This window comes from Zalophus californianus, chromosome 3 (assembly GCF_009762305.2).
Source record: "Zalophus californianus isolate mZalCal1 chromosome 3, mZalCal1.pri.v2, whole genome shotgun sequence".
Lineage (NCBI taxonomy): Eukaryota > Metazoa > Chordata > Mammalia > Carnivora > Otariidae > Zalophus > Zalophus californianus.
The window spans coordinates 48874531-48946619 of NC_045597.1; the positions used below are offsets into that span (position 1 = coordinate 48874531).

Sequence of the window (72089 nt, forward strand, 5' to 3'; positions counted from 1 at the left end):
TGATCAATACATTTGTTTGAATGAATGAATAAATGAAAGTAATGAAATATGCCTTAGCATTTATTTTACTTCTAGCAGGAATGGTTAGTGCTATATTATTTACAATAATATTCAAAAGACTCAATTTTCCACATTTATATTTTAAAATTGCATTTTTTTTTTCCTATGGTGTTTTAACAGGCTTTGTAATTCCTCACCATAAGAATAGTGTTGTGTCCTGCTTGGTACCAATTATTGTGTTCTACAGTAGCAGTTAAAATTTTTCTTCAGGCTAAAGTTGATTTAAAAGTCATTCTAATCATTATGTCCAGCTGGTTTGTAAAAGCAGGAGAGACTGATGATAACATTAAACCCAAAGGGCTAAAAACATGAGAGGAAGCAGGATAAAATTCTGATTTTTCATAGTTCATAGAAAACTGAGAATGATCAACAGATTTGGATCACTGTGCCTCTCCATTCTTAGTCAGTGGGTTGCTGGTGTTAGGATACTCCAACATCAACAGGGAATAAATTCAGAAAACTTCACCATATGAAGGCATTAGAAATCAGTTTTATGTTTAGGTTTACACTGGAATCTATTTGTGTATTATTATTATAATGATGATGATGATGATAATGATGATGAATATTGTATGTTAGAAACAGCACCGCCTTATATTTCCATTAATTCTCAACTTACAAGGCACTTTGACGTGAATTAATCATTTTATCTTTTTGGTATCCCTATAAACTAGTGGAAACAGCTTGTATAATCCTCCCTTTATGAAGCAGAAAACAAAATCCTCTGATGTAGTAGATGTAATGTGCATGAACACACTCAAAGTGTGTGGAAAGAGCAATCTAAACTTCCTCTTCCAAAGCCTGCTTCTTTTGTCTTTACATATACTACTCTGGCAGATTTTTGTCACAATCTGTTAAAATAAGCTTGTAACCAAAATTTTCATTATGTAATGTGAGACAAGGCAGGTTAAATGTATCATATTGTTTGTCACATTGATTCTAGTTTTAGTGTGTCAAATCCTTTAATATCTGACAATCTTTTTTTAAAAAAAAATACTTTGATATACGATGCCATTTAAAGTTAGCTACATATGTGCGTTGAAAGAAAGTCAAACATTTCTTAGAATATTTCCGGAACTTTTTATCTCCTGCCGAAAGCAATTTTGAAGAAAGCATTTATTTTATTTTATTTTATTTTATTTTATTTTATTTTATTTTATTTTATTTTATTTCATTATTTCATTATTTATTTATTTATTTTTGTTTCAAAGTTTTTATTTAAATTCCAGTTAGTTAACATGTAGTGTAATATTAGTTTCCCAGGAGTAGAATTGAGTGATCCATCACTTACATATAACACCCAGGGCTTATCACAACAAGTGCCCTCCTCAGTACCCATCACCCATTTACCCCATCCCCCACCCACCTCCCCCAACAATGCTCAGTTTGTTCACTATAGCTAAGAGTCTGTTTTATGGTTTGCCTCTCTCTCTCTCTCTCTCTCTCTCCTTTTTCTCCCATGTTCATCTGTTTTGTAAGAAAGCACTTTAACAAAAATAATTCTTAATTACTTTTCTCACAAATGTAGGTTCGAACTTCTTGATATCAAACTTCAGTGTATTTTAACAAAGCTATCATAATCTGCATATTTCAAAAAGTTAAATGAAAATGACAAATTAGATAAGAAAACCTCCTCTCAGGGTACCTGTGTGGCTCAGTTGGTTGAGCAGCCGACTCATGATTCAGCTCAGGTCCTGATCTCAGGGTCGTGGGTTTGAGCCCCACATTGGGCTCTGAGTTCAATGTGTAGTGCTTTTGTCCCTCTCCTTGTCCCTCTCCCTGCTCCTGCACTCTCTCTCTAAAATTAAAAAAAAGAAAAAATCTAAAAAAAAAAGAGGAAAACCTCCTATCATTTTCAATTAAATTATAGAGGATTTGAGATGATAACTCTATTCAAAAGAATTTCCCTGTATATCTCAAAATGCTTTTTAAAAGATATTTTAAAAAGACAAAGGGATTAGTTGAGACTATTTGTCTGGATGGAAGAAATATCAGTGGAAGTATAAATTGTCATTTTTATGTCTGAGAACTTGCTATTGAATATTTTTTTTCTTCTACTTAAATTATATTTCTTACTAGTTTAGGAAATCTCAGTTACAAATGAAAATTAAAGTGGAATGAAAGGATATAATCTCTATTGAGCTCTTTAATCAACTGAAACAAATGCACATTTTATATAAATGCACCTTATCAAAGCAGTCTCTGATAAGTGAATCTGTGGAAAATATTAGTTTTAAATCATTATGTATCATAACATCAAAAGTAGGATGGTAAGCATAGTTTACTGTAATCACAACTCAGAGGTGAATCTTAAAGGAACATAAAAAAACTAATGAAATAAATTATTAGGGGTCTTCAGGATTGTGATTATGCAATAACCTGATACAACTTGATAATATTTAATATTAGATATTCTGGGGGTTTTTTGTCCATGAATTAAAGCACTTTACTTTTTAAGTGTAAATATTGATATTAAATGTCATGATTTTATCTTATGGCACTTTAATCTCATTTTCTGGTGAAAAAATTAACTCATAAATATATAATGAAGGAGTAGAATTCCAATATTGCAAATGCTGCATAAATGTCTCTTATGTTGGCTGGCTTTCCATGCCTTATGATATGTAGTATCTATAATATATTTTTTCTTAATCTAATTTATGCTTACCTAAACACTAGAACTACAATATTAAAGAAAAATTATTTAAGTGTATTCACAATATTAAAAATGTGTGTAATAAACATTTTCAACAATTACATATTTTCAAAAAAATAGTAAAAGGAAATTAGCGTTTATTAATCTACTACCATTAGCTAGCCACTTGCCTAAAACTTTATATATTTGTCACTTGATTTTTTTATCAACCACATGAAATAAATATTGCTGTTTCTACTTTATGTACTCAAAAGCACACTCTCTGAGACAAGTAACAACATGCCCAAAGATATAAGGAAGTAGAGAAGTAAAAATACAAACATGTTTCTGACTAATTTCTCATGTTGTTCCTCACCAACTACTCAATAAAATACAAGCCTTTGGACACATGTAAAACATCTACTTATTTAGGCTCTCTGAGAAGTTAAGCAATTAGCCATTTATTGATTAAAAAACACATAGTTGAAAACAAAATCTTTTAGTTTATATAAATATCATGTCTTTTATAACTTAAATTGCCTGCTGATTTCAATCGACTTTTGCACAAAATAAACAAATTAGCAAATTTTTACTTCATTCTAAATTATTTATATTTCCTTAATTAAAATAATATGTTCTAGAATAATTTTGTTTATTTGAATCTTTCGAAACTAAAATGTTTTGTCTTAGCAAGGCAGTTTGCTTCAGTTTTCATTACAATATTATTTTCTAGATTGGAATCTTTGAAATTCTTGCCATGTCAAATATCATATGCCATCTATCAGCATGATATGTGAAATTACAGAGATGACATTAAAGTTTTACTATGATGACAGTCTTTTTTTGTTTAAATGTGCAGCATTTTACTTTCAGAGGGAATTTATTTTCTATTTCTTTTAGTATTCTCTTTTGGAAGGCAATTTATCATGTTTGATCTACATTTTCATTATTTAAGATTTTTGCTGGTATTGTTTTGACACCTAATGCAAGAATCTTACAAAACTGAAAACATTTTTTTCTGTATCTCATATTCTAATTTAATCTCATGTTGTCATATTTCATTTTACATAGAGGAGTTTTCACTAGTGGCTTTAAATATAACAGAGTTGAAAATAAAAACATTTTAAAATTGGTTTATCTTTTATTATTATACCAATCTCATCTTTCTGAGTGTTGAAATCATACATATGCAGACTCTAATGAAATGTATTTCTAATACCTCACACCCAGAGTGTATATGCATTTTAAGGCACAAAATAAAAAGTTGTATTTATTAAAAGAAGTTTGGTTTAATAGAAAAATGCATTTCCATCATCAGGGGCCTAATTATCTATCTATGCACGGAGAAAAAGTTACAGAAATCAATGCAGGTATATTGTTGTTAAATAAAGCCTTAATTTCTTAAATCTAGTACAAAGCGGGAGAACTGGGATTTACTTTGTGTAAGAAATATATCCACCCCCGCCTTCATAATTTAGATTTCTGCCACTTTTTAATCACTGAATTTTATATATGTGCTCTATTGAGTTGAGAAGTTCAAGAAGTAGCAAATTTCTAACATATCCTCCATGTAATTTTTTTGACTGTTAAGAAGACATAAATTGCATACAGTGAAATGCACAGATTTTAAGTATTGTATTTTAATAGTTTTGGCAAATATATACACTCTTATAACCCACAACCCTACAAAATACCAAATATTCATCATCAGAGTCAATTCTCTCCCAAATCCTGGTAAACCATTACAATCTAGTCTTAATTAGACCTTCATATAGTGGAAATACAATTAGAAACACTGTTAGAAGATAATAATTAACAAAATTATATAACATTAACTCTGTAAAACTTTATTTTCATCTTTTATGCATTGTCTATGGTTTAAGGAATGATGTAACATCCTGAAATGCAACTAACACTCTGTAAAATTTGTTTTACTTGAAGTAAGTCCTGATTAATGGGAGGCAGATGCCCACATATTTTTTCTTTTTTGAATATAAGATTGGATGTTTGTGTAGTTATATCCCTCAGATTTCAGAATCATTTTCTGTGATATAGCCTAGGTTATCTTTCAGACTGATGTTGGAGAATAGTATTGATTTTTTATTTATCTTACAATTGACTATCTTATTAAGCATCCTTAATAGGTCTGAACAGGGGACATTTTTGTTTGTTTTATTTTTCTTGCCTGATGATCCTGTTTTAAGCAAATAATACTTAAAACACATATACAACTACAAATTTTTTTAAAGATCTTATTTATTTATTTATTTATTTGAGAGAGAGAGAAAGAAAGATTAAGAGCATGAGCAGAGGGAGGAGCAGAGGAACAGGGCCAACCAGACTCCGTGCTAAGCATGGAGCCCAGTGCAGGGCTCAATCTCACGACCCTGAGACCAATGACCTGTGCGGAAATCAAGAGTTGGCCACCTAACTGACTGAGCCACCCAGGTGCCTCACAACTACAATTTTCTTTTAAGATTTTATTTATTTATTTATTTGTTTGTTTATTTATTTATTTATTTATTTGAGAGAGAGAGCATGAGCAGGGGTAGAGGGACAAGCAGGCTCCATACTGAGTGTGGGCTTAATCTTAAGACCCTGAGATCACGACCTGAGCTGAAATCAAGAGTCCAATACTTAACCCACTAAACCACCCAGGCACCCCACAACTGCACATTTATATTTAAAAAGCCCAATGGAACAACTGGCCAACCATGTAAAGTTAAAAAGTCAGTCTCAATGCTGGTCAGATACTGAGTTACCCTCTCATCTCTGAAAGACCATTTGTTCTTCATGAATTTTGATGGGTTCCATGGGGTTTAAGACAATGATGGTATTTTTAGTTCAACATTATTGTATTTGAGAAACAATATAGTGTATTAACATTTGACATTTAACATGTATGTCACATACCAATGTAGACCATACTTGTATCCTCAAGATTCTTCCTGGGTCGAGCATTGTACCTTTCTTTAATAGGCAATAATTATAGATAATATAATTTACACAATGCCATAGAACTAAAATTTCTGTGTAGTAAGATGGTATAATACTCAGAGCAATACTACCTTCTTTTATCCTTAGAAAATTTGTAGCTGGTGATCTTTTAAATAGACACAAAATAATTATGAAAATACTACCATTAGCCACTTGTAGTTTAAACAAGCTTCAATGTTATATTTAACTAATAATGATTTATTCTAAAATCTAATGGTTAAATTTATTAATACATTTTTTCTATAGTCAAGTACATATTTATTAATTTTTTTTTATTTCTTTCTAGAAAGCGGCATTCCTTAGTTGGCAAGCAAGAACATAAACATACTAATTTTCATGACTCCCTACTTTCTTTACTCTGTCTTAGACTTTAAATGCCAGTCTTTGAGCAACAGACCGCAAGGGACAAACCCACAAATCAAACTAAGATACAGTAGGGCAGTGTTTGTCTGAGAAGGTCAGAGTATCAAGTACGCTCTCACAGAATAAAAGAGCTATTTGATGGGAGTAGTTGAGAGTTTTTGTCAATGCCTCCTTCTCCCTTTGGGGCATTACCTGATGATATTTCAGTTTAGTATCAGTCAACATTCTTTACTGATTTAAAGACTATGAGTGGAGCATTGTGCTAGATTTATTCATTTTTCTTTCATTCTTTCATCTCTCAAGTTTTCAATTATCTATAATGCATATTGAGTCATATTCTAATGTCCAAGCTTACCTCTCTTATCTGTCTTTGAGAAACTTGCAATGTAGAAGTGTGGGAATATTGTCGGAAAATGCAGTATGTGCTGCATTACAGATATGGACAGTGCAGCACATGGAGAACTCAGACTGCACCAGGCAATCCTTAGAAAGAGAAATACTGGTTAATTATTAACGAATGACTACGAATTCATCAGAGGAAGAAAAGGAAGAAGGACAATATCTCTGCTTCTATGCTTTTTAAAGATGTGAGGGAACTCCAATTTTAAAAATCCTTATCTTAGAAAACTAATTTAATTAAATAAATGACATGGTAAAATAAGATAAATCTCTCTTAACCAAGTTTCACTGAATATCCATGTCATATTCTTTTTGGAATAAAAGCTATCACACGATTATACTGGTTTTTACGAGCCCTTGTCAGATAAATCTTTATTCTGATGAAGTGTTAGAGAATATCCTTTCATTTTTCTCTTTCTCTGGATCCCTGAATATAAAGCACATTAAGGGCTCAACTGATAAATAGAAATGCAGATGAACATTATCAAGTTATCACCTGCAAATGTTTTCTATGAAATCTTAGTGGAATTTAGCAATTTTGATTATACCAGAGATATCTCTTACAGTCTTCTATTTTGATATTCTCATTTGCATAATTTACATTTTCCTTCTCCTATTTTCCAACTTTTCTCATAAAGATGAACATTTCATACATTCAGTTGTTTATTATTTTTAAAGACTTTATTTATTTACTTGAGAGAGAGAGAGAGAAAGCACAAGCCAGGGGAAAGGCAGAGGGAGAAACAGACTCCCTGCTGAGCAGGGAACCTGACACGGGGCTCGATCCCAGGACCCTAGGATCATAACCTGAGCCGAAGGCAGACGCTTAACCATCTGAGCCACCCAGGCGCCCCCATTCAGTTGTTTATTTGCAATCCCATATCTATACTTCATCATGTAGTACAGTTCATTCATTCACACATTGTCATTTTATTACCTTTTACTATTTTCCCCATATTTAAATAGTTTCAAAGAACAGTTACAAGAATGATACAAAGAACACTCAGAACCCAGTTTCTCACAGAACACTATTTATCCCAGATACTATAATTGTTAGCATCTTATCCTCCCTCTCGTCTCCCTCTCTCCTTTTTACTCCTCTTTTTTTTTTTCTCTTTTCCTTTGTCTCTTCTCTTTCTCCTTTTTCCCATCACAGAACAGACATAGAAAGAGTTGTGGAAGTAGAATATATATTTTAAATATTATGTTTTGTTATGCCTATGTACTGAATTCAGTGCATCTAAAAACAAGGGAACTTTCTAATTTTATAGCGGTGCAAAACTCTCCCATCAGGAAACCAACATCCCAAATCTCATTTAAATTACACCCGCTCTCCCAACAAAGACTCTTTCCCAGTCTGTGCTAAGGTCCTATGCAGAAGAAACATTATTATCTAGTTGTCGTATCTAAAAAATGTACTTTTATTTCTAGACTATTTCTCCCTTGTCTTTTTCTGTCTTCTACATCTTTGACAGTCTTACAAGACATAGGCTTACCACCCTGTAGAATTATCCTGTATGTGTTCCTGCCCAATATTTTCTCATGACCAGACTTTGGCAATGTCCTCTTGGTGGGAACATTGCAAAATGATTCTTATCTCTCCTCACGGCATCACATCACGTGTGTACTACGTAAACCGTTCTAACCCCTGGTCATGTTAACCGTAATTAGTGATTTTTAGACTTCTCCATGTAAAGTCATCATCCCTCCCTTTATATGTCATATATTTTGAGGAAGATATTCTGATAGTCCTACTACTGTATGCTAAGCATTTTCCATGCTCTTGAAATATATCAATGGAAAAAAACAGTGTTGTCAAAAACTGACCTCCATGCTTCTGAGCCAAAATATATTGCGAAACAGAGTTCAAGATAGAGAGGAACAATAGCTTTATCGCTTTGCCAGGCAAAGGAGGCTGCAGCACGCTATGGCCTTCAAAAACTGTAAGCCCTCTCAGAGGAAGGGGCTGGGGGGTTTTATAGGGAAACATAAGATAGATCTTGCTGGTTTGGACAGAATTTTGTATGTGCTCCCAGCTTTGTTTGTCAAGACTTTAGGGTGGTACTGGGTTCCTGAAGCAAAAGGATAAGAAGGGAAGAGGGGAGGTTTGCAGAAGAGAGGAAAAAGGTTACTTAGTTCGAAATCCAGCTTTGTGGAAGAGTGCAGCCATTTTGATTTTTGTTCAACTTTATGCTTTTGAGTGGTTTCAATAGGGCTAAAAAAAAAAAATCCCTGCCTATATGAAGGTTATATTGCAGTTAAGGGAGAGAAAGCCTTTAATATAATTAAGTCAATTGTGTAGTATGTTAAGCCTTCTAAGTTAAAAAAAAAAAAAGGCCATGGGGCACCTGGGTAGCTCAGTCAGCTGAGCTTCCCACTCTTGATTTTGGCTCAGGTCATGATCTCAGGGTCATGAGATCAAGCCCATATTGGGCTTGTTCGGCTCTGTGCTGGGTGTGGAGCCTGCTTAAGATTCTTCCTCTGCCCCTCTGCCCCTCCCCAACTTGTTCATACACACTCTTTCTTTTTCTCTAAAAATAAATAAATAAATAAATAAATAAATAAATAAATGGCCAAGATAAGCAGAATTGGTAGGTTTATGACAGGGTTTGAGGGTTGAGTTGATTTTTGTTTATTAAAGCAGCTTTATTTAGATATAATTTGTATACCATACAATTAATTTCTTGAGTGTGAAATTCAGTGGTTTTTAGTATATTCATAAAGTTGTACAAACATCTTTTTTTTTAAAGATTTTATTTATTTATTTGAGAGAGAGTGAGAGCGAGAGAGATCACAGAGGGAGAGGGAGAAGTTTAGCTGTTGAGCAGGGAGCCCGATGAGGGGCTGGATCCCAGGACCCCGAGATCATGACCTGAGCCGAAGTCAGTCACTTAACTGACTGAGCCACCCAAGCACCCTGAGTTCTGCAAACATTACCACAATCCATTTAGAACATTTTCATCACCCCAAAAGAAGCTCCATGAGCATTAGCAGCCACTTCTCATTTTCCTCTAACTACCCCCATCCCTCTGTGATAAATAATCTATTTTCTGTCTATGTGGTCTTTTGTGATGGGGCTTCTTTTCTGTAGCATAATGCTTTTAGGTTCATTTATGTTGTAGCATATATCATGAATGTATTCATTTTTGTTGAATATAATATCCTATTAAGTGGACAGGTTGCATTTTATTTATTAATTCATCAGATTATGGGCATTTGTTTCCAGTTTTTGGCTATTATGCAAAATTCTGCTATAAACATTTTTGCACACAAAAATTAAATAAACATTGCTGCACAAGTTTTTGTGTGGACATATGTTGTTTCTCTTGGATATATGCATAGGAATCAAATTTCTGGGCCATGTGATAAGGTCCATGCTGAATGTTTGAGGGACTATCAGATATTTTTCAAAATGGCTGTACCATTTGACATTCCCACATACAATGTACTGGTTTCAGTTTCTCCACATCCTCACCAATCCTATTACCATCTATCTTTTTTTATTATATACATCCAATGTCTGTGAAGCAGTAGCTTGCTGTGAATCTGAGTTGCATTTTTCCAATAGTTAATGATGTTACACATCATTTTAGGTGTTTATTGTCAATTTGCATATTTCCTGTGGGGAATATCTATTCAGATACTTTTTACATTTTTTTAAACAAGAAGTCCTTTTATCATAGAGTTATAATTGATCCTTTTATGTTCTAGATACAAGTTTCTTATGTAAATATGATTTTCTTCCATTCTGTGGGCTGCCTTTTCACTTTTTTGATGTTATCTTTTAAAACAAAGCATTGTTAAATTTTGATGAAGTCCAATTTATCTACTTTTATCTTTTGTGGCTTTTGCTTTTTGTGTCATATCTAAGAAGTCTCTTTGCCTAAATACAGTTCACTAGATTTATTCCTGTATTTAACCTAAGAGCTTTATATACTTAGCTCTTATATTTAAATTCATGATTTATTTTAAGTTACTTTTTGTGCACAGTGAGGAAGGGATCTTATTCTTTGCATGTAGATATAATTTGCCCCAGAACTATTTATTGAAAAGATTATTCATTAAGGATTGAATTATCTTGGTCTTTGAAAAATATGAATTGACCATGAAGGTTTATTTCTGGACTCTCAAAAAAAGGCTGCTACAAAAGCCACTTGGGATTATTATGAATTTGTAAGTCAATTTACAGATTATTGTCTCTTAATAGTATTAAGTATCCTAATCCATAAGCGTATGATTGTTTTTTATCGTGAAAGGTTGTTGCATTTTGTTCAAATGCTATCTCTGTATCTACTCTGATGATCCTGTGGTCTTTGTCTTTGTTAAATATAAATTTGTATTTCTATTTATTACATTATTGATTTTTGGATATTAAAATAACAGAATTCTGGAATAAATCCCAATTAATCATGGTGTATACTCCTTTTCATGCTACTGGGTTTGGTATACTAATATTTTTTGAGGACTTTTTGGTCTATAAAAGATATTATCTGTTATTTTCTTGTGATATCTTTGGTTCTGGCATCAGAATAATTCTGGTTTCCTAGAATAGTTGTTTCTTTTTATTTCTTCTGCATTTTGAAAGGTTTGTGAAGAATTAGAAGTAATTCTTCTCAAATTCTTGTTAAATACTTGGTAATATTCACCAGCGAAGCTATCTAGGTCTGAGTTTTTCTTTATGAGATAGCATTAATTCAATGTCTTTGTTATAATTGTATCCCAATTCTCTATATTTTCTTGACCCAGTTTTAGTAGTTTGCATGTTTTTAAGAATTAGTGTATTTCATCTAGGTTTTCTAGTTTGTTGGCATATCTTGTTGCTCATAGTCATACTTTGTAATCATTTTTCCCCTCTTAAGTCAGATTTGTTATCCCCTCTTTTCCTCTTGATTTTGGAATTTATGTCTTTCTATTTATCATTTTAGTTATTTTACTTATTGTGCTTTTCAATTTCAGAATTTCCATTGGTTCTTTTTTTGTATTTTCTATCTTTTTATCAATATTTTCTACTTGATGACACATTGTCATCATACCTTCCTATACTTGTGTAAGTATAGTTTCTTTTAGTTCTTTGAATGTATTTATAACAAATAATGTCTTATCTGCTGAATCCAACAAGTAGCACTTGTCAAAGGCAGTTTCTGTTGCATGCTTTTGCCCTTGTTTACGGGTTACACTCTTCTTCGTCTTTGAATTCTCTTTTTTGTTGAAAATGGACATTTTAGATAATGTATAATGCTATATACTGACCCACCAACTCTAGGGCTTGTTGTTGTTGTTTGCTGGCTTATTTGTTTAGTGATTTGGCTGGACCCGTTTAATGATGTGTATTACCTTCACAGTGTGCAGTCTCCAACACTGCTTCTGAAATGGCACAGCCTTGATACGTGCACAGCTACCCCAGGATGACAGTGGTTTTTCCAGGCCTCTCTTTGACTGTCTCTTTCCCTGACCTTTCTGTTAAGCTGTTTACATCTGTTGCTATTAGACCCTGTTGTTTGCCTCTACTAATTGCTGGCTGCCTGTTCTATTTTGTTGTTGTTTATTTTTTGACAATGCCTTAGGTAATAAATTGCTTTATAATGTATATATTTTACATAACTACACATAATATAAAATATAGCATATGTTATATACTTATCATATATTTAATGATACAACTTCACAGGTGTAGTATTTGAGGCCAATTTTGAGGTTTGCTCCAATCTTGGAAAGACACTTCAGTAGTTTCTTTCCTAGTTCTCTTTGTTAAATATCTAGGTGGTCAATGTTTTGTATTTTTCATCTCATGGAGCTACCAGCCTCCTCTTAGTTGCTTATCATAAACATAGCCATCATTCTCAACAGTACTCTTAAGCCCGAACTTCCCCAAACTCTGTTCCTAAAGAAGTTTGTTCCCAAGGAGATGGTTGTAGATGTCTCAGTTCTTATGGCCTGCTTTGCTCCATGGAGAAAACTTTTTCACTAGTCTCCAGACCCAGGGGCAGGACAGCAACTGCTTCTCTTGGAGTGATGCCTTTACAGTTGGGGTCCTCTATAAGGTGAGACTATCAGGATTTCTTGGCTTATTCCATCCAGCATGGAACCTCTATTTTACCAGGAAGCTGAAGCAAAAATGATCAGGGCTCAGTCTTCTCAGCCTGCCATTCCTGAGGAAGAGTTTCTGCTCTATGCTGGCTGGTGGAAGGGATTCCTCTATCTTTCAGTATCTCTATCCTGGAACAGAGCTAAGTGCTGAACAGAGAGGAAGCCCTGTGTTCTTGTGCTCTGTGAGTATACATCATTGACATTTGTCAGAAGTGGAGGAAGTGACTCATATCTTAAATGGTATAGAATTTTAATGTTTTTGCCAAGATTTGGTAGATTTTCTGTAATAAATATCAGTCCACTTATGGTAATGATTTAGGCATATAACCCTTAGGACAATTTCCAGAGATCTTAAATATTATCTTTTGAAATAGTGTTATATAAATTATGGTTGTTTTGTTGGGGAGAGGGTCTGTGCAGCTGCTCACATTATCATTCTGGAAATGTCATATAAAATTTTATAAAGACAATGACTGTGTGTTTCATTTGATAAGTGACATATGAGCAAGAAATTGAAAACTTCAGGAAATTGGCTTAGCAAATATCTTAGGGAAATTCCCAAATTTAGGGAATAGTAAGCACAAAGTACCTAAGTTAGTACCATTTATGATGTGTTCACAGAATAGAAAAGATTCCATACAGAGGAGTGACCAATAAATATTTAGTTTCCATCACGATGGTAAAATGAGTGCAATTATTTAAATATCTTCAACCACCAACTCCCTATCATTGTTTTCCAAACATCTGTTTCTGCTTAGATAGCTCTTACTAAAATTGCCTTTAACTCAATATATGTAAAACTAACTTATCATCTTTTAAAAACATAACTATGCTGTGAGGATAGCATAGAGATGAGCAAGTCAGTGTTCTTGTCACTGATCCTATTATAGTACTTTCTATTCTAATTTTTCTCAATTTCTCACCTTACTGTACATTTTTAGTCATTACAATGATCATTACCCATTTTTCTTCTCTTTTGGTTAAACTCACAAAGGGACAATTTCATTGGTTTAATTTAATTGCTTAGAAAGTCAATATCAGTGCTTATACTTATGGGACAGGTTGGAGATCAAGATTACTCTTACCAAAAGTTTGGATGTTTGTAAAAAAATTTTTTTTCTGTATGTTAACTGGCATCAGTTGTCTCTATAGTCATGCAAAGATGGGGCTGTTTAATTTATGACAGCTTTATTTTGTTATCTGTGGGTTTTCCTCCTCTTAAATCTTATGTAGTCTCTAAGAATTTGATAATCTGTGAAAAAGGCTTATTCTGATGCTACAGACAGAGAGAGGCACGTCTCCATTCTCCAAGAAGACGTAATATAATTGCTTTAATGGAGCCAAAGAAATGAATTGTGAGATAATAATAGCATGTAATCCAACCTTATAGTTTTACAAATGAGATGAAACTGAATTGTAGCATTTGATATCATCAACAATTTAAAACCCTATTTCTCTACACTCTCTGAAATGAAAGGTCACTGGGGCATAAAATCTGTACTACTTTGATGTAGAAATCATAATTACATTAACATATATTTGAAATGTTTAAATTAAACCCACTGAAAGAACTAGCTTGGATATTTTACCATCCTGGTTTACTGAGTTTTAACTTCCCAAACAAGAGTAATGTGTAGCTTATAGCCTATTTACTTTCAAAACTGAATAAATAAAATATTAAAATCTATGTGTACTGGGGCGCCTGGGTGGCTCAGTCGTTAAGCGGCTGCCTTCGGCTCAGGTCATGTTCCCAGGGTCCTGGGATTGAGCCCCACATCAGGCTCCCTGCTCCGCGGGGAGCCTGCTTCTCCCTCTCTCGCTCCCCCTGCTTGTGTTCCCTCTCTCACTGTCTCTCTCTCTCTGTCAAATAAATAACTAAAATCTTTAAAAAATACAATAAAATAAAATCTATGTGTACTCTAGTTTGAGTTCAGATCAATATATACTTTTGGTGCAGAACATGCCTTTTCCCCTCGCATACTTATCATATAGTGCTATGACTTTAAAAAACTAATGTCTTTCACCCTGCAGCCCCTGATTTCTTTGCTCCTTAGTTAGTTCTCTGCCTTTGACCAGTTTTCCCCAGGCCTCATTCCCAAATCCCCTTTCCTAATCCCAGTAATCTGATGTGCCACTGCTGATCACCACTCACATGTATGGAATCTAATGGCCTAAAATTTTAATCTATAGATCATTTTAATAGGCACATAACTTGTTTTAAGTAGAGAGGAATTCATGGTTGATAGTGGACTCACAACTGAATGGTCCTGCATCACACAATGCTAGCCCAGAATAAACTGACCCACAAGCTATTACAGCTAATAGGAAAACAAACATGAGTATATTCCCCTTTGCTATTCAAACAGCCCAAATAATGGCTGTAATCAAAGGTATTTCAAGGCTCTTGCAGGAAGTTTGAGAAGCTTTTTGGAGGAAAGTTGGTTATTTTATGTCCTTTCTTAATATCCAAAGGGTCCACCATGAAAACACACTTCATGCAGTCACTTTATGGTAAGTATTCAAAACAGGGGCACCTGGGTAGCTCAGTCGTTAAGCGTCTGCCTTTGGCTCAGGTCATGATCCCAGCCAGGGTCCTGGGATTGAGCCCCACATTGGGCTCCTTGCTCAGCAGGGAGCCTGTTTCTCCCTTTCCCTCTGCTTGCCTCTCTGCCTACTTGTACTCTCTCTGTGTCAAATAAATAAAAAATCTTTTAAAAAAAAGTTCAAAACAATTTGACTTTAGTCAGGAAATATATTTAAAAATATGGGTTAGCTATTTTTAAAAAGTCACAATTTTGAACATTGATAACATCTTTCTTCTAATATTCTATTTATTTTAGTTTTATAACACCATGAGTAAATTTCTCCTATTCTGATAAATATCTAAAGGAGCCCCGTGTGGTTAAAATTTTGGTAAGTTATGAAGACCTATTGCAATATTATTTCTTGTCAGCTTGAAATAAATGGTTACACACAATATTTTTCAAGAATAAAATCTAAAAATTATGAGAAAACAATGTAAATTGATTGAAATTGGTCTACTATTTATGAAAATTGAATAAAATGTAAAAAATCAATTGAGGACACTGTTTTTTTTCTTTCTGTGAATCTATCTATCCAATCTATTTATTTCCCTATATTTCTGGCCTGAAGATTAAAATTAGAGTGATAGTGACTATTAGTTGACTTATTATGTACTTAAGTTTGCCTTTATACCATGAGACATGGAAATCCTACTAACTTAATAGACACTAAATGCATTCTATCAGTAAAGTGCTTTACTAAAGAAATGCAGACCTAAATATAAGGATAGATATATTACTGATGCTGATTTTTCTCATCATTAACTGTATCTTATTTATGTTTAACTTCTATCATCCTTTTTTGGTTATCATCTTTTTAATAATGGATATATTCAGCAGAACAAACTACTGCTCAACATAAGTTAGTGCAAAGTTTCTACTAGTCAGAGATCTTGAATATACTTTTACAGAGAGTTAATCTGATTTTTAAGTTTAAATTGTCTTAACTAGTATATAGCTTACTTTGTATATACATCATGTTTAACTCTGCTCAGCGGGGAGCCTGCTTCTCCCTCTCCTCCCTGCTCATGCTCTCTTACTATCTCTGTCTCTCTCTCAAATAAATAAATAATTTCTTTAAAAAAAAGGGAGGGGACACCTGGGTGGCTGTTGGTTAAGCATCTGCCTTCAGGTTAGGTCATGATCCCAGGGTCCTGCTCAGTGGGGAGCCTGCTTCTCCCTCTCCTCCCTGCTATTGCTCTCTCACTATCTCTGTCTCTCTCTCTCTCTCAAATAAATAAATAAAATCTTTTTAAAAAATCATGTTTATGTTGTAAAATTTCTTATTATTTCATTTGCATTACCTTGAAAAAACAGTTGATTCATTAAACTTCTAAATTTCATTTTCTTCTAAAATGCTGCAACATTTAATTGATCTTTATGAGAGAGTGCATAGTAAAATATATCCTGTGAGATTGGTTTCTCACAGTGAGAAAATAAAATAGAAAAAGAAAAATAGATTCTTATCTTTCTACCTAGCATTTCTATTATGTATAAGGAAGCTATAACATCTAAGCATTTTCTCTGTCACTATCTAAAACAATGTGAGATCTAAAAGGTATATGCACCTAATAAGAGAGCTTCAGGATACATAAAACAAATAGAATGGATTGAACAGAAAGGACAAATTCACACTATAATTGGATACTTCCAAGTTTTGTCCTAATAAGTGATATAACAAGTTGAAAGAAAATAAACATGATGCAGATGATTTGAACAACAATGTCAACTGACCAGTAGATACCATCCAATAGTGTTACCAGCAGAATATGCATTCTTCTCATGGGCATGTATGACATTTACAAACATAAACCACATGTAAAGTAATTCACAACATGTAAAATAATTATAATCATATAAAAATATACTCTGACCACAAAAACCTAAGCTAGAAATGAATAATCAAAAGATATCTTGAACTCTCCAATAAATTTCTAAATTCCCCATGAATCAAGGAAGAAATAATAGGCAAAATAAAAAATATTTGAAATTATTAAAAAATGAAAAAACTATTTGTGAGTTTCAATTATAGTCATTCTTAAATGGAAATTCATAGAATTATAAGAGAAGTATAAATACTCTTAAATCTTAAGTCTTAGGAATAGAAAAATAAGAAGTAAACAATTTAAGTAGATGGAAGGAAATAGTAAATATAAATGCAGAAATCAAATAAATTAAAATAATAAAAATATTAGATAAAGCCATAAAACCAAAATCATTTTCCTTGAGATTAAAAAAAAATGATAACATAGGGATGCTTGGATGGCTTAGTTGTTAAGCGTTTGCCTTTGTTTCAGGTCACGATCCCAGGATCATGGGATTGAGCCCCTCATGGGGCTCCCTGCTCGGCGGGAAGCCTGCTTCTCCCTCTCCCACTCCCCCTGCTTGTGTTCCCTCTCTCACTGTGTCTCTCTCTGTCAAATAAATAAGTAAAATCTTAAAAAAAAATTGATAACATATAACCAAATTGATAATAAAACGAGAGAAAAGCCATAAACTATTAACATTAAGGATGAAAAGGTGACATTTATACAGATATTATAGACATTAAAATAATTTTAGGAAATGTTATGGGAATATTAAGGGAATATTATAGACAACAATAAGCCAATCAATTTGATAAAATAAACAAATAAATGAAATGGATTAATTTCTTGAGAGATGAAATTAAAATGCTCAAAAAGAAATATATATTTTTCATAGCTATATATCTATTAAAATTTTAAAATCACAATAAAATAATTCCCACAAAGAACTCTAGGCCCAGATTATATTACTGTTGAATTCTCCAAATACTGAAAGAAGAAATGAATTTATTCAATACAATCTCTTCCAGCAATAGAAGGGAAAAGAGAACCTTACCACTCATATTTTGAGGCCAGAATTGCCTTACACCATACCCAGGCAAAGATACAGCAATAAAACAAAGCTACAGAATAATATTACTTATGAACATAAATACAAAAATCCTGAAAATATTAGAAAATTACTTTCAATAATTAACACAAAGTAATTCATCATGACGAATTCTTTTTTATTCCAATAATGTGCAGAAAAAGAATTTGACAAAATACTGCATCTCCTCATGAAAAACTCTTAGCATATTAAGAAAAATAGGGAACTTAAACTCAATAAAAGATATCTAAAGAAACTCTATGGCTAACACTATGCTTAACAGAAAGAAAGAAAAACAACAACAACAACAACTGATAGAGCTTTTCACCTAAGATCAGGAACCAGGCAAAGATGTATCCACTCTCACCCCTTATTCAGCATTATACTGGAGGGCATCGGTAATATTATAAAGCAAGAAAATATAATAAAAGTCATAAGATTGAAAAGGAAGAAGTAAAACTCTATTTATATGAAAGATTCTACATAAAATATCCTATAACCAATAAGTGAATTTAGTAAGATTACAGGATTAAAAAATTGCATTTCTACATAATAATACAATGACAGTAAACATTGGACATTATTTTTATAAATACATTTATAATAGCATCAAATAAAATTTAATATTATGATATTTATAATATTTATGATAAATTTAATTTAACAAATTAATAGATTTAATATAAAGGATGCAAGATTTATGTAATTAAAAAGTGCAAAACATTTGTGAGAGTAATTAAACCAGAACCAAGTAAATGAAACCTATATGGGTACATTGATTAGAATAATTAATATCAGACTCAACAAAACTAAAAAGCAACCTACAGAATGGAAGACAATTTTTGCAAATGATAAAGGGTTAGTATCCAAAATATATAAAGAATTTATCAAACTCAACACCCAAAAAAACAAATAATCCAATTAAAAATGGGCAGAAGACATGAACAGACATTTCTCCAAATAAGAGATACAGATGGCCAACAGACACATGAAAAGATGCACAACCTCACTTATCATCAGGGAAATGGAAATCAAAACCATTATCACCTCACCCCTGTTAGTATGGCTAAAATCAAAAGCACAAGAAACAATAGGTATTGGTGAAGATGTGGAGAAAAGTGAACCCTCTTGCACTCCTGGAGGGAATGTAAGCTGGTGCAGTCACTCTGGAAAACAGTATGGAGTTTCCTCAAAAAATTAAAAATAGAACTACTCTATGATCCGGCAATTGCACTACGGGGTATTTACCCAAAGAATACAAAAACACTAATCCAAAAAGATACATACACCCTTATGTTTATAGCAGCATTATTTACAACAGCCAAGATATGGAAGCAGCAAAGTGTCCATCAACTGATGAATGGATAGTAACGGAATATTATTCAGCCATAAAAAGAATGAAATCTTGCCATTTGCAACAACGTGGATGGATCTAGAGGGTATAATGCTAAGTGAAATAATTCAGTCACAGAAAGACAAATACCATATGCCCTCAATCATATGTGGAATTTAAGAAACAAAAGAAATGAGCAAAGGGGAAAAAAAAGAGAGAGAGAGGCAAACCAAGAAATAGACTCTTAACTATAGAGAACAAACTGATGGTTACCAGAAGGGAGGTGGGTTGGGGGATGGGTTAAATAGGTGATGGGGATTAAGGAGTGCTCTTGTCATGATGAGCACCGGGTGATGTATGAAAGTGTTGAATCACCATATCTTACACCTGAAAATTACACTGTATGTTAACTATCCAGAATTAAAATAAAAACATAAAATAATAATTAATATTGGACAATGGCAGTTTTCCTAAAATTGATTTAATGATTTAATGTAATCTCCATTCATATCCTTGAAGTATTTTTTTTTGGTGTGTGGAATTGACAAGCTGATACTAAAAGTACACATAAAAATATAAACAACTGGGGCCCCTGGGTGACTCAGTTGGTTAAGCAGCTGTCTTCGGCTCAGGTCATGATCCCAGGGTCCTGGGATCAAGCCCCAAGTCAGGCTCCTTGCTCAGTGGAGAGCCTGCTTCTCCCTCTCCCTCTGCCTGCTGCTCTGCCTACTTGTGCTCTCTCTCTGTCAAATAAATAAATAAAATCTTAAAAAAATAAAAAGTAAAGAACTAAAATAGTTAAAAAAGAAAAAAGTAAAAGAGAAGTCATCTGAATTTGAGACATGCTATAAAGCTACCATAAATAAAGCAGTGCAGAATTGGATTATAGATAGATGGATAGATAGATAGATATAGATAGGTGATAGATACAATAGCATAAAGAGACTAAGGGGAAAAAACAGAGAAATATATATGGTCAATTAATTTTTGATGAATTTGTCAAGCTAATGCAGTAAAAGGTAGTCCTCTCAGCAAGTAGTGCTGAATAAATTGGACGTCCATATAAAACTAACTGATCCCTAAACTTTACCTCATGGCACTTAAAAAAAAAAATAACTCAAAGTGGATCATGACTCAAAATCAAGGCCAAAACCGTAACTTTCTACAAGAAACATGGGAGATTACGTTTATGATCCTGGGTTAGGGAAAGATTTCTTTGGCACAACACCATAAACCATAAAAATGATGATGATGTGTTGGACTTCATTGTTATCAAAACTCTTGCTCATTGAAAGGCTCTAAAAAAATGTAGACATGCTCTAGACTGGAAGAAAGCATATGCAAAACATACCTGTTAAAGTTTTCTTACAACTGAATAATAAGGAGACAAAATACTCAATTAACAAAGAAAATTAGGCAAAAGATTTGAGAGGACATGTGGCTAACAGATAAAGGTTATAAATAAGCACGTGAAAATATACACAATGTCTTCAGTTTTTAGAGAAAGGCAAACTGAAATCATTATGAGATATCATTGTAAACATCCTAATATAAATAAAATGAAGATGATAGGTAGATGATAGGCAGATAGATAGACATAAGTAGATAGATGGATAAACCCTGACAATAATAGTGGGTGATAGGATGCAAAGAAATTGTATATCTTTTATATTGCCAATGGGAATTCAAATTGACACAGCCACTTTGCCAAATGGTTTGACAGTTGCTTATAAAATTGTTTATGCTTCTGATGTGACCCTGTAATCCTATATATAGATATTTATACAACAGAAATGAAAATATCCCCACAGATATCTGTGCATGAATGTGTATAGCAACTTTCTTCATGATTGCCAAGTTCTGGAAAATCACCAATGCCCATCCACTGGCAAACTGATGAACATATTGTGGTACATCTATAAAAAGAAATACTATTTGGGGCACCTGGGTGGCTCAGTTGGTTAAGCATCTGTCTTTGGCTTGGGTCATGATCTCAGGGTCCTGGGATGGAGCCCTGCATCGGGCTCCCTGCTCAGCGGGGAGTCTACTTCTTCCTCTGCCTGCTCCACTCCCCACCCCTGCTTGTGCTTGCTCTCTCTCTCTCTCAAAATAAATAAATAAATAAATAAATGAATAAATGAATAAATGAATAAATAAAATCTTAAAAAAAAAGAAATGCTATTCAACATGAGCCACTGATGCAAACCCCCCAAAATGGATGGTTCATGAAAGTTTTGTGTGATGGAAGAGAAATGAGAAAGGCATACTACCTGATTCTATTTATATAAAAGTCTTGAAAAGGCAAAATGATAAGGATGGAAATCAGTTTAATGGATGCCAGAATCTGAAGGAGGGAGAAGGTTATTGACTGCAAAAGACTCTAGGCAATTTTTTATTTATTTTTATTTATTTATTTTTGTGTGTGTTTGTGGTACCATTCTATATCCTGATATTGGTATTGGTTACCCTACTGCATACTTTTGCCAAAATTCACCAAACCATATACCTAAGAAGGGTAATTTTTAAAAATGTAAATCATTTATCAATAAACTAAAAAAAATAAAATTAAAAGTTATAGGCAATACAGATTTTAAAAACGTTATGGAGGTTACAGGGACATACCCCAATTTTCCTTTTTCAAGGGGTAGCTCTGTTAATGTCCTTTCTAAGCCTTCATTCAAGAATCCAATTTTTATAGGAGCCATGAATCAGGCATAATTAGGATACACTTCCAGAAATTTTGGCCATTGGAAAAGAAATAAACCCATTTTATGATAATTTCTTACGGGGGCTAAAGTTCCCACAAAATCAGAGGCTATTGAAACTTAGCAAGCTAGCTTCCTTTAATGCCATTTAAGGTGAGGAGAATACAGAGAGAATAAGAAGGATTTATGGGGAATACATTATAAACACAACAGCTCCGTCTCAGAACACAAAAAGGAAAAAATATCAGGTGGTTTATATTTGCAATTTGTCATGCATACTATGCCATGGACTTTGACAGTGATGATTATGTGAATCAAATAGTAAAATCACCATGGTCTATTACGTATATAACTCCCCAAAACTACTTTGGAGAAAGCTTTTCTTTATGCTTTAAGGATTTTCATCTGTATACTCTTCAACATGAGGCAGATTGTAAAACTCTGAAATTCATTTTGAATAGAGAGTTATTTGTTCTATTGTGAAATATAGATGGAAGTCAGATTTTACCTATGAGTAAAAGGAGTCCCTATGGCTAACATATTTTACATTTTCCTGAATATGAATATATATTTATTTATCCCCTTAGATTTAGATATTCATATCTGTATAGTGCAATTGATTCATGTTCTTTCCCTCCTTTTTCCCCTTTGCTGTAATAAATTTTATTGATTTCTTTGAAATAACTGAAGCTGCACACAAGTGCAATACCTATTCCTAATCAATGTACCTCCATGTTGCATCTGTATAAAAATGAATAAATTATATAATGAATACATGACATTAAGAGACAAAATACAGATAAATATCACCATGTGCTGAAATAATAAATGCACATTTTTTATTTTATTTTTTTTAAAGATTTTATTTATTTATTTGAGAGAGAGAGAGAATGAGAGATAGAGAGCACGAGAGGGAAGAGGGTCAGAGGGAGAAGCAGACTCCCCGCTGAGCAGGGAGTCCGATGCAGGACTCGATCCCAGGACTCCAGGATCATGACCTGAGCCGAAGACAGTTGCTTAACAAACTGAGCCACCCAGGCGCCCAATAAATGCACATTTTTAAGTAATTTTTTCTTAGAAGTCTTAAAGCTAAGATTAAGCTCTAGAACTTTCTTCCAGGTTTCAGAATATCTACCCTCTAAAGGCAGGCTATAATTTATAGCCTGATTGCATTTCAAGAACATGTTTATCATTACTTATGAAACCTGAAACTTATTTTCCCCACATGAACAATGGTATCATATAATGTTTATTTTCCTAAGTCAACCCTCCATGGTCTATTACCATAATTAGGTAAAATACTTTATTTTAAATTCAAAAGGAGCAAGAAAACTCTACAATTAGAATAGCATTGTTCCTCAGCAAAATGGTCTGAAAGTCAGCCATTCTCAAAGAGTTCTCATTAAGTTGACTAGAAGCACACTGTTCTATGTATGCATTGATGTGGGTTTGATGTTTGATTCTTACTGGGTCACTATTAGTTGGACCTGCCTGGACATCTGAATCACAAGTTGCTCTTTGGGACTGCCAGTGTCAGATATGACATGTAAAGAGCTTGGAAGTCATCATTGTCTTTATGATAAGAAAAAGCTATACAAACTGAAAACCTGTGGCTTTTCTGAGACCCATCAGATAATAGATGTAGTTGGACAAATCACTACACTGAGATCTTGAACGATCAACACATCCAAGGAGATAAAATTCCTGAGATTTTATTCCTTGCCGCAGAAGCTAGTAGAAATAATAGGATTGTAGGAATGCTAACATGATTATTTTATAGGATTGCTGTAGGCTGAGTGAAGCATATAGTGAGTGTGAGAAACTCCTGGGGTTCATTGTCGTAAGTGGACCCTCGTAGGTGTGCAGTTTTATATAAGGATTCGCCACAGTTTCTCATGGAGAGGATCTGAGAAAGATTCTTTCCTGGCTTTGCTCAGGGTGAGGAGAGAGTAGTGATCTGGAAAACCACTGAAACTCTTCTCCCATTAAAAGTTTTAATCTTGGGCGCCTGGGTGGCTCAGCTGGTTAAGCGACTGCCTTCGGCTCAGGTCATGATCCTGGAGTCCCGGAATCGAGTCCCGCATCGGGCTCCCTGCTCTGCAGGGAGTCTGCTTCTCCCTCTGACCCTCTTCCCTCTCGTGCTCTCTATCTCTCATTCTCTCTCTCTCAAATAAATAAAAAAATCTTAAAAAAAAAGTTTTAATCTTGAGGGGGAAGAAATTATCTAGAAGGAAATTCTGAAATGTTACCTCAACTGGAAAGGGGAATTACATCCCAGTTACAGTTTTATTATTTTACCAAAGGGAAAAAAAATCAACAGAATGTAAGGTCTCAGAAAATAGTTGTGAATGTTGCTTTTAGGAAAGGAAATAGATGTCTGGGGGACAAAAGCCTATTTCCTTGGAGGAGGAACAGACACACTTGTGAAAGCCATACCCCCCAAAAGTAGTCCATGAAAAGACAGACAAAATCATGGAATGATAGAATCCCCCCTCCGCCACCTCCCATCACCAAACCATGAGCCTCCAGGATAGTAGTTATGAATTACAGCTAAAAGAAGTGTCAGACACAGAATCTTTCTGAGAATCTGTACAAAAGGAAACTTTAAAGCATAAGGCGACAAAAATAAGGACACTAAAGGAATTTGTTGTCTAGGTACCTATACTTAAAATGTATACTAACATAGCCCAACTCCTAGCCAGGTTAATAAATCCTCACACCGAAGGCTTAAATCTTTCAGTCCCTATTACTCTATATAGCATGTCAGCATCAACTGAAACAAAACAAAACAAAACAAAACATTGCAAGGCATGCTAAAAGGCAAGAAACAAACATTCTGAAGAATTAAAGCAACCATCAGAACCAGACTCAGATATGACCCATGTGTGAATTATCAGACAGGAGATATAATTACAATGGTGAGGGACCAAAAGGAAAAAAAAAAAATTAATAGCATGCCAAACTATGTAGATAATGTAACAGAGAGAAGAAAATGCTAAGAAAAAAATTAAAGGAAACTCTAGAAGTTAAAAATATGGTAACAAAACTGAAAAATGCCTTGAACGGGTTCTTTGATAGATTCTGCACAGCTGAGGAAGGAATCAATGAACTTGAAGATAGGTCAAGAGAAACATCCAAAACTAAAACACAAAGAGAAAAATGAATTTGAAAAAAAGTGCAGAACATCCAAGAACTGTACAATAATAATAATAATAACAGGTATAACTTACACATAATTGGAATACCAGAAATAAGAAAGAAAAGGTAGAAGAAATATTTAAAGTAATATGGCTAATAAATTTACTAAATTAATAATAGGTACTAAACCAAAAATTCAAGAATGTCAGAGAATCCCAAGCAAAATTTAAAAAACAAAAAAAAACAAACTAGGCATATATTTAAACCATGGAGAAAAAATAGAATATTAAAGGAAGATAAAGAAAAAAAAAGAAACTCTTACATATAGAGAAATAAAGATAAGAATTTCAACAGACTTATTAAAAAACATGCAAAAAAGGAGTATGGCTTGAAGTATTTCAACTGTTTAAAGGAGGGAAAAACACCTAGAAATCTGTGTCCAATCTATATCCAGGGAAATTATCCTTCCAAAGTGAAGGAGAAATAAAGACTCTGAGGAAAAAAAAAAAATGAAGGAAATCATTTCTAGCAGACTTACTCTAAAAGAAATGTAAAAAATAAAAAAATTCTTCAGACAGGGGAAAAAAAAAGATAAAGATCAGAAACTTGGAACTCCATAAAGAAGAGGGTTGCAAAAGTCGTAAATGAAAACAAAATAAAATCTTTTATGTTTTTTATTCTTTGTTGATGTAAAAGACAACTGCTTGTTGAAAGCACTATACTAACAATATATCAGGTGTGTATAACCTATGAATAATTGATATAAATGAGAGCAATGTCATAAAGTACGCGAAGGAGGAGTTGAAGATAAATTCTTAAAGGTAACTGAGGAGTTTGGCCCCTAGTTAAAAACCTTTTTCAGACCTGAGTATAGGCAATTACAAAGGCTTTACTAGTCCTGTCTTAGAGAAGAAAGCTGCCCTCCGCTACACAGACATATTTGGTGTGTAGCCCATGCACTGCAGTCTCTGAAGGAACTTGAGTCATGGTGTGAGGCCCCCTGGACAGTCATGCTCTTTACACTTATGCATTTCTACCGCCATCACCTTCATTCTTAGGTGTCTTTATTTGATGCCTTGGGCAGAGGTCTTCTTCAGGCTCCTCTGCTGCGGGCTCATATGGGGGAGAGAGGGGAACTGGAAACCATGAAAACACTTTTCCCCAATATGACTCAGAACCTGGTACTTTCCCTCTCCTATCCTTTCCCTCTAGCTTTCCCTGACCTCAGGGTCCATGAAAGTGCCAGAGGCTTTGAGCCAACAGTGAGCCAACCCCCACATATGCCCTGCCCCTTGACTGATGTGCTGTTCCATAGGAGAAAATGGACCAGGAGTGGGGGATGGGCTTCCTTGGTTTTAGCCTTTGGCTTATTTCCCATTGCAGTAAATGATTAAAGACTTAACTCTTCCATTTTTTGGCTTGTTGCCTTAATTGGCTGACATTTGGCAGCTCAGTCTCTCTCCCAGCTCAGCTGAGCTCCTGGCAGCAACTGCACCCCACATGAAGTTTTACAGTGCAATTTCATTGTGTACATACATTATTTAAATATACATGTTGTAAATTCTAGAACAATCACTAAAATACTTGTAAAAGATGATAAATAATACACAAAGAAAAATATAAAATACAATCAAATAAAAGTTGGAGAATTTGAAACTTCTTTGTTATAAATTGATAGATTAAGCAGGTAGAAAATCAGTTAAGATACAGTTGACCTGAAGAGGACTATCACTTAACTTGGTCGTCTTAACATTTTTAGAAAACTCCATCCAACCACAACAGAAAACACATTCTTCTCAACCACACAGAAAAGAGTTACAGAGTTAGACCACATTCAGTCTATAAAACAGAACAAACTGATGAGAAAGCCTGAGCCCTCCCATCTTTGACACTCAGAGCATACACCCCTAGCCCCTCACATAGGAAACCTTCACCACAATCTCACACTTAAACCCCAGCCAATATCCCTTTCCTGCTTTTTCAAGTCTATTTTTATACCTGCTTAGGAGTCAGCCCTGTCTCATACCTTCTTGGTGCGCATGTGGTGTTATTCAAAACACAAGTATGTGCATTTGTGTGATTTACACACATTTGGGGTAAATGTAGAATATAACATAATGGCCCATTAGAGTACTCAAAAATGTTATCATAATGAATTTAACATTTAGTTTGTTTTAAAATAAAATACAATTAAGTATTTTTGATGTTATTAAACCTTTTCTAAATAGAAAGAATTGTGATTTCTCTTTAGATACATTTAATTTAGCCAAGCTTATAGATGATTTAAGAATATAGACAATTCTTTCCAATTCATTGAATTTTTTCAGATACTGTTGACTTGCTCATCCCATCTTAAGTCCAGGTATTTTTCCACACCCCACTGTTTCCCTTATATATAAGAAAATCTGTCTGTAGATGTGAGAATAAAAATCTTTCTCATCCAACACAAATTCCTTTGAAAACCTAATAAGAAAGCAATTGGAAAAAGAGACAGGGGTTCTCCTTTACTTTTCTCTCATCCTGCCTGTTTGCTATCTTTCCCTCATGACTGGGATTTATTTTGGTCTTGGTTTGTGATCACATGCTAATTTGCACAGCTCAGTTCACCCAGATGGAGCATATAGCTACCTACGGAGGTAACAGCACATTTCTTTAGACACTTTTTCAAGGTCTAATGGTTTGTATATCCCCAGGACTAACTTTCTTAAGCAGCAGCAGTTAAGTATCTTCACTGATTGTTAAAAGTGGTTTCCTGAACTCTGTGTCTTAACAGCATGTGGCTCCTATTTAATAGCTGTATGTCTTAGTAATTCCGTAATATCAGTAGAGAACAAAAACTCAAAAAAACACTTTTTGGAGGGGAATATACTTATGCAGAAGTTTGTAGAATGCATGGCATTTATATATTAGGTACATCTTAGGTTCTGTGTGTATTCCACAGTTCATTTATCTTGTCACAAGGTTAGTTACTTTGGGTACTAGTTTTTGATTAATACCTTCAAGAAAGGTAAAAGTTTCCTTTTACATGAACTGAATGTTTTTATGAGCATATCTAACACCACATCCGTTTCCTCTTCTGCATGTTTAAGGGTAAATGTAAGACAAAAAATCAATTTGCCAGTGACTTTTAAAAAATTTAATTTGGAAGGAAGGGATATTCAGTTAGGGGGAAATAGATTTTATTATCTGAAGCAAATTTTGCAATTAAGAAACAGTTCTGCCAGTAAAAGCAGGTCTATACCCATCCAATGAAAGGGAATTACTTTATGCTGGGGAAAGCTTTACAGTTTCACTCTGCAATTTCACTTGCTTTAATAGAAGTACTTTAGCCCCTCCACTCCTATCAGCCCTACCCCTTGTTATAACATCTCCATCTAGATCAAAAGCAGAAACAGAACTATTGACATATTCCAGGGCCGTCTGACTGGTGTTGTGAAATCTCACTGAGAAATGTCTTCTTTTATTATTTCTAGTAGACACACAATATTATATTAGTTTCAGGTGTATAACTTAGTTGTTTGATATTTATATACATTACAAAATGCTCACCATGGTAAGTCTAGTTACTATCTGTCACCATACATAGTTATTACAGCGTCATTGACTATATTCTATGATATACTTTACATCCTTAGGACTTATTTATTTTATAACTGTGAATATCTTTTGTATTTTATTTTTATTGATAGCTGCAACCTTAATAGAAACTAGTAGAAATGCAATGAAAGAAAATAGAAAATGTTATCTTCCTCATGTAGGTAGTTGAATTCATATGCTGTCTTCCATTTTTTTTAAAGATTTTTTTTATTATTTTGTAATCATGTTTCAGATAATTACACTTTTTTCCCCTCTGGGACCTCAGAAAATTGTATTGTGATTTGCGTGCTGAATGCATTAACTAGCAGAGGGTCGAACACAAGGATATGATTCCATGATGCTATGCTCTCTTTATGTACTACCTCTAAGGCTTCATTTTCCACTCAATAAGATCATCATATTCATGGGAATAGCCAGGGTAGGTTTTTATATAAAGTGAAACGTCCAAAGAAATATTAGCTATTTTAACTCTTGGTCAGTTGTTTAATGATTAAAGGAACTTGATCAACTGTGAAACTATTTGCTCAAAATTTCACACTGGGGCAATGGAAAAGCCTGAACTAGATACTTGTTCTACTGTAATGCACTATCCATGTCTCTTTTTCTGTACCTGCTACTTTGATCACTTTGCATTTATCTGCCTTTGATAATCTGCATTTAGATATACAGTATTCTATATATTGCAATACATGATAATTTTATTCCCCAGTAGATTGTACTACTACTGAGGAAAAAAAGAAAGAGAGAAGGAGAGGGAGATCATGGCATTCATTTAAAAATCTCCAGTGCTTAGTACATGATCACAGTTCTCTAACATCACTCAATATTTGGTGATCTGAATGAAAGTGCTATATTAATGACATTTTTGTAATGCAGGTATTGAAATGAAATCAATGAAATAAATTAATTAAATTCCAGATGTAATCAGGGTATATTAATCTAGAGTCTCACAAAAATATTGTAATTTAAATCATGCCATTTCTGTTCCTCCTACTACTTAACATTTTATTATTTTTACTACAATAATACCGCTATAAAAAAACAATAACAGATTTTCAAAGCCTCCACTCTAAGGGTCATCCTGTAGGCAAGATCTCAGCAGAATTATTTTTGATACTTGTATCAGAAGCAAAAAATACTCATTCTTTATTAAATTATGTCCTATGGAGATCTGTGGCATATTGACTTAGTGGTTATTGTGTTTACACTAGAGATATATAGGAACGATAATGAATGTTATCTTTGGCAAAGCACTGTTCAAAAATAAAATGCTTTGGTAAAGCTTTTCTTATATCTCAATCCCCAGAATCATATCTAGTTAAAATCGAAACTTGGAGATATAGAGATATAGATGTCTACTTCAGTAGAGAAGTCATTGTTTATCTTTGAGGTGGAAGCTAAGAAAATTGGTTATATTTTGGGATGAACATATGAATTCAAGTAACTTCACTGGATTCAGTGCAATATGGCAGGCAGGTACAGAGTTTAGTATGGAGGGTAGGAAGAAAGGTTTTGGACATATAGCCGCTGCTGAAATCTTAGCCCTGCCACTTTATATGTATTTTTCATCTCAGTATATGTTAGTCTCTTCAGATGTTTTTATTCTTTCTTTCTTTATTTTTTTAAAGGTTTTATTTATTTATTTGACAGAGAGGGACACAGCGAGAGAGGGAACACAAGCAGGGGAGTGGGGGAGGGAGAAGAAGTTTTCCCGCGGAGCAGGGAGCCCGATGCGGGACTCGCCTGGGATCATGACCTGAGCCGAAGGCAGACGCTTAGTGACTGAGCCACCCAGGTGCCCCATCTTCAGATGTTTTTAAATGAAGATAATTATAAATGTATAAACTAGCTTTAATTTTGGAAAAGTGAATTTTAAATACATACCTTGGTATTTTACTAAAGTAAATTTATTTACGACTGATTTTCAGTTATTTCAGTAGGATAGCATAATAAATTTATTTTTATCCTTTTAACTTTTATAGCATTATATGCATTTTTAAATTTGTGAGTATGGTATTACCTATTTGAATTGGCAGTAAGATATAGAAAGAAATGTATATGATTCATAATATTATTATTTAATAATAATTTTAATAATAATATTGTTATTATTAAGGACTTAAAAACAGTTTTAGGTTTACAGCACATTTGAGAGGAAGATGCAGAGGTTTCGCATAAACCCCTGTTCTCAGATATGTAGAGCCTTCCCCTCCATTATCAACTACCCTCACCAAGAGTGGCATCTTTATTACAGTGGATAAACTGATGTTAACACATTGTAATCACAAAAAGTTCATAGTTTATATTAGGGTTCACTCTTGATGTTGTGCATTTGATGGGCTTGGACCAATGTATAAAAAACATATATCCATCATTATAATATCCTACAGAATATTTTTAGTGCCTTAAAATTCCTCTGTGCTTGACCTATTCATCCCTCCTCACTCCCAACCCCAGTTCCTGGCAAGCATTGACTTTTTATTGTCTCCATAGCTTTGCTTTTATAGAATGTCATGTAGTATGTAGCCTTTTAAATTAACTTCTTTCACTTGGTAATATGCATTTAAATTTCCTCCATGACTTCTCATGGCTCAGTAGCTCATTTCTTTTTAGCATTGAATAATAGAATAATATTCCATTGTTTGTGTACCACAATTTATTTATCCACTCACCTACTGAAGGACATCTTGGTTGCTTCTAAGTTTTGACAATTATGAATAAAGCTGCTGTAAACATCCTTATTTTATGTGGATGTAAGTTCTCACATATTTTGGGTAAATGCCAAGAAGTACAATTTTTGAATCATATGGTAAGAGCATATTTACTTTTGTAAAAAACTGCTAAACTATATTCCAAATGGCTGTATCATTTTGCATTCCCCCCGACCAATGAATGAAAGTTCCTATTGCTCCACATCCTTGCCAGCATTTGGTGTTTTCAGTGTTCTGGATTTTGGCTATTTTAACATCCAGTGTTTAATGTTCTGTATTTTGAAAATGATATGTCTACATGTAGTTTTTGTTTTGTTTTGTTTTTTGGCATTTATCCTGCTTGATGTTCTCTTAGCTTCCCGGATCTGTGGTTTGGTGTCTGACGTTGACTTGAGGAAATTCTTAGTCATTATTTTTCTAAATATTTCTTCTTTTCCTTTCTGTTTTTCTTCTCCTTCTCCTTCTAGTGTTTCTATTATTATATGGTATACCTTTTATCATTGCCCCATAGTACCTGGATATTCTATCCTATTTTTATCAGTCTTTGTTCCCTTTGCTTTCAAGTTTAGGAAGTTTCTATTGAAATATCCTTAAGCTCAGAGACTCATTCCTCAGCTCTGTTCCAGTCTACTAATGAGCCCATCAAAGACATTTTTCATTTTTTACCGTGATTTTTATATCTTAACAATTTTTTTTTGTTTCTTGCTTAGGATTTCCATCTCTCTGTCTATATTTTTTAATTTTTTTTTAAGATGTTATTTATTTGACAGAGACAGCACAAGCGGAGGGAGAGAGAGGGAGAAGCAGGTTCCCTGCTGAGCAAGGAGCCCCATGTGGGACTTGATCCCAGGACCCTGGGATCATGACCTGGGCCAAAGGCAGCTGCTTAACCGACTGAGCCACCCAGGAGTCCCCATCTCTCTGTTTATATTGCCTATCTGTTCTTGGATGCTGCTATTTTATCCATGAGACCCCTTAGCATATTAGCCATAATTGTTTTAAATTCTTCTGATAATTCCAATATCTTTACCATGTCAGTTTCTATCTCTTTAAATTGTGTTCGCTTGCCTTCTGGTATGCCTTGTAATTTTTCTTATCAGCCTGACAGGATAGACTGGGTAAAAGGAACTGCTAGAAATGGACCTTTAGTAATGTGGTGGTGAAGTGTGGGGGAGGGGGAGTGTTCTATAGTCCTGTGATTAGGTCTCTCTCTCTCTCTCTCTTTTTTTTTTTTTTTTTTTTGAGCCTATGCCTCTGGACTGTGAACTTCACAAGTGTTTTAGTTTTTTTCCTCCCCTTATATCCTCTTGGGTGGGACATGCTGGCTAAAGTAGTCTGAAGTTGGGTTTGCCTTTCTACCAGGTCAGTTTCTCCCAGGTCAAGTTAGGCTCTGATAATACCCCATCAAGTTAAGCTCTGCTTAAATAGTTTTTCCTCAGGGCAGGCCATGTCTGTTATATTGTAAAATGGTTCCTTTTTCCTTACCCCCTGCCTGAATCAGCAGGGGATTTTTTTTTTTCCTGATGTTTACTGTGGGAAACTAGTTGAGCTCTTGGAGATAAATCTCATACTGTGAGGGTCCCCTTATGACTGGGTTCCCCACAGAGTTTTTAACTCTGAGTTGTCCACACTGAGCCTCCAGCAATTTGGTGACAACAGCTCAGGGTTCCCTACCCTGGCACTGGTTCCTGCAGCAATTTCTCCTCATGAGTCCCTGTTCTGCTAAGTTGTTATTCTCTGTTGGTTGGGTTTTCTTAGGGACAGTGGTTTTCTTTGTGTCTTCACCTTTCTTAAGGATTCTAGAAAAGTGACTGATTTTTCAGTCTGTTTAGCTTTTCACTTGTTGTTATTAAGATGGAGTGGTATCTTCCAAGCTCCTTACATGCAGAACTGAAAACCCCAGAATTATTTATTTAGTAAATGTTTATTAAAATTTTACTATGTGCCAGGAATCTACTATGAGGAGGATTCAACACAAATAGGACAGACAAAATTTCTGTCTTATAACTTAGAATTTACCAATGGACAATTAAAAAGTCATTTAATATTAACTGCTTTAATTTTGAACCTAAAAAGGGAAGTACAAGTCATTAAAAAGAGGCAAAGTCTAATTTTGCTATTGATGAGTTCCTGATTATGGCTAAAATTGTGATATTTAAATAATCTAATTGATCTCATAACAACCTTGCCAGAAAAACAAAAAGCAAAAAAAAAAAAAAAACAATTATTGTAGAATACTAAAGATATTGAGAAATAAATCAAAGAAGTAAAGTAAACTTCCTATAAGCAACCTAAAAGGCAAATGATAATTCAAATACCAAAACCTTAGCTTTTTTGAGTAGAGGCATATGCTATTGTCTGAATGTTTTTGTCCCCTTAAAATTCATATCTTGGAATCCTAACCCCCAGAGGTGATGGCATTGAGAGGTGGGACCTTTCAGAACTGCTCAAGTCATGGAGTTGGAACCTGGTGAATGGGATTGGTGCTATATAAAAGAGGTTTCAAAGAGATCCCTAGCTCCTCTGCCATGTGAGGACACAAGGAGAATTGTCTTATTTGACCATGCTAGCACTCTAATCTCAGAATTCTAGATTCCAGCAGAACTGTGAGAAATAAATATCTATTGTGTATAAACTGCCCAGTCTGTGGTATTTTGTTATTGCAGCCCAAATGGACTAAAACAGTAGATGACTTGTATAAACATCAGTAAATTATTTTAATAGTATATAGAAATGAAGAAAAAAGGTAAAACCTTGTATTACTTTATTGTTTTTCACAACTAAATTTAATGAAACTAAGTGAATACAATAGCTCAGAGATGGAGCTGATTGATGGATATGACTGTTTGAAACTCCGAATTACTGATTACTCCTAAAACTCCGAAGTAACCTAATTACTGTTGCAGAGTTTTTTCTTCAACACAGATTTATATACTGTATGTTAATAATAAAAATCTAAATAACTCTTTGTATAGCCGTTATCTAGGACATCAGATAGTTTCCTTTTATTTCTGAGTAGGAGGGAAATGATTAAAAGGATTAAGAAGTCATAATTAGAAAAAATATATATGTACCTAGTGACATAGCTTTCATTCAGGGAACTGTGAAGGAAATAGTATTAGTAGTTTGACAATATGCAGATTCCTAGAAGCCTTCCTCACTGACCACCTCCCACTCAGTGATAATAAGGGACCAGTTGCCTAATTATCCACTGGATTAGAAATGCAATATTTGAAGAATATGTAGACTTTTATCATCTCTGTTTTTTCTTTTTTTTTTTTTGTTTCCTTTTCAGCTAGGATGCTTGTTTGGGGGATATTTATAATTTGAGGAATAAAAGCCAGAGGACCTAATTTTTCATCTTTCTGAATTTCAGGGAAACAAACTACTCAGTTCAAAGGACCAAGGGGCCACTAATCTCTCTAATTAAATCCCACACTACACAGTTTGGAAATGTTTGTTATCCATTTAAATAACCCTAAGGAAAAATGTTTTGATATTTCACTTGGGAGTGTAGGGCTCAGAATGTAAACTTAAGTTAAAGTATATATTGAAGGTTATATCATTTGAACTTCTCTTCTAAAATTATATAAATATAGTTTGTTTATCTGCCAATTTCAGTAGTTACCAATTAGGGAACATTGTTCTAAAGTAAATATTCTGATTATTTATTTTTAATCATGCTATATTGAAGCATATATAAAAATAGAAAAAAAATAGATTCTCTAGTATGTACCACCATATTCACTTTGGATTATTTCTTTTAAGATTTTATTTATTTATTTTGAGGGAAAGAGAGAGTGCATGAGAGAGAGCATGAGCAGAGGGGAGGGGCAGAGGGAGAGGCAGACTCCCCACTGAGGAAGAAGCCTGATGTGGGACGCCATCCCAGGACCCTGGGATCATGACCTGAGCTGAAGGCAACATTTAACAGACTACCGACTGAGCCTTCCAGGCACCCTGGATTTTTTTTTTTAATATTTTATTTATTTATTTTTCAAGAGAGAGCACAGAGGAGGGACAGAGGCAGGGGGAGAGAGAGAACTTTAAGCAGACTCCACCCTGAGCGGGGAGCCCCACCAGGGGCTCTCGATCTCCCAACCCTGAGATCATGACCTGAGCCAAAATCAAGAGGACTTGTAACCAACTGAACCACCCAGGCACCTCTGGATTATTATTTTAAAACAAGGCGAAAAGAAAAAGGAGAGAAAGAAAGCAGAAGGGAGGGAGAGAAAGAGGGAAGGAAAGAAGGAGCTTCATGAACTTCTCTCATGCTTCTTCCTCAGAAGTCATCTATATGCTGAAAAAGCATAGATCCTTCTGTACTTAAAGATTCTTTACCAAGGATGCTCAAATGCTCACCAAATGCAAATTTTTAAGCATTTGGCTTGTCCTCTCCTTAAGCCTTTTGCTGTGATTATTTCTGGAAAATTTCTGAATATCTGAGAAAGAGAAGAAATTCATTTTCTGTTATTCAGGGGGTTTTGGTAGAGGTAGAAAATTTTACAATAGGTGGGGTTTGAAACAACTGTATACTCAGTACAAAAAGAAGAAATATGATAGTTATTTTCTCAGCTAGGTCAGAATTGTGAAGCAGAGAAGGTTGCATTAAAGGAATGATAATATCTATGTGAAACATCCCTTTATATGCATTTGTATTAGTTTAAAGGAAGGGTTGTATCCTGTATTCCTAAATTAGGTGTCTTGACATTCTCTCAAATCTGTCATAGATAGCAAGCTTAACATAGGCAATTCACCTCAATTTCTTCATCTGTAAAGTAATGGACTAGATGTGTATTTTTGTAGGTCTTTTACAGCTTGAAAATCATATCATTTTGAAGGCTTAGATTGTATTATCCCTTATCGATTGCAAAGAAACAAAAAGTACAAAAAATATTGCTTTACTTCATCTGTGCATAATCCAGAAAACATCATTAATAAAATAATTTATTTTGTATTGTGCACTGGATTAGTTGCATTGTATCTTGGGACCTGAAGAATTCTATATATAGAACAGGATTATGGAAATCTATTAACCTGTGGCACTTACACATGTTGCATCTTACATGCAATATTTATTTTTTTAAAGATATTATTTATTTATTTATTTGACAGACAGAGAGCACAAGCAGGCAGAGCGGCAGGCAGAGGGAAAGGGAGAAGCAGGCTCTCTACTGAGCAGGGAGCCCGATGCGGGGCTCAATGCCAAGACCCCGGGATCATGACCTGAGCCGAAGGCAGCAGCTTACCCGACTGAGCCACCCAGGCACCCCTTACATGCAATATTTAAAGGAGGAGAATGAAGAGTTTGCACAGCACTTGTCAACACTTAACCTTGAGTATGTCAAGAAATACGAGCCATTATGTTTGTTTGAACAATATATTCACAAATCCATATAGTTATATTGATTCTAACTGCACATAATATTTGATACAAACCCATTTATGGTCACAATTGGAATTCAGAGCAATCTCCAAAATTATAGTTTTGATTTTGCACTACTATATTGTGCTATTTGCAAATCATTAAATGAATTCATAGTTCTTTGCTTAGTAGCCAAAAACTTAATTAAGTTAACTCCTTATTACAGAGAAAACTGAGAATAGAATAAACAAACAAAAAATAGTAAAATCTCAGTCTTTTCGACGAAATATATACAATATCATTTAATCTAAAATAATAGCGTGATTGGAGATTTATTGATTAAACAAATCTAAAGAGATGACTTTTAAATTAAATAATTTAAAATTCATTTAGAATCTATATAAAACATTAAAACATACCTATATCAAATAATATGCTTAGCCATGCTTTAAAATCGTTGGACAATAAAGTCCTAAATTTTTTTTTTTTTGAATCATAAGTTGTTCAAATATACTTCTTTCAAACATGGTTATATGTATCTGGAGACCTCATTTATTGGAACAACATTCTACACACTTTAGAGCTGTGGAGGAAGATTCTGAGTTCTCTGTACTCAAGGGATGGATCCTGTGGTGGTGGAAAATGAGCTCAAACTGAACCAGCAGTTTGCTAATGCACATCTGAATTCTACCGATAACCAGCATGGAGGAAGTACAGCCTGCAAAGGATGCTATATTCCTCCTCCCTTAAGAAACAGAGAAGTTACTACAAGACTCTATGACAAAGACAGTTCATAGTGAGTTCCAATAAAAGATACATACAACAGTTTTGAGGTTCATAGTGATTCAAGAGGAAAGTCTAGTTTCTCAGTGATTGTGGAAGTGGATAAAAGGAGAGGTTTGATGATCCTGGACAAAAAGACTGATAGCATTGGCAGCCATGACTACAAAAGTGGCTCTGACAAATTTGAACATGGTGGAGAGAGTTGCTGGTGTGACAAATCAGATGAAGATGACTGGTCAAAACCGCTTCCACCAAGTGAATGCTTGGAACAAAAACTCTTTTTGGAGATAAGACTAGATTTAATTGGAGAAATATGACATTCCAACTGAGGCAACAGGCAACAAATGTCTCCCACTTATTGAAAGTTTCAGTGATGTTGAGATGGAAGAAATTATCTTGGGAGACATTGAGCTTACTTGTTATACTCACCTGACTCTAATGTAGAAGGAAAAGACATTTGAAGGCTTTTACCCAAACAGGGTCTGTAAAAACTACAGCATTTCTCTTGCCCATCTTGAGTCAGATTTATTCTGATGGTCCAAGAGAGACTTTGAGAGCCATAAAAGAAAAGGGAAGGTTTGGGAGCTGCAAACAATATCCAGTTTCTTGGTATTAGCACCAACAAGAGAATTGACAGTACTAATCTATGAGAAAGCCAGAAAATTTTCATACCAATCTAGAGTTCATCTTTGGATTATTTATGGTGGTGCCAATATTGGTCAGCAGATTTGAGACTCAGAACATGGATACTACTTGTTAGTAGCCACTTTGGAGGCCTAGTAGGTATGATGGAAAGAGGAAATATTGGATTAGACTTTTGCAAATACTTGGTGTTGAATAAAGCTGATAGAATGTTGGATATGAAGTTTGAAGCTCAGATATATGGAATACTTGAACAAAATAGCATGTCACCAAAGGAAGTTCACCACACCATGATGTTCAGTGCTACTTTCCCTAGAGAAATAAAGATGTTTGCTCATGATTTCTTGAATGAATATATCTTTTTGGTTGTGGGAAGATTGGTTCTACCTCTGAGAATATGACACAGAAGGAGTCAGACAAATGATAATTTCTGCTTGACTTTCAACGGGCAAGGATTCATTGACTTGAGTGTTTGTGGCGAACAAAAAGGGTGAAGATTCTCTGAAGGATTTCTTATACCAGGAAGGAGATGCTTGTACCAGTATCCATGGAAAACAATCTTAGAGAGACAGAGAAGAACCTTCATCTGTTCCTTTCAGGAAAAAAAAAAGCCCAATTCTAGTGGCTATAGCAATAGCATCAAGAGGACTAGACATTTCAGGGTGCCTGGGTGGCTCAGTTGGTTAAGCGACTGCCTTCGGCTCAGGTCATGATCCTGGAGTCCCGGGATGGAGTTGCGCATCGGGCTCCCTGCTGAGCAGGGAATCTGCTTCTCCCTCTGACCCTCCCCCTTCTCATGTACTCTCTCTATCTCATTCTCTCTCTCAAATAAATAAATGAAATATTAAAAAACGAGGACTAGACATTTCAAATATGAAAAAAACTTGTCAATATTGACTTGTAATGATAATGAAGAAATGTACATCACATTGGCTGTACTCACAACAAATTACCCACTGTAATATTCCATTCACTTTTTTTTTTAAGGGAGCTGAACCTCACAAAAAGAGATGAGAAGAGTGATCAGAAGCCTTCTTCAGAGATAGTTTGAAAACTTCCATTGTGGTAATTTAGATTAACTTCCCTCTTGCCTACCCCTATCCCAAGCTGCATTTATAATTTTGTAACCAGATTATCTGTTTGTTAATGTACTGTGCCTTTAACTTTGGACAACTTTTTATTTTGATGTCCTGTTGGCTCAGTAATGCTCAAGATATCACTTGTATCGACAAAACAAATTGAATGAATGTAGACTAAAATTTGAAAAAATTCTGTACATTTTAAATTTAAGTACACATTTACACACAAAACTCTATTCTCTTCTAAGTACTTAAGGAATACACTGACTTTGTTATAGTAAGCCTCTTTCTAAAGGTTATTTGACTTTTCAAATGTGCCATTACAGAGAACAGCAGATATATGTTTTCCAGATTAAAATATTGCGATGGCAATGCCATCCTTTCTCCTTAATATAAGAATGTGTTTTGCCTTATGATTATAAGGAGACTCGATTCTGATGAAGCAAATGTCAGACATAAGGGGGATGTGGAAAATTACTAGAGAGACTCAGTGTGTCCTGATGAATCTATCCAGTACAGGAAAATTAAACAGTACCTGATTACTGTTTGCTAAGACTGGGCTCATCTGTGCACACATTTAATTTATGGTTTTAATTTACCTTTAATGTAAAATATAACTTGCAAGGTTTTAATATATCACTTCTCCTTAATAAATCTGTCATGAATGTGAGTTAGTTTTATATAATTTTTAGAAGTAATCTTGGAGTCTAAGAAAAATTCAACTAAATCACAGATTTTAATGTTTGCTATATATAAAAAATATGCCTGCCATAATATTTCAGTATTTAGTGGTGACATTTGCATTGAATGGAGAAAAGCAAAAGATTAGAAGAACTACATCCCTTAGAATTTTATATATTAGCATATTTTAGTAAGGTAGGATGTATGACTCTTGAAATGGCTAATCTTCTGGATATTCAATTTCAAGTGATTGGTGTTTACAGAAAAGAGCTCAAGGAGCATAATTTAGGAGGATGAAAAGAAATGAGATATTATTGTGAGACTCAAGGACAGAAGTTAAAACTCTTAATCATGAGCTAAAAGTTCACTGATATCTGCTTATTCTGATCACATATGCCATATTAACCACACTGAGAGCTATTAATGATTTTCAAAAATCCTTCCTTAAGAAAGGCACATCAAAAATATTTTAGCTTTAGTTTATACTTTAAATATTTAACAAAATACTACACAAACTGAAAGTTAAGAAAAAGAAAAGAGGAAAGAAAGAAAGCCTCATACACAGTGGTCAGTACGCTTTATTGGCTTATCTCGCTTCTGTATCATGAATAAGTTTAGAAATGTAATTTTTTACCCTGCTTTTATTTTTGTTTATTGGTCAAGCATGTCTGGGATATACAACACATCATTCTTCTGCTCAAATTTGTCCTTTTCTTGGTTCATATTAGAAAGCAAACACATAATTTTCCATTATATAAAGCTGGGGAGTGGGAAATCTAAAATTGAAAACTTTTTTTACTTGCTTTCTTTTTAGTTAGAATGGAAAAGTGTCTAAAGAAACTTGACTTAATTTGAGTACTAACAGAAAAAATTGGAGTTCCTGCCAAAGGCCTAAGAGAAGGTCATACATAAATTCCACCGTCTGGCTGAGAGCGGAGGGCCAGCCAACACTGGCACTCAGCACAGGTTCAAGCTGAAATGACCAAGGGCATTACAAGCTACACTTTAGTAATCAATTTGATAAACTTTGTCACATTAAGTTAGTACATAACTGTTTCCCTAATAATTATAGTGTAATGTTAGGTAAACTCAAAAAGTACTAATAGACATAAAAACAATTCTTCCCAATTGCATGTGTTTACTTTAATATATATTCTGCCAAGGTCATAAGTTTTTCTATGAATTTGAGAGATCAATAGACTTTACTTGTTGAATTATGGCTGAACTAATGATATAACTTTGAGCTTCAGGATATATTTTCCACTTACCAAGAAATAATATAAAAATTAATAAAAATACATAAAGAATAAAAAGTATTGGGCATCTCATGAAGGGACAGTATAGAGCTATAGTTGAGGATGCAGACCATTTGGGTGTGAATCTTAGCTCTCTTCTCCCTTCTCTATGAACTTGGGCAAGTTACATAATATTCCTGTGTTTCCAGTTTCCTCATTTGTAAAAGGAAGATAATAATATCTACTTCACTAGATTATTGTGGAGATTAAACATATAATATGTCTGAAGAGCTGAGAATAGAGCCAGGTATATTATAAATGTGTGGTAACATGATATGACATATTCCCTTATTGTAGCAACATTCTATTTCCTTAACTATTGGTCACTGACTGATTATATTCTCTCTTTCTAGGTTACTGGTTTTAGTTCCTATCTTATTTATCTATAATTTTAATTTGTTTCCTTTTTTACACGTAGATGTTTAAAAAAATATAGACCTAGTATTATTTAAGTGTATCATATATTAAAAAAATTCTACAATGCAATATGTAAATAAAGGTATTCTTTTCATTGAGATTTCAAATGAAAGTAAAGAATTTCCCTAAGAAAATGTGACTTTTAGAATGCAAAATAATTGAATAAAGTGTATTGAAAAATATTAGTCCAAAAGAAAAAAAATGAAAAAAATATGGTCTTATATATCTAACCTGCTTCTATGAACTTTATAATGCAATGATGAAATTGATATAGGTATATTTACCAAATTAAGAAGGTAGCAGTACTAAAAATATTACTTAGAATTGTACTACACTATAAAGCCAGTACTTCTGTTTACAAAGGAAGTTAGTTTGTAGATAGGTAAATAAATAGATGATTGATTTTGAATACTTTTCATGTATCAAAAAATGAACAATAAAATTTAGGAATTACATCCTAAAGACACATGACCATATGAACATGTCCACTCACTCTAGGAGTATATCATCTGCTCAGATATTTGAGTCTATAGTTGCATTGGGAATAGCTCATTAAAATACATGGGCAGACTACATCAGGCTCTTGCACTGGGAAAATGTACCACCCTGTCATAAGCAATACAGAATCATTCATTAAATTAATCTCAATGAAATGTTCCGTTTTATGGCAAAATTTCAGTTTTGGAAAAACAAAGATCAGAAGAGATTTTTTAAAAGTCAGTATTAGCATTTTTAGTCATAGAGGTAATCATTGTTTCATTCTAGTAAGGACTTTGGTAAATTGAAAAAATATAGAACATAGAATTAAATTGCTAAATGCACAAGATTTACATGAATTTTGGCTACTAAAAATTTCTATAATGTAATATGATAATTAAACTTCATATCTCAAGGTAAGGAAGCTTCAAGTAAAATTAGATGTAGGCCTTTTTAATTTGAAATGATAAAGTGATAAAGTTATAATTCTAAAATGTCAACTAATGAGAAATATGCATGACTAGGGTATTTGGACAATTTATCAACTGTTCATTTTCTTATAAACATTAAGGCCTTAAAATTTTATTATTACTTATCAGAAATAAATCAATTTATTCAAATTAAAATATGTGTTTTTTCTTCTGAATTATGAAATGCAATTAAGTTTTTCTCAATGAAAACAAAATCCTTCAAAGGAGGGATAGGTAACAACAACAAACTGAAAATATGATTCTCAATGTTGTTAACTGAAAAATAACTTAAAACTTAAAATTAATTGCAATAAGATAAAATTATATCTACCCAGAAAATAGTGCCAGCATATTAAATTATGCATTATAAACTTAATCTGAAAATTCAGAATTCAATGATAATGGCAATAATACATTCATTGATTATGTATTTTTTATTTATGGTTACATGAAATGCAAACTTTCTAAAAAAGAACATAAGTACTCAACATTTTGTAACTAATTGGGATACAGAAACTTAGAAAGTTTTAAAATAAGTTCAAATTAGAATAGTCCAAAGTAAAAGCCAGAATACATATTGCTTTCCATGAGAAAATAGGGTGTTTACTAGTGCTTTTCTCATTGAAACAGAATTGGGGCCAAAGAAATGCCAAAAGTAACACACATTTATAAACACAGGGGCAGTCAGAGTCAGAAGATTTTATTAGGACTAAGAGGTGACCATGATATACATCCTAAATTCCCAGGCTCTGTAAACCTACCAGGAAGGAGAAAAGGATACAGGGCAATGTGGAAAAGAAGAAGATACATATGCATCATCAGTGTAGTCAAATTGTGAGGCATGTAATATCCAAGCTTTGGGGAAGAATATGTTTTTTTCTCCCATTAGCCCAGCATATATACGTGTATGAGGGTGTGTGTTCTCTAAAACAAGGAGAAAGTTAATTTGTCAGCTGGACTTCTGCTTAAGCATAAGGTTTACGAATTTCTCCTGCACAATGGAGAAGAGAATTGGAGAGCATTGTTCTCCTAAGACATAAGGAGTGAGTTTTTCACAGGGCAAACAGATACCCAGAAATTAGTAGAGCTTGATTGCTGTTATTTCTCCCAAGAGGATTGTCTGCCAGATGGTGAATACCAACAGCATGAGTTTGTGGATGCATGAGGTGCAGGAGGTAAAGGGATTTATAGAAGAGGACTAAATAGAACTCCATAGTGGAGAAGCCCAGGGCCCTCCCAAAACTCACACATAAACCCTTTGAAACAGCAAACCCTTGGACTTGTGCCACATGAAGGACATTAATGACCAATCAGTGTCAGCCATAGAATGAAAAACGGCAAAGTAGAATAAAGCAAGTGTCAGTTGGGTAAAAAGATATTTTTTCCACCTTTCTCCTTTCTCCTCAATAATATGGAAGAACCTAGCCTTAAAGAGGGAAAATAGAAACAGTGACTCAAAGCTAACCAAAACTTCCTTTACCGTTCATACCATTTAGAGTCATAGATAAAACATGAACTGGGGTATGGACTTGAAGAAGGGGAAAAATTAAATCAATTCATCCTTAACTGAACTGCTCTTCAAACATTCAAGTTGCTAGAGAATTGTAGAATCTGCTCAAGATATAGTTAAGAGACAAACATGGAGATTTGACAGAGACCAATGAAATTTAGTGAATGGAAAAAATATTTCATTCATACCCCGCTGATTTGAGACTTCTCAATATACTAGGTACCATATTTAAAATATTCTGGAATAGCTGTGTTCCTTCTAATAGAGCTCTATTATTTTTACTGTACTGCAAAGACTTTAAATATCTATCTGACTCTTAAAAAACGAGTATAAAATACAAAGAGAAAGCCTCTATTCATTAAAGGAAGTAGTACAATAGAAGCATATATGGAATGAGACTCAATTAATAATTGTGCTTCATCCATAGATAATGCAGAGGTGACAATGTTACGCCTAATATCTTTTCTCTACATTGCTTTAGAAATGGATAGGTGAAGGCAGTAAATGAAATTTAATTCTGCCATTACGTTGAATAGAAAACATGGGAGGGGAAGCACCAAAAAAAGTCTCTAAAAATATCTCTTCCTCCTTACCTAATTGAGGATATTTATTGGCAAAGTAAAATAAATTTCACAAGTTTTTAAAAAGTGTTTTTTAAGTAATATTTATATTATCAACAAATGTTTTTCTCTTCAAACAAGCATCCTCAATGCAAATACAAAAGCTTATATCTATAACACATATAGCTTGCTTTCTAAAATGAGTCACCTAGAACATAAGTAATAGCATGCTACTAGAAAACATCATTTACTTTGATAAGTTAATTCTATTTCAGAAAACCCATTGAATGCAAAGCTAATTATCAAGGGTAAGATTTTCTTTTCTTTTTTTTTCTTTTTTTATTTAAGATTTTATTTGTTTATTTGACAGAGAGAGAGTTAACAAGAGCAGGAACACGCCTGGGTGGCTCAGTTGGTTAAGCGACTGCCTTTGGCTCAGGTCATGATCCGGGGTCCTGGGATCGAGCCCCACATTGGGCTCCCTGCTCAGTGGGAAGATTTTTATTTTCTATTTATGTGAAGTGTACTATTCAACAAAAGCCATGGTTAAACCTTGATACTTTAGTTAGATAGGTAGGTATGTAGGTAAGTAGGTAGGTAGACATAGTTTCTAGTGACCTATATTGCATTTGAAATTAAGAATATTTTCCTCACTTAAATATTGAGCATCAGAGTTTTTGAACACCAGGCCTAAGATAAACTTCATTCTAATGTAATGCTTCATGAATAATGTCCGATTTTGTGCAGTGATTTTTTTTTAAAGATTTTGTTTATTTATTTGACAGAGAGAGACACAACGAGAGAGGGAACACAAGCAGGGGGAGTGGGAGAGGGAGAAGCAGGCTTCCCACTGAGCAAGGAGCCTGATGTGGGGCTAGATCCCAGAACCCCGGGATCATGACCTGAGCCGAAGGCAGACTCTTAATGACTGAGCCACCCATGTGCCCCTTGTGCAGTGATTTTTAAGAACTATTTGTTAGAAATAATGTTAATGATAAAAGGGGAAACTTAGCTGAAAATGATAAGAATGTTCAGGTTCTGAATGGGACAGTATAACTTAGAAATCCTATTTTTTTTAAATTATTAATCCTTTATTTCATGGCATCAAGTCAATCAATTTGTTAGTCTAGTGTTTCTTCCTTGAGGGAAGGTATACAGGACGTGGCCTGGCTTTTGTTTCTAAAAGCCTATTCCCCTTGAATAGTCTACAAAAGTTGGTTTCTAAAGATAATTGTGAAGAGCTGAGAGGCATGTGGAAGATAAAGGAAAATTCTAGAGAGATAAAGAAAATAACCTGAATCCTATTTCCATTCAAGAGTCTAAGGGTGATGGCAAACTTCAAGTATTTTGTGGGATATGATGGTAGAATGTGTGCCTGTGTCTCAATATGTGTAGGTTTTATTCGCTCAGTTTGACAGGATATTCACTGGGCTCTTTCCATATGAAGAGATGCATCCCAAGTTTATTGATGCTAATCAATGCAGGATATACTAAGTCACTTAGTTCTAGGAAGGTAAACGTATGTGGAATGTTAAGTATGTTAATATGTAAATATTAAATAAAATTTTAATTTATGGTGAATAGTATTTGCTTAGATCAACACCAGTTATTAGTGTATTTTGACAAGTAGCATGCAGTTACTGTGGTCCTTACTGTGTCTCATTTTTTTAAAAATTATACCACCTAACCAGTATTTTAAACTATGTCACAATATCTCACTCTGAACACAGTCCCATATTTGGTAATTTCAGCCATCAAGAGAATTGCCAGTAACTAAAAAGAAACATAAGGTAATTCTAAGAGTTCTTAAATAAAGCCTTTACTTACAAGTTATTCACTCATAGATAATTTTCACACAATTTTAATTTGCTTGGTTAGCTGGTTTCCAGTATTATAAGAAATTAGAGGCTGAAATTTACAAGTAGGCAGGCTGATAACCACAGCTAAATAAGAACACTTTTTAATTATGAAAGATTGACAGTGACAGTGTAAGTCACCTAAAAGTGTAAATACAGATGATACTAATATATAAGTTGATAAGAATAAGTAAGAGCCTAACAAGGAACATAAAGGAAACAAAATAAATCAAATCCTAATGGAAAATTTATTTTAGTTGTTTTTATGCTATTCTTGTTAGTGTAAGAAATCCAATTTCCACCTCTCCATTCCCTTACAAGTGCTTGCACACACACACACACACACACACACACGCACACACCACTAACAGCACACCCTAATTGTTACCACATATATACATCCAAACTCCTCTTATGTATGTTGAGTAAAGAAGAAAAATTTCTATCAAAGAAGTCCTAGCAGAAGAGGAGGTATGTAATTGTGACAACATCTCATAGTTATGATAAGGGCAATATATGATAAAGGTAAACGTTGAGGAGATAATCCTGATACTCTGCATAAAGGCAAAAATGTGTCAGGCCCCAAGGGAGGAGACCATTTTGCACACTTTAGGCAGCTTAAGTTTGTCTCCTCTGGGAATATCAGGTATGGTGACCATAATCATGGACACTTGGCAAGCTTATGTGGGAGAGTGGAAACACTGAGGCTTCTCTAAGTAAGAAATAAAGAAGGATGGAAATGCCAAAAGATGACTGAAGACTTCTTTGTAGAACAAACATACTATGTGTAGGATTCTCAGAAATAACTAGTAACCACTGTGAGAAGTGCTGAGGTCCTCTTTTAACTAACTGAGCAATTATCAGTGCAATAAGTATTATTTATTTTGGTTCTTGATAGTGAAATAAGTTCTTCAGAAGATTCATGTCTGTGCAACTTTCACGCCTAGGTAAAGTTGGTAGTACCTTGCTATCCTGCATTATGATTGCTATACACAAAGTTTTACAAATTTCAACCAGAAATTTTTAAGCAAAGGGCCACATCTTATATTTTAAGATAAATTATCTTCTGAAATCCTAACTCTACTCCTATTTGGTGATCCCAGCTGGACTTCTTTTCACTTGAAATTCTAGCCAACAGCTCTAAGCAGTTTGGTCCTTGCTGATTCTCCCTGGGTCCCATGGAGACCCCTTTGGTCTTCCTGAATCAATAGTTCTTCTTAAACAGAGAAAATAAAGCTCCAGGCCAAAATAAGATAGAAAGAGCAAAGAAAGAAATAATGAAGAACCAGCACAGCTTTCTCTCATGTGATTCCTTTAACTTCATTCACTAAAGGCCACATACTCAGTTTTTTAAAGTCAGAGAATCATGATAGGAAGAAAAAAAAATCAATATAATCTCCTTTTCATTGTAAGTAAGGTATTATTCAACTTCCTTCCAATGACTGCTGGTCTATTTTGTAAATACATTTTTGTGGTGTTTTTATTATGCCATAGTCTTTTCTCAGTACCCTTTTTTTTGTATGTCTATCATACTAATTAGTCCCCTCTGCTACCTTAAAGAGACAGCGGTGCTTTTGGCGAATTTGGAGCCAATTTGTATTTTGCCTTCTCTCATCATCTCATTTCCATGACAGTTTTCATATTTTAGTAATATCTATTGTTGCTGTAGATAAGTAAGATACTGCCCAAAGCACATCTTATGATTAGCAAAATATGTTATTTAGAATGTGATATTTTAGAATTATTATATATTGATATTAGGGTAAAATTATGAAATTATAGGCCTGAAAAATTATGGTGGTATCTTGGTCTAAGGTAATGGCAATATAGTTTGAAGAAAAAAAAGGTTTTATATTATTAGTATAATGAATACTATTTGAGAGGGGAGGGGGGTGGGAGGATGACTTAGCCTGGTGATGGGTATTAAAGAGGGCACGTTCTGCATGGAGCGCTGGGTGTTATGCACAAACAATGAATCGTGGAACACTACATCGCAAACTAATGATGTGCTATGGTGAGCGCTGTGAATTGTGCAAGACTGTTGAATCACAGATCTATACCTCTGAAACAAATAATGCAATATATGTTAAGAAAATAAAAAAGAAGGTAGCAGGAGGGGAAGAATGAAGGGGGGAAATCGGAGGGGGAGATGAACCATGAGAAATGATGGACTCTGAAAAACAAACTGAGGGTTCTAGAGGGGAGGGGGGTGGGGGGATGGCTTAGCCTGGTGATAGGTATTAAAGAGGGCACGTTCTGCGTGGAGCGCTGGGTATTATGCACAAACAATGAATCATGGAACACTACATTAAAAACTAATGATGTAATGTATGGTGATTAACATAATAAAAAAATTAAAATAAAGAGGCACAAATTTCTAGTTATAAAATAAATAAGTCACAGAGATGAAAAGTACAGCACAGGGAATATAGTCAATAATATTGTAATAATGTTGCCTGGTGACAGATGGTGACTACATTTACAGTGAGCAATGAGTAAGCAAAGAATTGTCAAATCAATATTTTGTATACCTTAAACTAATATAAAATTATATGTCAATTTTATTTCAATTAAAAATAAATAAAAAAACTAATGATGTATGGTGATCAACATAACAATAAAAAAATAAAAAAGAATGAATACTATTTGGTAATAAATTAAAAATGGACTATAAACAAAAATGAATGTTAGTTCTGGTTTAAGAAACTTGATGGACAGGGTGGGGAAATTAGGTTGTGGGTGCTAAGATTGAGTTAGATACTCAAGTACATGGGAAAAATAATCAGTTATATGCACATTTAAAGCTTAGAGAGGTCTTAAGAGAGAAACACATGTTTGCCAAATGTTGGTCTAAAAGTGGCATTTAAACTAGAATTTAAATAAAAACTTGAAAAATCTTAAAAAAGGAAAGGTTTTTGAGAAATGCAAAGTGAATTCTATTCCTGTATACTAATAAGTAATTAAATACCTGTAATACAGTCAGAGTCACAATATCCTATTTATGCCAGGCCAAACACCACAATCCGTTGTTAAAATATCCAATTATGGAATAAAAGAATCTGCTTTGACCTTGGGCTTTGAGCTATAAATTAATCATTTTTAGAATTTAAAAAGTAATCATTAATAAGCAGCATTTTATCTCCTCTTCAGAGTAAAACATCTTAGTTCTTTTTATGTGATAATATTAGTGTTTAAAAATAATAACTGTCAATAGTATCCTTGAATGTATTTAGCAGTGTTTAAAAGAAATAGAAAAAAATCTTGATCTTGACATTCCTCTCTAGCAGTTAAGTTTTTGGTATAGGCTATAAGAGTTTTCACTAATAAATGCTATAAATAAAGTCGTAGAAACAGATGAACTTGCCTAAGAAGAGAGAATGGGCAGAAATGAGCAGGTGTCCAGAACTTGGGCTCAATGACTGCACCAATTAGTGATCAGGTACATGCTGTCTTAAATATGATTCAAATTTGGAGGGTTTTCAGGTCTTTACCATTTTAAGGAATCAAAGCTCTGAATTCCAACCAATTTACGGAATTAGTTCATTATATTTGAATATTGCCTTTTTTTAAGATTTTATTTATTTATTTGAGATGGAGAGAGAGAGTGCACAAGCAGGGGAAGGGGCAGAGGGAGAGGGAGAAGCCAACTCCCCACTGAGCAGGGAGCCAAATGTGAGACTCAATCCCAGGACTCTGGCACCATGACCTGAGCTGAAGACACTTAACCAACCGTCCAGGCACCCCGCCATTTTTTTTTTTTTTTGAAATAATGATCGGGTTGATTTCATATTATAGCAATCAATATTTATTTCATCTTTGCTTAATTTGAGGTTTATCACTACCATGAAACAATTTGTACTCTTTAACACTTTTTGTAGGTTTAGAGCATGTAATTATGAACAGAGAAACTACTTGATATTTGTTTATAAAGTGTTAGATTTTTAGATATTTTAAGATGTACTTAATATAAAATACATTTATTATTTAATATAAAATAGATTTAATGATAAAATTACTTAAGCTTTGCTATCAGCAGCAATTAGATAACCAGATACTGTTTTATTTGTATGTTAAAGAGATTAATAAAAAAATCCACATAATGTATTTTGAGGGAAATTTCCAGCAACATTCCATATTCTCCTCACAGTTATGCTGAGGGATACTGAAAGATTGTCAATAGTGAGTAAGAAGGAAAATATATCCATAATGTTTGAAGGGATGGTAATAATGCAGGATAGACCTGGAGTAGAAGATATATTTATGTTACGGGGTAAGTTATTAAACAGTCTCCTTTTGGAATGAAATGAATGGTTTATTCCAGAGATTCTCTAGCCAGTTCCATGTCACTCATGGAAACTTGAAATTCTCAGCCTTTACTGGGAGTTCTGTTTAATTTTCATAGAATCATCCAAAGTAAATATTCATGAAAATCGGGATTAAATAAAGAAGATATTTCCAAGGTTCTAATAATGCGGGGACAAGAGTGGGAATTGGATTGTCGTTCTCTGTGTGTCCTTCCTCATTTCCTGTCATGGAAAAGGAGACTTTAAAAACAGGGCTCCAACATTTGAATTTCTCTATGTAGCAAAGGTAGTGTCATATAATTCAGTGCTTTCTTATACCAATCTTTCACATTTAGCTGGTCATAGAATTTCCATAGTTAATTTTAGGAAGACAAAAATATAGGTCAAAGTCAAATCTCAAGTACAGTTCTATATAATCAACATTACCTATTCTTCAGATTCTACCTGGGCTTACCTCATTGGGTTTCATGGCCTTTATGCTTTGCTTCTTGATATTAGAGAGGGGAACAGATTGATGTGTTTTGTATCCAGATGACAAACACTCCCAGATAGGAAAAATCATATATCCACTGACTTTCTACCTTTTAGACCATATTTCACTTTAACATTTAGGGATTCCTCTATTTCAGATATATCTGACTGACAACCTTTAAACTTTTATTTGAAAAACAATAATTATTGTACATATTGCTCTGATGCAGGGTATTCTGAAATATGGTAAAATGATAGTTGGTTACTTGGGTACTGTTTTAGTAATACTCCTCATTTTCTTTTAAAAGCAAATCACTTTTTGATGATTTTTAAAAAAGATTTTATTTATATATTTGACAGAGAGAGCACAAGCAGGGGAAGAGCAGAGGGAAAGGGAGAGGCAGGCTCCCTACTGAGCAGGGACACCCCCCCCCCCGATGCAGGACTTGATCCCAGGACCCTGGGATCGTGACCGGAGCTGAAGGCAGATGCTTAACTGACTGAGCCACCCAGGCACCCCACTTATTGATGATTTAATTTGGAGAAAAAGGGCCAATGCAGGAAACACTGAAAATTGGCACTGAGTTATAAAATAGGTGAACATTTTACTAATCTTTTATCACATGAAAGTGGTATCAGATTACATGATTAATAGAAGACTTCAGCAAAATTCCTCAAAACTCTTCAGTGAAGGAAGTCAATTCACAAAAGAAAGTCTCACTAAAAATATAAGTTATAGCTTAGCTATTTTGAATGTGTGTGTGTGGGTGTATAGGTCTCTGTGTATGTGTTTTCTAAATTTCGGTAGGTAATGATAATTGTAACGAATGTACTATTAAAGAAATGAGACATGTTCAAGTAAAGTTGGAAATGAGTGCTCTGCTTAAAATCTCAATCATAAATTTTATTTTTCTGAAATCCCAAAGAAAATTCAATTTCTTAACATCTTGTTACATATGTTACTGTTATATATATATTTACACTTATTTATCTGTTTAGCTCCACACAAATTGGATAACTATACACATATTATTTTTTGCACTTCCTTTTTCACTAGTCTGTTATGACCTTTAACACTAATATATTTAAATATACATGTAATGATTACACAGTACCAGAGCACGTTCCTCAGGGGGAAAAAATCTATTACCCCGAAAATAAGTCTGTTATTTCATTTGTAAATAGGCTTTATTCTATTATAGATCATATCATAGAGGGCTTCATAAAATAAGTAAAAGTATGTACTAAAGCAGAGGATCTGTGTTTGCCAAATTAATTTTGTGCTTGAGATTCTTCTTTCTAAGGCTATGATATACTAACTGGAAGAATTATAATTCCATATCCTAGAAAATTATATCTACATAGGAATATATATATTAATATTATGCATATTATGTATATTATTCCTGGAAATTAAATATCCTATAATTTTAATTATCAAAATAACAGACACTATGTGTTAACTAACTAGAATTTAAATAAAAATTTGAAAAAGAAGAAAAAATAAGATTATTCCTTATATACTAGAAATTATATCAGTTTTTAAAAATCCATAAGTTTTATTGTACTCTTTTAGCATAATTATTTTTGTTTCATTCTATGAATTAAGTTAATACTTATACATTATTCTTTTGCTGTTTAAATTCCCAAGTCATTAGATTTTGTTTGGTATACTACTTCATTATACTGAAATTTTGATCTTAACACATTTTAGAGAAGAACACATCAAGTCTTATTTTCAAAAAATATTTCTATTGGAATTATGTGTAAGTGCCATCATTGCTGGTATAGAATTCTCAATTATACCTTTTCCACTCAATACTTTAAGGAAGGTTTTCCATTGCTTTTTGACAATTTGCATTTTGAGGTCAGACTAATTGTTTCTTTCTCATTGTCTTATTTCTCCCTTTTATATTATGACGTATTTTGCCACTGAAAATCTCTACATTCATGAAGATATTTTTTCTTTTTCTTTTAAGATTTTATTTATTTATTCATGAGAGACAGAGGGAGAAAGAGAGGGAGAGAGAGAGAGAGAGAGAGAGAGAAGCAGAGGGAGAAGCAGGCTCCCAAGGAGCAGGGAGCCCGATGCGGGACTCGATCCCAGGACCCTGGGATCATGACCTGAGCCGAAGGCAGACGCTTAAGCATCTGAGCCACCCAGGTGCCCAAGATATTTTTTTTTCTTTTTTATTTTTTTTTAGTTACTCTTGATTGGTAAATAGTGAACATTTCTTTCTTGGCATATTAAGAATTTCATATAGCTCAGAAAAAGGTGTCTTGTGGCATATCTTCAAACACTTTTTGAAAATTTTATGTTAGCTCCTTACTTTTATATTGCCTTGTATATCATTCATATGAAAGATATTTTCAGCTTATTTTTGTTGTTGTTGTGTAGAGTTTGGAATTTTGTTGATTTTCTGATGATACATTTCTATAGTGCCAAATTTGCATTCCCCTTCACCTAATGCTAATTTTTTATTTGGCTGCATCATTTATGCTATTGTCTTTTTTCACTTCCTTTTGAGCCATTTCTTATCATCTTACTTATGAAATTTATAGAACTATTTAAATGACTAAATTAATGCCCTTTAAATAATGCCTTTTTAACTATATCAATGAACACAATATATCTATAAAGTGGCTCTATGGTTTACTATTTATTTCCAGTATATTTTGTTAGAAAATTTACCAAATTTCCTCCATTTCTAGCTTCTTTATTCAATAGAGCCTCATTTCCTCCTATTATGACTAATTATCCTACCCATTTCCCTTTACAGGGGGTGACAAATGGTTCAGTTTTTCTATAGTCAGTGATATTATTACTGATTTAGCAATACTTTACAATTCTTGTTCGGAACTGCAAGAAAAAATTTCTGTTACTTCTTTATTAAAGCCAAAACAAAAGCAAGTATTTTAGAGGTGTAAACCTAATGGTGCAGAAGAAATGGTGTCCTTTTAGATGTAATAAAGTATCGGCTTTCTACTTGGGTTAAGGAACTAGTTAGCACACATGGAAGAATCAACCTTCATTTACTAAAATTAAGTGTACCTCTCAAACCCTATTGGAACTCATGAATCAGAACAATAGGCATATGTAAAATGTAAAAATGAAAAATTAAAATTAGGTCTTTGGTAGGTTTAGAACTCTTTGTATAATTTCTTGCAATGCTTCTCTAATTAAATTGTCCCATTGAAATTATTGAATACAATTATTTTAGGTATATTCAAAAGAAATATAATCAACAGACATATCTCTTTTTAGATACTATAATGTATTTCACTTGAGATATATCAATGTAAAAGTAGTGATAATAGTTTTTATGTAGACTTTTTCACACCAGGTTTTTTTCATGCAGAGGTAGCAGTAATCAGAATATATTTTTGAGAATGTGAGGGAAATAAGTTTTTATTTATTCTAGATAAGCTAAGGGAAACTAAATATTTTATGTTCCTTTTTAATGTGGAAAGAGGAAAATTATTTAAGTACAAAGAACAATGATGTCTTCCCACAGGAGTTACTCTAGAATACATGTAACCAGTATTTGGGTCAAAATATCACTCAGGGGATAGGAGAAGCAAGCAAATGAAAATAATTCTCTGAAAGTAACTAAAAACAAATATTTACTATTCCAGGCTATGTGAAACAAAATAAAAAGATGGAAACAATTATGGGTGATGTTCAGGAAATAATGTCTTTGAGAAGACTTTGACATGTGTTCCTGCATAATTTGGAAAGCTCATATCAAATAACAAAGCACCATTTTTATTTAAAGACAAATTTATTTTTAAAGACTTAGAGTCTTTTTAAGTTGTGTACTTGAAATAAAAATATAATATTGCTGTGAATGCCAAGGTATATCAATAAAATATGATATGAATTTTAAAAAATATTGTATTATAGCCAATTATTCCTAGATGTTAAAAATTCATAACAATACATTTCCTCATGGCTTTTTTCTTGAAGAAAACAATCAAATAACTAAGAATACATAAGAAGTAAAGACATTTATATTTACCTTGAGAATCATCAGAATATCTGATCTTTTATATCTTTGTTTATTTCAGAGGAACTTAACTAAAATAAAAATTGATGGCCTGCAGCTATTATATATGGTTGTATATTTGAAATAATTCATGAGATTCCACACTGTATACTCATATAAGACTTTAATAAAACAAAAGTTATAGAACAGCAGGATAAGTAAAGCACAAGCACCCATCAGAGATGTCTAAGAATTCCAAATATAGCTGCCAAGATTCTTTTCGTTACACAAAACATGTTTCATCTTTGGATCATGATTTGAGTCATGAACCATCAGGATATGTATGAAATATCTTGGGCTCAGGGAACCCACAGGCTCATCTGAGGAGAGAGATTTTATACATTTCTGGTCACATAACCTATACCAGACTACTAGACCAAGATCAAAAACAGAAACCAAGAGACAAAAGAGAAACCAGGTACAAATTGTTAATCCAGACACTTTCCATAAACAATTCTGATATGTTGGTACAGGTTGTCCCCTTGTCTGTTTTGGACCGTGGGATATATTAATCAGTAATTAGTGATTCAACTTTGCCAGTGATCAGTCAGGACAATGGCTCCAAGCATCTCTGAATATAAACACAGAGCTTCAACAGACCAGCTAAAATTAACATTTAACTTACAAAAAGAAGAATCATATGAAGATATTGGTAACATGACATCTCTCAAGGTGAAGGACATAAGCCACATCCACTCAAGGTTCACAGGTAGAAGGTTCTGATATTGTCTAGGAGTTTTAACTTTGCTTTTACAAAAGAAGGCCATAACTTCAGCACCCTTATAATTAAATCAAATATTATAAATATTTTAGATTATATCCATAGGGAATGGGAAAGATGTGTTCTTCTTTCCCAATCTTCACTTGTTCATGGAGTTGTACTATAATTGACCTTAAGCAAACACACTTCAATATTTAATAAAGGTCTCATAAAGAAATAGTTGGTAAACAAAATAGTAAAATGCTGGATATCTACAACTATTCTAAATAAAAAAAAGAATCTGTATAAAGGGAAAGAGCACACTTGAAAAATTCCGTATGTTTACCGATATTCTAAACTTGAACTTTTGTCATTACTTGAGAATGTCAATGAATATACAGAATACTGGTACTAATTACATAAAAACATAATGAATAATCCAAGAATCCTTGATAGGAAAGTAGAATGGGTTACATAATTAATCAGCTTTTTTTACCACTATTTTATATGACTTAAAGGTCATATGAGATAATGTAGATACTTTACTAATTAACCCAATTATTGCTTACCATGTAGCACATTTAAAGTGGTAACTACTATCATAATATTGGAGTCAAAATTTCAACCTTCAGAAGATATTTTTGCAATGGGAATATAGAAATGAAGCCTCTATGCAAAAATGTTTTATAATTTATTAGTCATAAAGTATGGATAAAAATAAAAGGGACTAAAAAGAAAGGTTTCAACCTCGACAAGCCCTCAATATGGTAGGAAAAGGAAAACAACTCATCAAAGGGGTCATTGTAAAAGATACAGAACTAAAACATTATCATCGAGAGCATGAAATTACACAGAAGTTAAAGGAAGGTATTTTTTCTTAAAAATTGTTTTAACTGAAGTATAGTTAATATAGAATATTAAATTAGTCTCAGCTGTATAACATAGTGATTTAATTATATATTATGAAATGCTCACCATGATAAGTGTGTTACAGTATTATTGCCTATACTTTCAGTTATAAAATAAATATGTAAAGGAAGGTATTTTAAAGAATGATAAAGTAATCTGCAAATTCTAATCTGGCCAAAAGTCACAGAAAGTTAGGATGTTCTGTTACTTACAATTTATTTTAATTGGAGTGACTTTTCTTCCAGACCAAGAAATCACACTGAGGGGTGCCTGGGTGGTTCAGTTGGTTAGGCATCTGCCATAGGCTCAGGTCATGATCCCAGGGTCCTGGGATCAAGCCCCACATCAGTGGGAGCCTGCTTCTTCCTCTCCCTCTGCCCCGCTTGTTCTCTCTCTCTCTCAAATAAAATCTTTAAAAAAAAAAAGAATCACACTGAAAAAACATTACTGTGATATACAGTACTTTGAATGAAGATAGGTGAAAATAATTAAACATTAATATTTGGTTTAATATTATTATTCTTTTTTAAAGATTTATTTATTTTAGAGACAGAGAGAGAGCAAGCGGTGGGGAGGGGTAGAAGAAGAGAGAGAATCCTGAAGCAGATGCCCTGCTGAGTGCAGAGCCTGATGCAAGACTTAGTACCACGACCCTGAGATCCTGACTTGAGCTGAAACCAAGAATCAGCCATTTAGCAGACTGAGTCACCCAGGCACCCCAAGAATGTAGTTCTGTATGCTTAAATATAGAAAAATAGGTATCTATGTGATATTTTTATCCTTTAAGTTTCTGCTTAATAACTGTCAGCCTTGGACTTTTTATATCGTATGCTCATGCTATACTATTTTTCATTTACTAAAATCAAAGAGCTATGGCACGCTTATTAGGAACAAAATGGTCTACTTTTTTTTTAATCTTTTTTTTAAAGATTTATTTATTTATTTGGGAGAGTGAGAATGAGAGAGAGAGAGTACATGAGAGGGGGGAGGGTCAAAGGGCAGAGGGAGAAGCAGGCTCCCTGCTCAGCAAGGAGCCTGATGCGGGACTCGATCCAGGGATTCCAGGATCATGACCTGAGCCGAAGGCAGTCGTTTAACCAACTGAACCACCCAGGCGCCCCAAAATGGTCTACTTAACATATCTTTGGTTTTGGTCCTCCAGAAATTCTTACCCAATTATTATTACTGGGGAATTTTTCCTCTCCAATGGCGAGTAATTGCTAATTTTTTTCCTGCTCTAATATTCTCAAATATTACTTGATGTTTTTGTAGTCATATAAAATATCCTATTAAATGTGTTTGCCAGCTATAAGTACTCAAATTTAATTTTACCCAATGCATCATGAATGCCATCTTTTTAGAGCAGTGGTTTTCAAACTCTAGCATGCAGTAAAATAACAGGGAAGATTTGTTAAAACACAGATTGCTCGTTCTTGCTCCAGAGTTTCCACTCCAGTAGATTTGAGGTTGGCCCAAGATTTTACATTTCTGAGAATTCCCTAAGTGATGTAGGTGTTACACCTGACATTGGTGAGGGACTCGGTGTTTTAGACCGTGGTTTACACCTGTTTTCATTCTTGTGGTTCTAGAATATGAGAGAACAATAAAATTAACATTTTGCCTTTAGCAAAACATGTGTTGGAAGGTCCATCTCAAACAAAATATTGAGGCTTTTTCCTGTCATGTAATGGAAAACTTGAGCTGCCACCAGCATTCCCAGCTGTTTAAAATAAATTCATTCAGCTGCCCACGTTCATAGAATGAAATCTTTCCTGGAGATATCATCACTAACACATGTAGAGAAAAATTACATTTGCCTAATTATATCAATTTCCTGGAACGAAAGTAAAAGTCTCACAGAATTAACAAATACAAGTTGTTTCAATTTAAGAACAAAATATAAATTGCTTTTTTTTTTAGAAAAGGAAAGGTATAACAGATTAGAGAATTCTATGACATGTTAGCTTATTAAATATTTTTAAATTGTATTGCAGTTATTGATGTGATCAGACTTTTAAAAATTAACATGTGTTTCCAGAAATTTTGAAAATATTGTTTTATAAATATACTTAATACTTAATGTATGTATCTTAATTTTTATATGCTAGTTATAGAATGTAAAGAAGGTATCTTGTCCTTAATCCTTAAGTTCTTCAAGCATTAGATAATACAACATATACTGTGACATTTGTAAGATATCAATATTTAGTAACAGGATGTAGAATTTCAAATGTATACATGTATATGTGCAGTTCTGGAAAACATGTGTAATGATTACAAAGTGATGAATATATATTATTCATGCATGGGGATAAATTAATTGCTATGAAAGTTTAATGCCCAATTCCACAATATGCTTTGAATGAGAAAATGACTGAAGAAAATGTTCTCTGTGAGAACAGAGACCCTAATCATATGGGACAAAGTTCTTTATAATTTTGTTTTATTATGTTAAATGTAATAATTCTGTCAGAAATAGGATTATGTATGTTTGTGTCAGCATATAAAGTGGACTTTGGGCAATATCATTGATTCGAAATTCATCAGAAATGTGAATAATGAACTCCAGTTACTTTCCTTATAGCATAGCACATCAATATCATGTATGATTTATAATTTTTATACTATCTGTAGGAGCAGACACTTTAGGCCCTGATGACATGCTGTGTTCTTGGTATTGTTGCTTTCAGTGGCAGAGATGCATTGTCACCATGATCATTTGAAAAATTAGATCTGAATTAAATATATTTAATTAAATATATTTAAATAAATAAGACATTATCTTAACTAAGATTTTTCTTGATAATGGAAAGAAACATTTCAACAAATCTCTTCCTTAAAACAGTTGTGCATTTGTTTTCTCGTTATCAAAAATAAGTTAAGAAAATATAAAGTTGTCCTCTAAGATTATGACTTATTAAATAAAACAAAATTAGGTATATATAGATGGCTGTTACTAAATTTGGCACATACTACCTATTCCATTTAAATAAAGAAAATACAGAGATAGAATTAATTATGTATTTTCTCCTAGTATTATCACCAGTTCTGTGTTTTGATCATAGAAACTTTAAGCTTGTGTATTATTTTCATAAGAACCATTTTGACAAGTATCTGGACTTTATGAAGGAAAATGCATAATTTGGGGTAGGTGATTGTATTGTTTTGTTTTCTAGCTGGACAAGAGAGAAGAAAAGTAATACATATTGAGTAGTTATTATGTGGCAGGAATTCTACAATCTTTTTTTTTTTAAGATTTATTTATTTATTTATTTTAAAATGTGGGGGAGAGAGAGACAGAGAGAGACCATGAGTGGGGGGAGGGGCAGAGGGAGAGAGAGACTCGCTCAAGCAGACTCTGTGCTCAGGGCAGAGCCCCAAGTGGGCTCCATGTTTTGGCCCTGAGATCCTGACCTGAGCTGAAACCAAAAGTTGGACATGCAACCAACTGAGCCACCCAGGTGTCCCTACAATCTTTTAAAGAGATCAAATATTCTTAATTTTACTAAGCATTGGCAAATATAATTAAAAGTGAGTGTCTGGAGACCTGTGATTGACACACTGAGGAAAAGAGATAGATTTGCCTGCTTTACAAATTTCCTTAGGCCTACAGCCAGCATTCCCTTTCTAACTAATAAAATAACTCCTGTTGACCAAATGCTTTCTAAAATTTATTTGTCATAAAAAATTTTGATAAGAATTTTAACAGAAATAAACAAATGATTTTTTGTCTACTTAAGATCCATTTGGATAGATCCCAAATTTAAGGTTAATGATACAGAGTATTTTGTTGGATATAACAAAACCCTTCATTTTTAAGTGCATACTTTAGGATCTCTGATTATCTTTTTGTTTTTCAAAAAAGAAAAGAAAAACAGGCCTCCCCCCAATACCATTTTACTGTTAACTAAATGTGTTTCTATGTAAAATTATCTTCAAGTGATGTTTTTAAATTCTTTGGTATCAATAGATTTTTTAAGAAGATAATTTACTGTTTAGAAGTTCCTCAATTAACAAAGCTCAGTGAATGATATAATATTTCCAGTATGTTTTCTTGGAGATACAATCAAGAATTGAACATACAATCCTAAACAGAATATTAACAAATTGAATCCAACAACAGACAAAAAAGAATTATATGCCTTGACCACATGGGATTTCTCCCATTTATGTGAGAATGGTTCAACATTTGAAAATTATTTAATGTAATCAATCACATCAGCAGACCCAAAATAGAAAAATCACATGATCATATCAGTAGATACAGAGAAAGGATTTGACAAAATACCACACCCATTCATGATAAAAATACTTGATAAACTAGGAATAAAGGGAAGTTCTTCAACTTGATAAAGAATTTCTACAAAAAATCTACAACTAACATTAGACTTAGTGGTGAGAAATGTGAAGCTTTCCCACTGAGATCAGTTACAAAGCAAGGATGTCACCTCTCACCACTACTTTTCAACATGTAGTGGAAGTTCTAGTTAATGCAGTAAGACAAGAGAAGGAAAGAAAAGGTGTACAGATTTGGAAGGAAGGCATAAAATTGTCTTTATTTACAGATGATATGATTTCCTATGTAAAAAACTGAAAGAATCATATATATATACATATACATATATATATATATATATATTTTTTTTTTTACTGGAACAAATAAGCAATTATAGCAAGGTGCAGAATACAAGGTTAATATATAACAAGCAATCTTTTTCTTATATACCAGCAATGAACAAATGGAATTTGGATTTAAAATAATGATCCTATTTACATTAGCATCCCCAAAATGAAATATTTTAGGATAAATCTAACAAAATATGTAGAAGATCTCTATGAGGAAAACTAGAAAATTCCAATGAACAAAATCAAAGAAGAGTTAAATAAATAGGGAGATATTCCATGTTCATTAATAAGAAGACTCAAAATTATCAAGATGTCAGTTCTTCCCAGCCTGATCTATAGATTCAAAGCAATGCCAATCAAAACACCAAGTTAAAGTGTTGATATTGAGAGAGACAAATGACCCAGAATAGCCAACACAGTATTGAAGTAGAACAAAGTTGAAGAACTGATGTTACCCAACTTCAAGACTTACTATAAAGCTACAGTAATCCACTAATCAAGATAGTGTCATTTGATAAAATAATGGACATACTAGGTCAATGGAACAGGACAGAGAACCCGGAAGAAAAACCACATGAATATAGCCGGCTTATATTTCAAAAGGAGTAAAGGCAACACAGTGGAACATGGATAGTCTTGTCAACAAAAGGTGTTAGAACAACTAGACATCCATATGCAGAAAACAGAACGTAGACACACAACTACACTCTTCACAAAAATTAACGCAGAGCACATCACACACCTAAATATGAAACACAGAGTTATAAAACTCCTAGAGGAAACACAGGAGAAAATCTAGATGACTTTGAGTATGGTGATAGTTCTTTAGATATAACACAAAAGGCATGATACATGAAAGCAATAATTGATGAGATAAATTTTATTAAAATTAAAAACTTCTTTGTGAAGGGCCATGTCAAGAGAATTAGAAGAAAAGCTACAGATTGGCACAGAATATTTGCAGAAGACACATCTGAAAAAGGACTGTTATTCAAAATATTTAAGAACCTTAAAAACTCAACAATAAGAGAACAAGCAACCTGATTTAAGAATGAGTCAAATCCGGGGCGCCTGGGTGGCTCAGTCGTTAAGCGTCTGCCTTCGGCTCAGGTCATGATCCCAGGGTCCTGGGATCGAGCCCCGCATCGGGCTCCCTGCTCCGCGGGAAGCCTGCTTCTCCCTCTCCCACTCCCCCTGCTTGTGTTCCCTCTCTTGCTGTCTCTCTGTCAAACAAATAAATAAAATCTTTAAAAAAAAATAAATAAATAAAAAATAAAAATGAGTCAAATCCATTAACAGCCACCTCACCAAAGAAGAGCAGCTAGCAAATAAGTGTATGAAAAGACACTCAGCATCATATGTCATTATGGAAAGGCAAATTAAACCAGCAATGTGATTAATACCACTAGGCATCTATTAGAATGCCCCAAATTTGGAACACTGGCAACACCAAATCCTGGCAAAGATGTAGGGAAACAGGAAATCTCATTCATTACTGGAGGGAAGGCAAAATGGTACAGCCACTTTGGAAAACATTTGGCAGTTTCTTATAAAACTAAACATACTCTTACCGTATGATTCAGCAAACGCTCTTTGACATTTACCAAAGGATGTGAAAATTTATGCCCATGCAAAAACATGCATATGGATATTTATAGCAACTTTATTCATAATTGCCAAAACTTGGAAGCAACCAAGATGCTCTTCAATAGGTGAATGAATAAATATACTGTGGTACATCCAGGCAATGGAATATCATTCAGCACTAAAAAGAAATGAACTTTTCAAACCATGAAAAGACATGGAGGAAACTTGAATGCATATTACTAGGTGAAAGAAGTCATTCTTAAAAGGCTACATATTGTATGGTTCCAACTATATGACATTCTATAAAAACAAAACAATGGAAAGAGTAAAAAGATGAGTCGTTGATAGGGTTGGAATAGGAGGGAGGAATAAATAGGCAGAGCACAGAGGATCTTTGGGGGAGAGAAAATACTCTGCATGATATTATAATGGTGAATACATGTCATTATACTTTTGTCCAAATGTACAAAATATAAAACACCAAGAGTGACTCTAATGTAAACTATGGACTTCGGGCGATTATGATTTGTCATTATAGGTTTATCAGTTGTAACAAATATACCACTCTGGTGGGGGATATCAACAGTGGGGGAGCCATGCATGTGTGGGAGGAGGGGTGATATGGGAAATCTTTCAAATTTTGAAGTGAATTTAAAATGTCTCTAAAAAAAACAAAGTAATAAAAATTTAAGGATACGTCCTGTGTGCTTCTCCATACATGCCGGATGTTATGGAAGGGACTTTGTTCTCATTTGGAGAATAATGATTAGTTACAATGCTGACATAAAATTAGTCTTATTGTGTCATTCATTTGTTTAATTATGTTATCTTCTAATGACAATACCATTTCTAAAGAGGAACTCCTTTAGATTACTGGAATGGTGAAAATATCTGATTTTTAATCTCTGATAAGGATTTTTTCCCTTTCTCTATGCAGTTTACAATTCTTAAGGGATTATCTAACAGGGGTGGGAAGATACACATACTTTTAAAATAACTTTCTATTGGGCGCCTGGGTGGCTCAGTTGGTAAAGCGACTGCCTTCAGCTCAGGTCATGATCCTGGAGTCCCGGGATCGAGTCCCGCATCGGGCTCCCTGCTTGGCGGGGAGTCTGCTTCTCCCTCTGACCCTCTTCCCTCTCGTGCTCTCTCTCTCTCATTCTCTCTCTCTCAAATAAATAAATAAAATCTTTAAATAAAAAAAAAAAATAAAATAAAATAAAATAAAATAACTTTCTATTGTATATGTCAATAAATGCAAGTAGTACATATTGTACTTAAGGTCTCTTATACTGTTATAAATTGCCAGACTTATTTCTTCTGACTCTGAACATGATGGAAGGGTGAGAGGGTGCAGAAAAAGTTATAAAAAGAAAATATCACAGCTAAAATCAATCAAGACTAAACAGGAAGAGTGATTGTCATCAATGTAAGCTAAATTTCCAAAGTAACCATCCCTTAAGTGGAGTATGATTTTTTTTTTCCCCTTTCTTTTAAGAATGAAATTTCTTTAACTCTGCAACATGTAGGGGTAAAAGGTGTGTAGGCAAAAATACCTATAAATGAAAGCCATATTGAAAAAATCTTTCTTCTTAAATAGACTTATTCTTGTATGAGATTGCAATGTGTAGCTCTAGTGTCAATCCATAGCTTGTACTATAAAGAATAACATATAAATTGTCATTTCCAATTTCATAGTGAGGAGGGCTACATTTCACTAATATAAAAAACTGAGAGTGTCTCATCCCTTTTATTGATATTTTTTAATGACACCTCATTTCCCAATCCATTTGATGTATATTTATTTAAGAGTTGTATTTTCATTAAGAGAAATTAATACTTATGTAATTAAGCTCACTGAAAGATAAAACTCTAACCTTAGATTATCATATGAGTGATGCTATGTAGTAATTTTTTTTATTTATAATAGGTATATATTTGAACTAATAAGCAAAGTAAAGGTTAAATGGTAAGTTATGTGTTTTTCCTCTGATATTCATAGGTCATCTAAATCCATGTCATTTGACAGAACAGTGCATAAGAAAGGGTAACAGCGTGTAGCCTAGTTTACGTATTGCTTAAAAAAGAGAACAAATCAGAGTCAATGTCTCTCCAGCTTAAGGCTGAAGTATGAGTTTTAGTAAGTGGCAAGCTGACAGGCAGAATCTCCTGCCTCAGAGCTCACTGATAGAGCTCTAGCTGGATGGAGAACATGTGCAAAAGCAAACTCAATAAAACTTCAATAGTGCCTTGAAAAGGGAGAAATAACTTCATGTATTTGAAGTCAAAGAATGCAACCATAACAGGCATATCATGATCTACTTCACTGGGCAGAAATCCTTTGTGAAACAAACATCAAAGAATGCCAAATCACATTATGAAATTATTTTGTGCAAGCTAATAAATAGAAATTAAGTAAATTAAAAATAGGAACCTCCTAATGATCACAGCAATATTTTGAATGTGGTTATGAGAATTTACATATGGCATGAGCCGGTGAAAGGGAATATTCATTGCCTTAATAAGATTTTGTATTTTTTAAATGTAGTAAATTACATTTTTTATTTTATATTACCATTATAAAACTATTATCCATTTGTCAACATATCTCTGGATCTATAAATATATTTATTTCCCTAGGGGTTGCTTTCTTATCGTTTCACTTTTTTTTTAACTTACATGTTTTTCTAATCATAGTCACTTCATTAAATACTGTGTATCTTCTTGTGATGAGGTAAGAAAAGTGATGATGGGGCCACTGAGGTATTTGCAGAAGCCATTCTGAACTAGCATATTCTCAGGGAAAAAGTTTACTAGAGCTATAACAGAACAGTGGAATACTAAAGCAAGTCAATGTAGAGTTGAATGGGGGAGGAAGTAATTGAGAAACTAATAACAGTGTAGGCTGGTACTGCCCAATTAGCTAGGTAGTATCATTTATAGTGCCATAGGGGATTTGATGTATAATGTGACACACTCAGGTAATAGAATGTGTTGAATCTGACAAGCAACAGCCCTCCTATGGTACTACGCAATCTGTTTTCTTCCAAACGGACTGAGCTTTCATTTGGAAATACAGTATCAAATTCTGCTTTTGAGGGAGGACTTGTGACAAGGGATGAAGACAGATTATAGAATTATAATGAAACAATCAGACTATCAACTCAGGGGTCAAACGTCACAAGAGCCATGGTGGCATGGCAATGACAATGAACTATGGTTCTTCAGATTTGTGAAAATGCAGGCAGTATGGGAACATTAAAATACATTAGTGATACAGTTTTCTTTGCAGAACACCTGTGCCAAATACATAATGGTGGTGCCAGTTTAAATGTAATGTATTTGTCCCTCCCTGGCTGATGTAGCCTGAAGGTTTCTGGTTATGCATGTACTTCAGAAAAATTGTTTCTAGTTATGTTTCTTAGAGTGAATAATTTGTTTTCTACCAAGATTGTGGGTGAGCTGGATGATGCTGATCCAATACACATACATGGAAAACTACTATAATTGTTTGACTATAGAAATCAACTAGAGTTATATTGAGAGTTCAAGAAGCAGAAACCTCTGGCTCAGCACTGTATGATGCAAATATATGAATAGATGGAATTGTTCTATATCTGTACTATGCATTACAAAACACCCCCGAGACACATGTTGCTATTGAGAACTTGAAATGTGGTTGGTTTGTTACACTGAATTTTAATGGAATTTAAGCTCATTTTCATTTTATAGAGCCACAGTTAATGACTTCCTCTTTGGACAGAGCAGCTCTAGAACATAAAGTTAAAACAACTAGAAATGAGCAATTTATCAGATAATGGAGTTAAAAGGCAACAGTTTAGCAGGGACTTTGATCTTATAAACAAATAAATAAAAAATTATATATGTAATTGTTATATATAATATATAACATATAAAATTTATATATATAAATTATATATATTTAATATACAGGAACTTTGGTTTTATAAACAAAATTATGTATATTTGTTAATATATGTATTTGTTAATATATTATGCATAATATATTATATATACATACATATATAATTTTTTATATATATATAAATTTTTTTCCACCCTGACCAGAAGTTCAAAGTTAGGTATTCAGGTGTTATTTCAGAGGTTCATAAATTTAGGGGCACCTGGGTGGCTCAGTTGGTTAAGCAACTGCCTTTGGCTCAGGTCATGATCCTGGAGTCCTGGGATTGAGTCCCGCATTGGGCTCCTTGCTCAGGAGGGAGTGTGCTTCTCCCTCTGACCCTCCCCCCTCTCATGCTCTCTCTCTCTATCTCATTCTCTCTCTCAAATAAATAAAATCTTTTAAAAAAAGAGGTTCATAAATTTAATCAGAAGCCTAAGTACTTCTCATTTTTGGCCCTACCATGAGGGTATCCAAGTGTAGTTCTTCATGGACACACATTGTTTTCAGAAACTCTAAGAATAAGATCCTTATTTAAAACATCTAAAAGGGAAAGGAAACTGGGGTTCTCTCATGTCTCAGTCTTTATATTAGAAAAGCCTTTCGTAGAAGATAGCCCACAAACTTCATTTACATGTTTATTGTATCAATCCACATGGGCAAAACTGGCTACAGAGGTTAAAGGGGATTGACCGACACTTTCAGATTGAATCATGGGAGAGAGGCTTACACAAAAAAGAAAAAAAGAGGAAGAACTGTTGAGTAGGAAACCAATGGTGTCTTCTAAACTTACGATTAATCCTGAATAAAATCTCAGCTAAGTAGGCAAATGAAAAAGGAAAAAAAATGTAAAAACGCTTCAATAGAAATATAAAAATATACCAAGGGCTTCCAGCAGTAGGCAAGAATCAAAGATGGCTTTTCAGTACTTGAGAAAAGAACTTTAAAAGGTGTAAAGTATGGCTATTTAGACTGAGACATATGGTATGTAGTGAGGAGTAGAAAGATAAAAACCTGCGAGGGCTTGCTAAGAGTTAGATCAGCTAAACCATGTATGTCAAGATAAATATATGCACATCCAAATCAGAATTGGTGGGTAAATGCTGAGCAGTTTTCAGTGGAGAATGATACCATTACATTACTTATTGATTACTATAATGTGTACCAATGGGTAGAGTATGCAAAAACTTGTCATGCTTACAAATACCCGTAACCGCAAATTGGCACCCCCTTGTCCTTTCCAGCTTTATTTTACTCAGTAGCAATTATCTTGAGCCCACACAACATGCTATGATCCACCTGCAAAATCCTCCCTGGTTATTTGACTATTGTCTCCCTCACCTACTCTACTCAAGCCACAGTGCACTCCTTTTTGATTGATACACATGCCAGCTATCTCTCTCCTTGGGGCAGTTGCAATTGTTATCCATTCTATTTGAAAGACTCTTTCTCTAGATAGTACCTGATTTAATCCTTTGCAGGTATTTATCAAGTTGAGTCTCATAGGATCCATCTCAAAACAGCATATTTAATATTACAATCACCACCCTCCCCAAATTACCAAATTCTATATACATTTCTATCTTTGATAATTTTTCTCTTTAAACATACATATTTTGGTTAATATTCTAGATATTGTACCAAATGAAAATTCTATAAAGGATATTGTCTGTTTTGCTCACTGCTGTCTACCCATGTTAAGCACATAGCAGGTTCCTTATAAATATTACTTGAAAGAATATATTCACTTTTTATAACAACCATATGCCTGTAACTATCTCTTGCTTATTTGCTTATAAGGTCCTTTAGATTGAGGACCTTATGTTGTATATATATAAATTATGTTATTTATTTATTTCAGGCTTAGCATTTTCTGCTTTATAAGACCTAGGCAAATAATTGTTAATAAGCAGGATGTGTTAGCAGACTCTGCAAACTAGTGACATAGTAGATCATATGTGGTCCAGCTATGAGCTTTATTTGGCTCTGATAATATTGATTTAAAAAGCAAATTATTAGCCATAATTTAAAAATCAATATATTTGAAACTTAAACTCCATAATTAGGTAGTAAAATTGGGCCTACTTTCCTTCATAGTAATAATCAGTTAATGTCAACTTTTAGTTGCCTAATGTAGACAGAGCATATGCTCAGTAGCTATTTTTAACTACTTCCCTGACTCACTTTTTTTTTCATTTATATTCTTTGACTTGCTTTCTTGATAATTTAGTTTGTAGCCTCTGGTATAATTAATGAAAACTTAAGATGAATATGAAAATATTCTTTTCATCAAGTATTAGAATATTTTTCAGAGGAATTAGTTTTAATTACTTCTATTTTAAAATGAAATATTACTATTTGTTGATAGAAGAACTTTACTCTTACTGTATTAATGTGCATATTTTGATAATATTTATAATTATTGTTTGTCAATTCAACATATTAGCCAACTCAATACATTAATTAACTTCAGCTCTCTAAATTAATTAAATCTATAACATCACAAAGTCCTGTTGTCTTTAATTGGTAAATGGCCATAAGAAAACCTGGTCAGGAAACACAGGAACACAGCAACAGGATTGGGAGGCTGGAAAGCACAAATAGTGGTTGCTCAACTTGAAATATTCTTCAGGCTTAGGGGTGCCTGGGTGGCTCAGTCGTTAAGCGTCTGCCTTCGGCTCAGGTCATGATCCCAGGGTCCTGGGATCGAGCCCCACATCAGGCTCCCTGCTCAGCAGGAAGCCTGCTTCTCCCTCTCCCACACCCCCTGCTTGTGTTCCTTCTCTCGCTGTGTCTCTCTCTGTCAAATAAAAAAAAAGGAAAAAAAACAGAAATATTCTTCAGGCTTGGTATATTTTCAGTACATTTTAGAGGGCATATAGTTCTGTGACTGTTTTGCAGTGTAAGCTGAAAATACATTTGAAGGAATTCAAAAGTGTATTGTGTGTCACAGTGAGAAAGTACTTACATGTTTACTCACCCAACAAACACCAAGGCAGGCCAACCGTTTCTCCTGACTTTAACCTAGATTCAGTCTCTTGGTATTAGAAATTTTCTAAGACCATGACTACACATCCTGAAAGTTAGAAACATTCAAAGGAGTGACTTAAATTTTACTATGCATCTGCATGTTTAGAAGTATGTGCAATGTTTGAAATTCACTGATGACATTGATCTAATAAAGAAGTTAGAAGTGTGGTTCAGAAAAGGGGACTGTATTTATAGGATCAATGTCCTTGAGAAGGTAAAAGTAGATGATTCTAAAGCCCATGAATGAGGATAGACTCTGACTTGAGTTCAGGGACACAGGAAAGAAAGCAGAGAACATGGATGAAATGTAGGTGGTTTGATACATTTGGTGCGGGAGGGATGAGGTCATTACTTTGCAACTAAGTTTATATCCGTTATCAGTTTCTGTGTAGATACCTATTGCAATATCCATATTTCAGAGAAATACAAGTTATTATCATCCACTTAGAGTGAGAAGTGAGAGAAAGTATTGGAGGTTTGAGGGGGAAAAAGAATTAGTGTAAAAATAGATGTTGTAGAATGTGGAGAGCACGTATCATAGGGATGGACAATAGAATTCTGGGCAATGTTGAGTCAGTATTTGAGACTTTTGATGATGAATTAGAGATCACTCAACATGAATGTGTGATTTTCCCCAGCTATAGATGGTTGTGCACATGTTGGTGCAGACTAGGATAACTGTAATATTAATAATCACTAATGATTATTGTATTAATTATTGTACTAAGTGTTTTAAATATAAAAACTCATTTATTTATTTTTTTGCTTTGCAAATGTCTTTTTTTTTATTTTATTATGTTATGTTAGTCACCATACATTACCTCATTAGTTTTTGATGTAGTGTTCCATGATTCATTGTTTGCGTATAACATCCAGTGCCCCATGCAGTATGTGCCCTATTTAATACCCATCACCAGGCTAACCCATCTGCCCACAGCCCCTAGAACCCTCAGTTTGTTTCTCAGAGTCCATAGTCTCTCATGGTTCGTCTCCCCCTCTGATATCCGCCCCCTTCATTTCTCCCTTCCTGCTTTTTTTTTTAACATATATTGTATTATTTGTTTCAGAGGTACAGGTCTGTGATTAAACAATCGTACACAATTCACAGCACTCACCACAGCACACACCGTCCCCAATGTCTATTACCCAGCCACCCCATCCCTCCCCCCCCACCACTCCAGCAACCCTCAGTTTGTTTCCTGAGATTAAGAATTCCTCATATCAGTGAGATCATATGATACATGTCTTTCTCTGATTGACTTTTTTCGCTCAGCATAATACCCTCCAGTTCCATCCACGTTGTTGCAAATGGCAAGATTTCATCCCCTTTGATGGCTGCATAATATTCCATTGTATATATATACCACATCTTCTTTATCCATTCATCTGTCGATGGACATCTTGGCTGTTTCCACAGTTTGGCTATTGTGGACATTGCTGCTATAAACATTGGGGTGCACGTACCCCTTCGGATCCCTACATTTGTACCTTTGGGGTAAATACCCAGTAGTGCAATTGCTGGGTCGTAGTGTAGCTCTATTTTCAACTTTTTGAGGAACCTCCATACTGTTTTCCAGAGTGGCTGCACCAGCTTGCATTCCCACCAACAGTGTAGGAACATTCCCCTTTCTCCGCATCCCTGCCAACATCTGTCATTTCCTGACTTGTTAATTTTAGCCATTCTGACTGGTGTGAGGTGGTATCTCACTGAGGTTTTGATTTGGATTTTCCTGATGCCAAGTGATGTTGAGCACTTTTTCATGTGTCTGCGGCCATTTGGATGTCTGTTTGGAAAAATGTCTGTTCATGTCTTCTGCCCATTTCTTGATTGGATCATTTGTTCTTTGGGTGTTGGGT

General features: G+C 33.9%; 1 pseudogene; it reads left to right on the forward strand.

Moving 5' to 3' along the window:
* The first annotated feature begins 37487 nt into the window (after positions 1-37487).
* LOC113920454 lies at positions 37488-39343 on the forward strand (annotated as a pseudogene).
* The last annotated feature ends 32746 nt before the right edge of the window (positions 39344-72089 follow it).